General features: G+C 37.4%; 1 protein-coding gene across 1 annotated transcript; it reads right to left on the bottom strand.

Annotated features, from left to right (window-relative positions):
* Positions 1-16,885: 16,885 nt before the first annotated feature.
* LOC101033370 (small ribosomal subunit protein uS8-like) lies at positions 16,886-52,284 on the bottom strand. Its single transcript, XM_074404589.1, has one exon. The coding sequence runs from the start codon at positions 33,713-33,715 to the stop codon at positions 33,323-33,325; it is 393 nt and encodes a 130-aa protein (XP_074260690.1). The 5' UTR covers positions 33,716-52,284; the 3' UTR covers positions 16,886-33,322.
* Between the last annotated feature and the right edge of the window lie 19,805 nt (positions 52,285-72,089).

The raw sequence follows: 72,089 nt of genomic DNA, 5'->3' as shown, positions 1-72,089 counted from the left end.
TTATGCAGAAATTGATCAAGGCTGATTTGGATTCTGGAGCATCAACTTTCTCAATTTTCATTGTAAAGAGCAGAAAACGTGTTAGTAATGGACGTTTTCACAAGGGGCTTTTGTTTTCAGATTGATTTGTTCATCGGGCAAACTACCCTAGGTAAACATGCCCCTGTGAATTTGCTGTGCTAGTGGTGGCGGAGCTGACAACAAGTGCGCAGAGACTCTTCTGGACGGGATTTCCCCGCTCCTGTTTTCACCTCATCTTTGCGCGCAACAGAAAAAGCCTCAGCTTTGGAGTCGGGTGGGTTTTGAAAATGCAGAGAAGAAATCGTTTTTTTTGTTGTTTGGGGGCCTGCTAATCTTGTTGAATCTTAAGTCTTACGAAGGATGTAATTTTCTTAAAATAAGTCCGCATTTTGAAAGCTGTTTGCTATTCGAAAACTGTTTGTCTAGCTTTCAAACTGTCCCTTAAGAGCCATCGTGGCCTTGACCCACTCACAGCTCTACTGGGTTCTTTGGTAGGTCACTCAGCCTTTTGGGGGACGGACATGGAGGCTCTTCTAAGGGGCCATTTTCAACCCAATAGCAAGTGTCCTCCTCACTGGGGATCTCACACTCTGGGCCGTCTGCTCACAGTAATACCTTGAACTCACTTGCCTCAAGACTGAATTAAAGGTAACATAAGGCTGACCACAAAAGGGAAAAGTACGTGGGTTTGGCTGTGTGTCTTGTCAGATGATTAGAGGTGCCAAAAACACCTACAGGGTTTGTCTGTAGCCATCACTTCAAAGCTCCTGGAGCTCTCACAGCAGCTGTGGAAAATGGGTAAGAAAAGACTGTGCAGATGTCCACGGATGACTCAGGAATACTGCAGGCCTGTCTCCCTTTCTCCTCATTCAGCAGCAGCCTTCGTCTCTAATGTTACACTGTGGCTTCCTTTCTACCTTTGGCTCCCTTTGGAAAATGACCCCATCTGGCTGTTTACTCTGGTTCTCACATGCCATTTTTAAAGAACTGTTTCCAGTATTTCCCTTGGTGGGCAACACAGCACGGCTGTAGGTGGTTAAGTCTCCAGTCCAGCTCAGGACCCTGGGGCTACTCCCCAACCCAACACAAGCCTCCTTTGTAAGAGATGGGACACAGAAATGGTTGTCAGAGGTTATGGGACTGGAAACCTGTTCTCCAGGACGTGGACTAGGGTGAGGTGTGTGAGGCTGAGCCTTGCAAGTGAGAGGTCAAAACCTGTCTGTTTTACATATACTTATACATTGATAATGTTGCCTTAAGTGCCTTTAGTTCTTGATCACTAAAATAGATAAATATGTGCAGTCACTCCACTCCTAATCTTTATTTCCTAAAATTTCTAATAAATCCATGGTTTATGTTTTCTCCACTACATGTGTAATCACCTTTCCACTTTGGTCAATTGATTTTTTCTTTCTTTCTTTCTTTGTTTTTTCTTTCTCTCTCTTTCTTTCTTAACTTAACGTTCTGGGATACATGTGTAAAACGTGCAGGTTTGTTACACAGGTATACATGTGCCATGGTAGTTTGCTGCACCTATCAACCTGTCATCTAGGTCTTAAGCCCCACATGCATTAGGTGTTTGTCCTAATGCTCTCCCTCCCCTTGACCTCCGTCCCCTGACAGGCCCTGGTGTGTGATGTTCCCCTCCCCGTGTCCATGTGTTCTCATTGTTCAACTCCCACTTATGAATGAGAACATGCGGCTCTTGGTTTTCTGTTCCTGTGTTAGTTTGCTGAGAATGATGGCTTCCAGCTTCATCCATGTCCCTGCAAACGACATGAACTCTTCCTTCTTTATGGCTGCATAGTATTCCATGGTGTATATATGCCACATTTTCTTTATCCAGTCTATCACTGATGGGCATTTGGGTTGGTTCCAAGTCTTTGCTATTGTGAATAGTGCTGTAATATACATACGTGTGCATGTGTCTTTATGAATGATTTATAATCCTTCGGATATATACCCAGTAATGGGATTGCTGGGTCAAATGGAATTTCTATTTCTAGGTCCTCATGGAATTGCCACATTGTCTTCCACAATGGTTGACTAACTTACACTCCACCAGCAATGTAGAAGTGTTCCTATTTCTCCACATCCTCCCCAGCATTAGTCATTTCCTGACTTTTTAGTGATCGCCATTCTAACTGCTGTGAGATGGCATCTCATTGTGGTTTTTTTCCCCAATTTTTTAAATTGCATTTTAGGTTTTGGGGTACATGTGAAGAACATGCAAGATTGTTGCATAGGTACACACATGGCAGTGTGATGTGCTGCCTTCCTCCCCATCGCCTATATCTGGCATTTCTCCCCATGCTCTCTCTCCCCAACTCCCCACCCCCCCACCCCCGGCTCTCCCCTATTTCCCCCCTACAGACCAGTTTTGATTTGCATTTATCTAATGCTTTGGTCGATTTTCTAGTAGCTAAAGAGCAAGTCACTTTTCTACTGCAAATGATACTATCCGTGCTATAAATAGCAAACAGCTTTCAAAATCCTTATTTTAAGGTAGTTGCATCATTCATGAGGCTTAACATATTTTAATATAATTTTAGGTTTTGAAAATTCGTATGAGGATTTTTTTTGGTCATTAACATGGTTTCTTCTTAATTTTTACTAACTTCAGACACAATTTGTAATTTGCAGCTTCCCAGTGAAGAGCAAGAGTTGAGTTTAGCAACTGTTTGGACTGGCCAAGTAACAGGTAAGATGACACACCCACGGCTTCTGTGCCCTGATACCTCTGGCACATAGTAGGCTCAAAGCATATCGATGACATGAATGAATCCCCACCTTTTTCCCAGTACCAGGCTCTTCCCTCTAGGTTTCTTGGATGGTCTAATCGGTGTGCAGTGATATCATTAACTCAAGAAAGTTGTATTAACCACCGGACCAATCCACTATTTTCTTGTTACATTGATATTAACCAACAAAAAGGGCTAGCCTTTCTAAGGCACACAAACAGGCAAACAGAAATGCCAATTTCAGTGTTTTATATCTTAGTCCATTTGGAGTCAAAAGAATTAAAGAACTGAAAAAATATCAAAGAGAGAAAATTAAATAAACTACCAAAGAGAAATTAATGATGTTCCCTCCCACAAAGGAATTTGTTAGCATAAATATATTGATGAGCTCCAAGACACAACTTGAAAGACACTTTAAGTTACACAGGAATCATCAGTTAATAGGCAATATTTTCTGTCTAGAGTTGTGATCCTGTTGACATTCAGAGTGGAATCATACCTCCATCAAACGCATGGTCACCAGTGCATTTCCAGCACACACAATCCACACGATTAAAGCAAGTAACGACTTCTCCAAAATAGCCACAAAACACTCGAAGTCTTAAATTCATTCTGTCTCACACCTCTTGCTATTCTAATTATCACTGCTTTTGGAGCAAGTTACCTGCACTTACCTGATTTAAGTTACCTGCAGTTTTTTTTTTTAGAATTACAAATGGGATACTCTGCTTTTCCTTGTCGTGTCACAGAACTCTGTTACTAACCACATTTTTGAAAAATGCTTTAGAAGATTCAATAAGAAATTTTAAAACCCTAGTGGATTTTATACTGCTGCAAACTCTCTGCATCCCCTAAATAAAGAGGCCCATAATTGATTAATAAAAAGCTAAGTAATTTTGGTATTAATATGATCCCCTGGGAGGCCCCCATAATCACAAGTAGCAGGCCAGTCACAGCACTGCTCAATTATACATCCCGGTAAATAATCTGCAAATCAACAAATGCTATAAGGGGATTTTCAGCATTTTCAATTTGTTAATCCATGATAAATTCCTCTCAAAGGTCAGATAAAGCCCAGTTGCTTTCATATTTTGAGGATCCTGGTTTATTAAAAATGCTTTGAAACAGTTATCAAATCATCTTGTATTTAAAATGATTATGCCTAACACATTAGTGCTATAAATATATACCCACAATACGATGCTATATGACTGTCTATATAAACATATATTTATAAAACTTTTAATTTGCAGGGCAGTACAAGGGCATGGCATGGTATTGGGACACTGTCTTCTCTCTGACCTGTCGGAGCATCTCTGTGACTCAACGTGCTGGCCCACTGGCGGCCCTGGGTGATGTGAGGCCTGCATGGGGGCCCAGGGTCGTCTTCCTTTCCCACCGGGTTCGGGTGTATTCAGTAAGCGTGGCACAAAATGAAAATCTCAGTCTCTGCTCCCCTTGAGTTGCTCTTGTTAAACAATTTTAGAAAAGATTCATTATAATTACTTAGAGGACCACAACTCAGTGCTTAGACCATTCATACCTTTGAAAGTGCTCTTTTCTAAATCACACTTTTTTTCTGTTAAATCTAAGTTCTCTATTCAACCTGACCTCATCAAAGGTTAGTGATTCTGCCCTTTAGAATGGTTAAAGTTTATGGTCACTCTCCATAACCCCACTTTCTTTGTTGTTAGGGAGCACTAATTTCTTTAAATTTCTTCAGTCAGACATGGGCTGTCTTTACCCTCTGAAATACTAAAAAGCAAAAGTCAGTAAAGAGAAATAATGTAATTTGCATAATATTTTTAATGAAGCAATACATATGATCGATTTAATCACATGTGTAGTATAAAGCTCTCCTGTAAAGAAATATCACCATCTGCCTATCTCTTTATTAGATTTTGTAGAAGATACAAAGTATAACAAATGAGCCTTCATGTAATATTCTTAATATAAGAAGAGCTCTTATAAATCAATGAGAAAAAAATAAACATGGCAAAAGGAAAATGAACCAGGGGCAAGAATAGGAAATGTCTAAAGAATAATTATAAGTGATCAATAATTACATGAAAGGGGTTTATCTTCAGTAGTAATCAGTAAAATACATATTCAAACAATAACAAAATGTGATTTTCATCTATCAATATATATTTTTAAATGATAGTAGTGATGGTGAGGGGCTGGGATGTAAGTATTCCTCTGTACTTCTGATGCAAACATAAGTTGGTAGTACCTTTCTTGAGAGGAATTTTGCAGTATGAATTAAAAGCCTGAACATTTCATACTTCTAACATATTAATTTTAGGAATTTATCTTAAGGGAAGTCCTTATCCTAAGAATGTGCAGAGCTATGGAGATGCTTATGACAACCATTTCATAATAGCAGGAACTGAAAACAACCTCAATATCTGATAATAAGGAGACTAATTTAGTATCATATAATATACCCAAATGAAGAAAACCATGTTCCATTAAAAATGATGTTGTAAAAAATATTTAATGGCATAAATGTTTTCTGAATGTATTAAGGTAACAAATATAGGTAAAGACCACTAAATATATGTTGCCATTTAACATTCTCCTTAATATAATTGTTAATGATGTTGCTGTACTCACTCTACCTTATAGATGCCACATAGCTGATATAACTTCTTTCCTAATGTCTGATAGGAAACTCTATATTTTATGATGAACATCCTGGAACACACACTTTTTACACATGTATCTGATGACCTACAGTTTATTACTAACCATTGGATTACAGGGTTAAAGGATAAAAATACTAATAAGGAATGTGACAGATGTTGTCAATATTTGCACACTATTTTTTAAAAAGATGGGCAACTCCTGGCCTTTTGCTCAGTACTGGTTACCCATCTTTTTGCTTAGGGAAAAAGAGGTAATATATGGTTTTTATTTATATTTACTTTATTATAGGCAAGAATGATCACACATACTATCACATTTTCATGTATTTTTAAACTATTTATATTTTGTCTGTAAAAGGTTCATACTGCCCTTTTTAAAATAGAAACATCTCAAATGGAAATTAAAACAGTCTCTTTAGTGTCTTTACTGAAATATTTGCCGAGTAGATTACAACTCTAAGTCACAATGAGATTGGTTTGCTGCTTCTGTGGGCCTGATTATAGGTTCTACCCTTGGAACTAAAGGATCTTTAGAGCCTAATTCTTGGACACCACTGCCAATTTACTTACTTCTTTAGACCAAACCAAATTTTATCTCATGACGAACTAAACAGAGACGCTTCATTTTTCATTCGGTACCATAACACAGGGCTTGGTATTTAGTGATCACGGAATACATGTAAATGAGCCAATGCAGACCCATTTGAATTTAGTTCTTAAAGACATTTATTTATTTGCATTTGAGGATACTTTTCTTTTCTTGACTGCCCCAAAATTTTGACATAAAAAAGGTGAACCTGCTTTTTTCTCAACCAGCCTTTGAGTGTGAATGTGGATCTGATGTGTTAAGAAAGTTTAAGTTAAAAAGAAATTTAGATCTATAACTTTACTACAGCAGTTTCTTCACTTTACTGAAATACAAGATTTTTAAAAAAACATTCTGCATCTGTCAATATACTGGATTTATTCTGTCAACATATCAAATTGCAGAGCTATTGGGATGAAAGACTAAGTGAGAAATTGATGTCTTACTAAAATGCTGAACATTAAGCGACTTTTGGGATGTTGAGAATTATTCTGGCTTAATACTATGTAGGAAAAACAGGAAACCCAAATAACAGCAGAAGGCACAGGGAGAGAAGTGGAAGTAGTTTGGGTCAGTGATATAATATCTGTTTCTTTAGAGGTGTAATGAAAGAGCAACTGGTATGGCTTAAAAGACCTGCATGCGTTTGAATTTCAGTTCCAATTACTACTCGTGAGACCTTAGCAAGTCAATTTACTTTTCTAAGCCTCAGCTTCTCTTTTGTAAAACAGAGATTTTTAAAAACCCTAACAGAGTTGCTGAAAAGGTCAAAGTGCTTTTAATACTAAAAGATCTATACCAGTGATCCTCAAGTGAGGGTGAATTTTCATACTTGGCAATGTCTGGAGATTTTAGTTGTTACAACTAGGAGCAGGTACACTACTGGCATCTATTGGGTAAAGCCAGAGATGGTGTTGACCATTCCACGATACACAGACCAGCCCCTCCCAACAAAGACTTATCTGCTCCAAAAAGTCAATAGTTCTGAGGATGAGCTAGCAGTGCCTTTGGCTCCACTGTTGCATTCTTTGTTAACAATTCAGAGTCTTATTAAGAGCTTTCTTGTTCAAGCAAACCTCAAGTAATGCAATCACAGTAACTGCTTCTCCAAGTGCATGGATTTTTCTTGAGTGATAAACGCTAGAAAAATCACTCTTCTCTAACCAACATGTACAAATCACATCTCTATAAAGGAAGACCAGTAACTATGCCTTGAACATGCTAAACTCATGACACCTGACTTCTCAACAAGAGCTGTATTTCACATGAAATTGTGAAGAGATGTAGGTACAATTGTGAGCAACCACCAACAGAATGAATAGGAGAACATTTTAGAAACTCATAGTAGTGAAACAGCTATTTGACTAGGCTGCTTGACTTAATATAGTTTTGTTTTTCTACGTCTAAGTTTCTCCCTCTGAAAAGTGGGACTTGCCAAGATCAGTCACAGTCCTGAAAGATGGAAGCTCTGTGATACTAGCTCTAATGCCATTGCTACCAAGGGGACATTATGTTACCCTTTCCCGTCCAGGTGAAGAACCATGAAGGAAAATGAGAATACATGTTTTCTCACATATCCTGAACATGTGACATCATTGCACATTTTCACAAATGCAACAGAAAATACACCATTTCCAAATTACCATTGGAAAGTCCGGTTAGTTTCAACAAGAGTAAAACAGTAATTTAATGTTAAAAAAATTATTTATATTAACTGTGTGACTCGGACTGTGGGACTGTGCCTTAACATATAAACTGGTTTGACTAGTTAAACCAGCCAAGAAGTTGGTGAATAGAAGTCATTGAAGGAGATGCTGCCCTTTTAGCCTTCTGGAGAAAACATCTTAACCAGACTTTAATTGAACCACAAAATTAGGTATCTCTCTAAAAATATTACAGGCAATTGTGAATCTTCAATTAATAAAAAGAGAAATGCCTTTATTTGCTTAGTGTACAGGAATATGAAAAACAAGGAAAGGTGCAACAGACATAGAATTAAATCCAGATAATTTAATCAGAAATCCTATTTGAAGAGAAAGCTGTTTATCCAAATGAAATCACCCCCTGTATCTGGTTGATTCAGAAAGTGCCTTAATTTTCCCTGACATATGAAAGAGGTAGATCTTGATGCTCAAATATTTACAAAATGTAAGCATTTTTACAGATTGTTATCAGATAAGGACTTGGAGCACATCTTTAAAGGCTCTTGGGAGGGAACTGAACTTGGATCATTCTTAGCTAACTTATCTAATACACTTCAAACACTTTAAAATAAAACTAATCCCTGCACTGGTGGGTTGAAAACTTTTTCTATCCCCAGGGCACTAAAATAATACCCTTTTGAACAGTAGGTGAAGTATTTTAGGCGACAGTTCTCCAGTTATAACAAGGCGAGTCAGTTTTTAGGAATTAGGGATGCTAATCACAGTATCTCAAGATGTGCATTGCTGGAGAGTGAAAGACAAGCCCAGAAACTGACATGACCGCAGTGTGCTATGATCCCGACAAGGAGATGTAAACGGGAGGGAGACTTGGCTTCATCTATCACAAAGGTCAAGATAATTGGCCACATACAGCAAAATCAACACCACTCGCTGTCCCCTGGCCTAGCGGATAAGCCTGGAAACTCAGCTTCCTGCCGAGCTGAGTGGTGGCAAGCCCAGGTGGAGGAGGAGAAGGTCTGAGAACATGCATGTGAGAATACAAGGCCCTGTAATGATGCCATCTAATTCAGCATTAGAAATATTTTACAGTCAACTGTGATACTGTAGGTTGCCCCCAAACACATAAGAAATGCTTCTGGGGTTTTACCAGAAGACTTCGTACTCTCTCATGTTTATGCTGCTCGACTGTTTTGGGACTCTAAAAGCTCTCAACGTTATAGATGTACTTGTGTTAACAAATGAAACTAAAATAAATGCAATTTATGGTTTAATGCCATTACTAAAATATGACTATATGAGAATTCAACTTCTCTTAAATGTTCCAATTAATCTTACGATTCGAAGCTAGGGTAAGCACTGACAAAAACAAAGGTGTCAGAAAATGTGGATAAAGGTGAAATAACTGAGTGATGAAAAGTAGACTGAGTTTGCTTATCTAGCAGAGGCCTACTGCAGAAATTACCAAAGGCATATATGTATTTAAACACGTGAAGTCCATGATGGCAACGTTTGTGCATGGGGTGAACTTCATGGGTAGGTAATCTGTGCAGCTGCATAGGCCCCATAGTTGATGCTCTGTTGTTGCTGTCTTGAAACTCTTAGTAACATTTTAACAAAGATATCTGCATTTGAATTTTGTCCAAGAACCCACAAATTATGCAGCCAATCCTAATTGTATGAACACGTTAATCCCCACAGGAGTGCTCCTGTTTTAGACTTTTAGGTGAGGCTCCTCCTAAGAAATGTCATCGTCAAGGGAGAACTGAAACGGAACAGGAGGTAGCTTCAATGAGAAGGGAAAGCATTCTGGGAAAGCTAAAAATGTAAAGGACAAAAAACAATTATAGATTTTGAAGAAATGATGGAGTCTTTTCACTCCCAGGAAGTTGAGTTAAAATCTTAATGTAAAAAAGTAGCTCTTTGATTGCTAACCAGAAGTCACTAGGGGGAAAAAAAATCCAATGTCTGAACCACAGGACATTGAGAAGCAAATTAATTTGAGTTCTTTTCTGAAGTTCATTTAAAAGGGCTAACTGGAACCGTTTCAAAGAAAACAGTTAAAGGGCTGCTTACGTATGCTCAAGTTGGTCCTAATTAGCACTCAGAGTAGGTTTGTCATAGTGTTCCCAAGAGTAAGCAGAAGCATAAAACTATGCTCTAGTATTAGCAGTGATTAAAAGTACGCCAGTGGGTGGGAGTGGATGAGATTATTTACTTCACAAAATGGAAGAGCTAAGCATGGAAAGCACGCTTGCAAGAGAAAAAGTGGGCATTTTTGAGGAAAGCATGGGAGAAATAACCAAAAACGGTATAAAAGAGTATTACAGCATACAAAATGTTCGAAGGAGTTAGTGAGGACTTACCACAAGGGCGCTAATGAGCACTAATAAGCTCTCCAGGATTTGAAGTCTAAGGCTATTAGTGTATTAAAAGTTCTCACACTTGTTCACAATCCTCCGTCTAGGAAGATAAATTGTCCTCAGATGCAGAATAATAACTGATGTATGTATAGGCCATCATAATTTACATGTATGATCCTTACATAAAAGATGTATTATGCTTATAACATCCCTGTAATGCATGTAGTATAATGCCACTTGACAGACGAAATAATGAGGCTCAGGAAGGGAAAGTGAATTTCCTAACACAAGACAGGAGGTAATCCTTGTCTGATTCCAAGACCCGTGCTTTTTCCACCATCAATATGAATGACATGTAGTTAAGTCCAAATGTTAAAACAGCATCAACAACAATAATAATGACCAGAGGGCCTCTTCTGAGCCCTGCTTACCTACCTTCCTTCCTTCCTCCCTTCTTCCTTTCCTTCCTTTTTTCCTTCCTTCTTTCAAGTATTTCTTCTTCTCACCCACCTGTTCAACACTTATCCATCCATCCATCCATCCATCCATCCATCCATCCATACATTGCACAATCTTCTAGCTGAACTCTAGTTTCAAAAAAAGTATAAGTGAACCCCCAAGTTTTTTCCACAACTGCCCTTCTTAACAATGTGTCCATTTATCAGATTGATCATTTTTCCACTTATGCTTACCAGTGGATGGCAATCAGGATAATCGAGTGTGTGACAAAGTGGCCCTCATGTGACTTTCAATAGTTATAACTGTTGTATCGGTGACACTGGCAGGCAACCGACAGGAAGTAAAAACTGTTCAGTAAAAGACAGTCGTATTTTGTAGCCTTTTGCCCCTGGCCTTGCGCTTTCCTCCTCTGGTCTCTATTCCATCTCTTACTTGCTCTAATGAAACTTAACTTCCAAAGGCCTTGCATTTTAACAAGGAATTTCATAAAGGAAACGTAAATGGAGAATGCCTGTGGCGAAAAGAAGGAATCCTAACAAGGGGAAAGTCCTGGGATTTCCCTGTGAGAGAATTTCTGCTACAGTATGGAAATACTGGAATACTGGAGAATTTTATTCTGCCTTCCTCGTTTGCGGTTTCCAGGAACCTGGGTTTACTACCAGTCTTCTCATTTCTTCACTTCCAGCACTGATAACAGAATGACCGAACAAAGCCTTGGTACACTACACTAGAATCTAATGGCTGCTCTAAACCGGAATGCAGTTGTCCCTTGGTATCTGTGGGGCAATGGTTCTGGGACCCCCATCAGATACCACAATCCATGGGTAATCATGTCCATTGCATACAATGGCACAGTATTTGCATAGAGTCTATGCATATCCTCCAGTATACTTTAAATCACCTCTAAATTATTTACAGTACCTAATACAATATATATGCTATGTAAATGGTTGTCTACTGTATTTTTTTAATCTTGTATTTTTTATTGTTGTAATATATACAATCTTCTAGCTGAATTCTAGTTTCAAAAAAATTGTAGGTGAACCCCCCAAATATATACATATATATATGATTTGAGATATCTGATTGGTTGAATTTATGAATGCAGAACCAATGGACATGGAGGGCGAACAACACTTGGCTGAGGTCAGAAACCTGATACTAAGAGTTGCTGTAGTATGTGTACAAAAAACATGTGCATAAAAAACAATGTTCTCCCTTCCTACACTGATTTTTGGTTGAAAGTTTACACGAGAAATTTAGATAAGAAGACAAGAAATGCAATTTTTTTCATCGCCTGCTTTCTCATCAACCCACTGCATTCTTGTTTTTGACCCAGTCACTGGGTCAAAAGAGCCTTACCAAGGTCACTAACAGTCCTGTTTCTGAAGCTATTAATCACTCCTCCCTTCTTGAATATGTCTGTCTTCTGACGTTCCTGACACTCGGTTTCTGACCGTCCGCTTATCTCCTTGGCTACCCATCTCCTTTGCAGACTTTCTTCCTTTTCCTGTCCCATACAGGCTGGCATTCCATAGGGATTTCTCCTGGCCTTTGATCTTTCTCTTTCTTCTCTCCCCTGTGTCCTCACATATTACCACTGTTTCGGGGTAATGTGTGAGGACACAGGGGCAAGAATAGCATGTAGTTACTTTCTACATGCTGACAATTCCAAGAATTCCATCTGAGCCTGATTTTTTACCTGAGCCCCAGACCTGTAGATATATGCCTGCTGCTATGGTTTGAATGTCTTTCCCCTCCAAATCTCATGTTGAAATGTGACCTCTAATATTGAAGGTGGGGCCCAGTGGGAAGTATTGGGTCATGGGAGCATGCCCCTAATGAATGGCTTTGTGCCATCCCCTTGGCAATGAATGAGTTCTCACTCTAAGTTCATGCAAAATCTGGTTGTTCAGAGTGTGGCACTTTCCCCCTCACCCTCTTGCCATGTGACATTGCCTGCTCTCTTTTTGCCTTTCATCATGATTGTACACTTCCTGAGACCCTCCCCAGAAGGAGATGCTGGAGCCATGCTTACCCAGCCCGCAGAACCAGGAACCAGTGAAACCGTGTTCCTTCATAAATTACCCAGCATCAGGTACTCCTTTATAGCAATGTACAGTGGTCTGACACACCTGCCAAGTGAAAACTGATACTAGTTTATCTGAAAATCTCTCAATACAACATGCCTAAATCTTAACTGTTCTTCCCAAACTATTCAATCTCCTCTCTTCCCCAGTCCAATGAGTGGGAACCCTACCAAGTCAGAAACATGGGCTCTGCTGCCCACCCCTATATCTGAATCTTGAAGATTCTACGTTCTAAATCTCCCTCCAGTCATCTGCTTCCTTCCATCCCTCCTGCTGAAGCTTTGGTTCAGACCGCTCTCCTCTCTCACCTAGATTACAGCATCACTGTCTTTTACCAAGCCTCTCTGCTTCTTGTCCTATTTACTCCTTCCTCCACATGTCAGCCACTGTGATGGTTCTTCGGTATATTTCTGATCACGCTTGTTTCAGCTGTTCGCTGGTTCTCCAATGTGCTCACAGGGCTCTGGATAATTTCACTTCTGCTTACTTCCCCAGCCTAACCTCTCTGACTAACCCTGATCCTGACAGTTCAGCCATTCAGCCACACTGAATTCTTGCATGGTCTTCTCTTTGCCACTCGCCCAGACACTGACATTCTAGTACTTTTTATTAAAAAAAAGTTTATTCCCTGAACAATTTTTCGTTACTCTTCCTCTCTCCGCTTAGACACTACTTTCTTCTGGAAGTCTTTCTGACTCCCTCACTCAGCCCTCATCTCAGGTGGAGACATCTTTTCTCGGTGCTCAGTTAGTCCCCGTATTACCTATATTGCCAAGACGTGTCACCTTGAAATGCAGCCGTACATTTACTAGGCTACAGCCCCACCAGACACTGGTGTATGAGGAAAAGCTTTGTCTATTATGGCCCACTGCTGTGTCCTGAGTAGTTAATGGAGAGCCTGCAACAAAGTAGGTACTTACGAAATAGTTGTTGAAGGAATAAATAAGCTTGGTGGTTAAACCTATTTTTTAAAGATTTATATTGTAAAGATAATATATTTTTTAGTGGAATGTACTTAGTAAAAGTAGACCAACAAATAAATCCTTTGATTCAGTCAGCCTTGGTTCTAAGGAACACTCACCCGCAAGCCTGAACATTTGTATTTACTGATCATAAAATAAAAACAGTGCTAATGTGGTTTGTGATATCTTCCTAAGAATTCTAACTATAAGTCAATAGTCCCATTAGAAACCATCAAGAGTGAGGAGTGCAGAAAAAGGCACAGAGGGGACCAAGCATTCTGCAGGGCCATGCGTGGCTGAAGCTTCTATTTCTGTGGGTATGTTTTGGGTTACTTAATCCCTTACCACCAATTTCACCATTGTTTCTTCACTTTTATAGCAGATTTAGGATGTCATGTAGACTCAGCCTCTTCTCTTTGTACCATCTTGCTCAAATTTCCTGTATCCGAACACTGGAGCTCAAAACACAGCTCGGCTTTATGGCAGGTGGAGTGGTAGGGTATGTTAAACTCGAGATTGCTCACAGTGTGTGCTCTAACATGGGTGGTGCCAGCCACATGGAACTACACTGAATCTGAAATATGACTAGGAACAGACAAGCTGAGTTTATTAATTTGAATTTAAATACAAATTCAGGAACTAGATTCAATTAAAAAACTTCTAAATATCTTTGAAACAACTTGGATGTGTGTTTAACGGTAAATTTTATGTAATCTAAACCAACTCTTCCTAATCAAAACTCAGCTCCCAAATTGAGATGTGCTGTAAGTATAAAATACACACCAGATTTTGAAGACTTAGTAAGAAAAGGAGAAAGTACAATACTTTATTCAATTTTTTATGTTGAATACATGTTAAAATGATACTATTCTTGGATATACAGGGTTAAAGAAAGTATATTACTAAAATTAATTTTATGTTTCTTTTTACCTTTTTTAATGCTACTACTAAAATATTTTAACTTATACATGTGGCTCTTATATTTCTTTTGGATTGCACTGGCTTAGGGGCCAGGTAGGGCCTAAAGATGGATGTACAAGGTTTTAGGAGGCTTTCATCCTTCCTACTTTATCACTTTGGAAAATAGCAAGACTAAGGTTAATTACAACTCTACAATATTAGCTAACATTTATTGAATACCTACTAAGTGCCAGGCACTGTTCTAAATTCTTTACAGGCAAACAATTTTCATAACAAATCTTTGATGGCATGATTTTTATTTTCATTTTAAAGATGAAGAAGTGAGGTATAGAGTTGAAGAAGTCTGTAATTGGTAGAGCCAGGATTTAAACCCAGATATATCTGATTTAGTAGTATTCACAACCAGTGAAACAGAAAAATTATATTTGAAGTATGCTACTTAGTAGAAGAAACTAGGGTGGTACTTTTCTGAGCCCTATTTAAGGAGTCATTAATGCATTATACAACATTTACGGTCACTGAATGAGTGAGTCAGCTGGTTGACCTACCTAATTCCAAAATATAACAAAGCTTGCTCTTCATATACACAGACAAATACAGAGCTCTGTTTGTCAGGTATTGTTAAAATCTGACAAAGTTTAAGTAAACTTATGGAGTTATTTTAAATAATAATCAAGGTTATTTATTTGTTGTAAACACAAATGCCAAGAAATCCTAACTTCCTTGTGGAAGAAGCGACATTCATTTTCTTTACAATCAACCTGTCCGCAAAACACTTTACACTAACATGCTTTTAGTATGTTTCTATATGTACATTTGAATGTACTTCCTCTCATTCATAAATTCATTCATTCATCTTGAATTATTAACTGAGCATCAATATGTTGTAAGGACTGGGTATGAAATGGACATATGAACAACCTGGAGAAAAATGGGGACTTATAAATGGGGACTTAGGGCTCCATATACCCAATCTTCCCGTGAATTATAGAATGTTTTTATTTGTATTGTTCTGAATTTTTAAAGGCTGCATTTGTAAAATATATCATTTTCATTTTCTTAAGGCTTCTGTTTGTATGACAGTAATACTCAAAATACGCATTCTTGGTTTTGGTTGGACATTTTAAAATTGGCATAACAGAGGATTCAAAACTTGGTCTCAGCTGTTACGGAAACAAGGCAGCTGCTGAGTGAAAACGGATGCCAGGAAGAACCATGCTGAGGATAAAGCAAGGACATTGTGGGAAGCACAACTTTATAATAACTTGAGGCATCCCATCTAATGACATTATAATTTGGCTCTCACTCATCAGGTAATGCACCAGACAGCTCCAACTATCATTTGTCTAGCATCCATTAAGTATTGTCTTCCTTATAATCGTTAGCTTTGTGTGTTGGACAATAATGAGGTGAGGGGAACCATCAAAGGCATATGAGAAATAAACCTTAATGACAACAAACAATTTGTCAGATACTCTTTTCCTTCAGCTTTAACATTTGGGTGCCATATAGTGAATTAAATGATCTAACCCATCTCATTCATCATTGGAACCACAGAACAAACTGTTAAAGTCAAGCTTCTCTGGAAGATCACCTGACAGGTGATATATGAAGCCGTTGAGGAATTGTATGATGAAGGGACATTCAAGATGACAAGCGATGTGTCAGGCTTCGAGGCCAATTATTCTCATTGTGTAACAGGAGCACATATATTCCTAGCTAAATGCTGTGGGCTAACTTAACTGAGTTTGGCTTAATCTGGACTGTGGACTTACATCCACAGTTTTAAGGGACCACAGCACAAATACATAGAACACAATCACTAATGTCATTTTCTGTAACATTTATTCATTCAGTGAACCTTTACTGAGTATTTACTTTAGGTCAGCACTATTCAAGGGGCAAGCTTTTTCCTTTGGAGACTGAGAAAGTTAATAGGTCCTGTTCTGGATCACTAACCTAGGCAGCAGCAGACCAGGGACTCAGGCAGAGTTCTCCTGACTTCAAGCTTAATAGTGAGAACGGCAGAACATGCTGCTTCTCAGCACCCTGTGATAAGCGGTAACTTCCACAGCACTTCCAGCCACCTCCTCCCACAGTGAAAGCTGCCCCAGCATCGCAGGACCTGGCTGAATTTGTCTACGTAGATAGAGAATTTGGTACAAAGTAACCTGTATCTGAGCTGTAAGTCTGACTTTTAATTCTTTCAAGTTGAAGAAAGAAAAGAGAAGGCAGAGCAGATGGATAAATTGTTTTAGGCATTTTACAAAAGTGAAGATTCCAAGCTTTGATTTTTCAAGGTTCAATTCTGCAGATTAAACTAATTTAGTGCTACTATTAGACTCATTGGGTTGCCTTTCATCTCTTTCTTTCTCCCTTTCTTCCTCATCCTCCCTCCCTCCCTCCCTCCCTCCCTCCTTTCCTTCCTTCCTTTCTATTTTTAGATGGAGTCTCATTCTGTCACCCAGGCTGGATGCAGTGGCACGATCTTGGCTCACAGCAACCGCCGCCTCCGGGCTTCAAGTGAATCTCCCGTCTCAGCCTTTTGAGTAGCTGGGATTATAGCTGTGCACCAACATACCCAGCTAATTTTTGTGTTTTTAGTAGAGAGAGGGTTTCACCGTGTTGGCCAGGCTGATCTCAAACTCCTGACCTCAAGTGATTCACCTACCTCAGCCTCCAAAGTCCTGGGATTACAGTCATGAGCCATGGTGCCCAGACACTTTTGTATTTAAATATTTGCTTCCAGACTTGGAGACATACAATGAGCCTATGTGGTGCCAAGGAATAAGTATATTCCTGCAAAGGAGCAAACCTCATACCTAAAGTAGAGCAAGTAGACAATAAAAGGGTGGAGGGAAATGAGTGTTTCCTTAGTGCCTACTGGTTTAGATTTTGTGCTAGTCCCTTTTACATAGATTATTTTATCTATCACAGAAAGTCGATGGAATTTTATTTTCTTCATTTTATTAAAGAAAAAACTGAGATTTAGTAAGTTTAACTAATTTGCCCTAAGTCACCAGCTAGTAAGTGGTAGAACTGAGGGAAAAACATAAATTCATTTAAAATCAAAGCTCGTTCTGCACAGCACACTGCCTCATGCCTAGGAGTTGTCTCTAAGTTTGCTACCTCATCAATTACCTTGCAGGTAGATGGAAAGAGAGCTTCTTATCTCTCACTCAAGCCCTTCTCTTGCTCAGTGTTTTTTTCTTTCTTTTTTTAATCAAAATGAGGTTGTGCCTGCTGGTCTCTGAAGCTAACATTCTTGGAATAATGTTTAACTCTTTACATCCTTTGGTGGCAAAGACTTCCCAGTCCTTCCTATTTGCTATGTTTCATATGAATAGAACCCACTTCTTTCTAGACTGGCTTTAGGGTAAGCAGATCTAACTAACTGTAATTTTTAAAAGATTATTTAGAAGTTACCTCATATACAGAGGTTACCAACTTTTAAAGGATTAGAATGCAATGAAATATACTCTGTTCTATAATTATAGTTTGTACCATGTAATCTTTCATATCTGAATGCTGAAATACTGACCACCATTTAAGGATACCTTATCTGCCATTTCTTCCGAAAGGTTTTCCTTGAGTTTGCTGTAGATATTTAGGCCCTCCCTTCTCTTATGGAACATGTCACTTTATTCATATTTGCAGAACATGAACTAGATGCCAGCCACACCGTGGAAAGTGAAACAATATCATCATTGCCCCTGTGAGGCTTAAAACCTTGCAAGGACAGGCACTAACTCCATACCCACACATCCAGTAAAGGCATGATTCCAGCTATAACTGTCATGAAAGAAAAGCCTCCAGCTACTATGCATTGGGTAGAGAAAAATCAAAATGCAATAAGTGATTATGCATTTTTTTCTGTTTATATCACTCTAGGTAATGTGTTCCCCTCTCTTCTAACCCAACATATTTCTCATATTTACTATGATATGCAAAGAACCCAACTTGCAAAAGGGAAGTTTATCTTTCTTAAAAGTTTACTATGCTTCTATATTGGTGAAGCAAAGATGCCTGGAGACAAAACATGAAAAAAATGCTGATTTCATTGAGACCATGAAACCTCTCTGATCCTCAGGCTGAGAAACCACTTAAGGATCTACAGTTCAAATGAATTCTCAAATAATAGAATGTTAAATTGAGGAAAGTCCTTAGACTTAATGAATCCATAAGGTTCTGACTTTTAGATTCTACAAAGCAAAGGTTTTCATTTTGCCAAGTGAGGGTGTCACATAAAGCCCATCATCCATTCACCTATGATTTCATAAATGGCAAGACATTTGGAAAGCAAAAAAAAAAAAAAAGTAGAAAAACATCATCTTAGTAGAAAGAATAGCCTTTCTTAAGGAAGGACTGGCATAACTTTATAGCAATACAGATGTAGCTACAAATATAAAATAGATTACAATGCTATAGCTATATAAATATTATCTTTATTTGCCTCATTTTATCTTAGACTGGTTAAAACCTGAAGGTTTTAGAACCCCCTGATCTTCTCCACACTCTTCAAATGGGCAATGACTGACCAAGATGACCAATGGAGCCTGTGGGGGCTGGAACCTATACCCAGGTCCTGGGAGTCCCCTGCACTCCCCTTCTAATCACCTCTTGTTGGACCCTGGGAGCATGACAGAGTCAGGTGGGAAAGGTGAGTTCTGCCCCATATGTAGGATGAGGGTGACTCTGAGGTAAGGGAAATAGGTAGAGGGAATGGAATAAAAACAGGTGAAATATTCTGAGGGAAGATGAATGTATTTTTGGTTCCTAAAACATTCTCCTCTTTCTACCCCTTGCCCCTCCCCAGATCAACAATGTATAGGAAAAATTATGCAAACTATTCACAACAGTAAATCCATCAATAAAGTAAAGCTTGATCACAATTCTATTTATCTTCTTCACTTTACAGATAAGAAAACCAAGGCTGAAGATCACACCATCAGAAAAGGGAACAGCCAGAAATCAAATGTTATATACTGGCCCTGAAGTGGGGATAAAGGAGCTAAAAGAAAGTATATTTTGTATTAAAATTTAAGGTCTCTGAAAGCAAATCAATAAGCCACACTCTAGTAACATTAAGATATTTTCACAAGTGCTAGCTTAAGTCATATAAAATTACTATTTTTGTAGGTCAAAAGTAATCAAATATCATGATTATATATGGCTTGTTCTAAAACATATCATTAATAAGTTCTATTAATCCAGAGTTTTCTGCCTCTACCTCACCACCACAATAAACTAAGGACTTCTAAGTTAGTAAGAATAGTGACCGAGATAATAATTAGAAAAACATTCATAACAATATTATCAACAAATACTTCCACCATTTTTTGAACAACTCTTCTGTGTATTTCTTATTGTAGTAAAAAAAACTCTAACAAAAATTATCATCTTAATCATTTTTAAGTGTACAGTTCAGTAGTGCTAAGTATATTTACATTATTATGAAACAGATCTCTAGAACACTTTATCTTGCAAATTTAAAACTCTGTACTCCTTAAACATGAAGAGCCCCGTGAGAAACCATGTGGTTTGTGGTGTCAGATTATAGGATTTTTCAAGAGAATTCAATCTGGAATTTTGTGTAAAATTCTCCAAGCTTTAATATTAGCTTAAAAAATAGCTTTATCGAGATATAATTCAAATACCATAAATGTATCCATTAACGTGTACATGTTAACAGTTTTTAATCACCCCCCAAAGGAGATCTTGCACTGTAAGCAGTCACTCCGCATTCTCCCTCCTCCCAGATGCTAGTGGCCACCATTCTGCTTTTTGTTTCTGTGAATTGACTACTTCAGCAGTAGTAGCCCATCATTTCTGAGAATGTAAACCTGCAAGGTGCATTACACACTTTAATCCTAACAAAACTACAAATTAAGTGCTATTATTATAACTTTATAGTCAATAAAATAAAAAATTAGGTAAAGTTACATCTGAAAGTAATTAATTGCTACATAATTTCAATCTGTTATATTCAAATTAGACACCAATGAGAATAATTTCTACTATGGAGAAGATTTTTTATATATTGGATTATTGTTAAGTGGTAGTAGTGCTGGTGGATTTCCAAACATCCAAATAATGGAGCTGAATAAATACTTGTTGAATGACCAAGTGAATGGTGTGATAGAATACCTTCTTAAATAAAAGAGGTCCAAGACAACATGAAGGAGAAATAGAAGTGAGAAGAAATTGAAGGAGAATATGCAAAAGCTCATGGTAACACGTCATGTAGAGACAGTTTTTGCCTGGCTCTCCTATCAGCAGCAAAAATTTACAGCGACCACATACTATGAGCCACAGCGTATTTAAAAAAATAGATACACTTCTTGTATGGACACAAGACATCCAAAATCATAAGAAAAAAGGACTTAATTGTAAGGACAACAATATTCTATTTTGGAATACTATTGACAAATTTAACTGAACCCTGGAGAAATAGGATATTTTAAAATAGGTTAAAATGTTAAATCAAACATTATTTAGTGTATTATAATTAGCACATAAACAAGTAAGAGAAACTGAGTATGGAGGAATAAGTGGAGCCCTTGTCAGCACTTACAAAAGGATGGACAATTGTGGGTCAGAGCAAAACACAAGCTTTGTGCTCACACTTCAACTTTTTTTTTTTTTTTTTTTTTAACAAAAAGACGAAGTTGGAGAAAGCCGTTGTACTAGAGACTTGATCATTAATAATATGAATGAAACAGAGTTGAAATACTGATTGGCAAATATTTGTATAAAAGAGCATCCTTATTTTTATATTATCCAAATACTTCCAAATTGAGGTCTCCTTTTACTTTCCAAATTTAAAGAAAAATTACGTAATACATAATTCTTTCTTGAATAAATAAATTTAATAAAAAGTAAACTTATGAAAAGGATAGTTGTATATAAAATATATATTTATATTTGCATTCTACACTAATGAAATGACTTTTAAAAATCAATACAATAACTTTAGATTTCCAAAGGATAACAAAAATCACCTGCATTTTCTTCTATAAGTAAACACCTTCCTTGCCACTTTTCTTTTTACATTAAAACTCCCGACAAAAACTTTTCTTCCAATGCACAAAACTTTTCAAAAACTTAATAGATCTAGGTTCCAATACACCTAGTTTTTTAAAGATGTTTTGCTTAAACTTAAGTTTGAAGGCAACTGGATTTTTTGCCATGTGCAATCTGTGGGAATGCAAATGTCCAAATCTGATTTCAATGAGCTTTGACCTTCTGAGATTTGTCAGCCACCCAGATGTCAAATCTTTCTTTTTCCTTTTTGAAAAAGAAATTTATTCAATTCAATTCGATGCAAATTATTCTGTCATCTTTCAAGGACAAAAGACTGAATGAATTATGGATCTTAATTTTGACGTATCCAAATTACTTTTAACTATCCAAAGTAATGTCCTAGAAAACATGGAGAATCACAGAATTTCTGTGCTGGGTGGACGGTTGAAGATAATCAAATCAATTCCCTTTTTTTCCACAGAGAATGAGGCTAGATGGCTTCACTAGATGTGACATAGTCAGAATTACAGGCAGAATTCAAACACAGCTTTCTAGTAACCACCTAAGGCCCAAACTGATAACTTACTCATGCTTGTGTCCAGATCCTAGAAGATATATGGTCCCAAATAAATAGATTCAATGGGACTATTTTTTGAGAAAGAAAATGCCAGAATACTGATGTGAAATCATAGTGATTTCTATACCTTAAAACATCATTATACATAAAAGGGGACTGCCAGCATCTCCACGTTGACACAGAGGTAAGAGCGCTGGAGTGCTTCATCCCAAACATCCCACGAAAGCTGGCTGAATCATTTAATTTCTCTGTATCTTAGTCTGCAAAATGGCACTACTATACCTTCCACGTAGCTGAGAAGATAGAACCAGATAAGTGGTGTAAAGGGACTCCAAGGCTACGACACTGCATGACACGGGCTGAGCCATAATTTATGCACAGACCTGCTTTGGTAGGTATGCTCTACTTGCACCAACAATAAAGGACCTTGAGACACAGATTAAGGGACCATCTAGCGCAAATCCAAGAAAACCCAGAATAAAATAAAAGGCAAACCCACTATGAGGCATGGAATAAAAGGAAGAAACACACCCTGGCATATTTGATGCTAAGAAGAAATAAGGTCATTTTGCAATTACAGGTACATGTGTTACCCTTCCGCACCCCCTCATACTCTTTTCTAACACATTTTGGGGAGCTATGGAAAATGAATAGAAGAGACAAAAAAGTACTTTGCCCGGCAGGAATACAAAATTGTAAAAGCACAGACAGCACTACAGAGGCGCGCTGCCATTCACTCACAAAGAATTTTGTGCATGTAGATGGCTGATTAATTGCCGGCCTGCCTAGACGAAGCTGCAACAAGCCAGATACTGTCAGCATGCCATCGGTTACCATGGAAATGCACAAGGTTCCTGTTTCTGACAAACCCTTGAATACTGGATAGATTGTGCCATATGTAAATAAGGCAAATTAGTTTTCCTATATCTTCCAGACAAGGTTAGACGAAAAGAAAATGTATCTGTTTAAACATACTCTCTAACCTCTTAGATGTGACGAATGAGAAAGAGGGGCTTCTTTCTTAGGAAACTAAACTCAGATTGTTACAACTGAAAGGCACTTGGGGAAAATGACCAAAAAATGCAAAATGCATTAGCCATTTATAAGGAAGGACTTCAAAGTCAGCCATGCAAAGGTACATTTATTGGACTTTTGTTTTGTAACCAGAAGATGTGTTTTGTGGCCTTTTCTTTACAGAATTATAAGATGTCAAACAGTTATTTCTGTACTATTAGGTTAGAATTTTTATGTTTTATTACGTAATTTTTACTTATTGCACAGTCTCTAGGCTCCATAGGCTGAATACTGAGTCCCAAACCAGCATGATAAAACAAATCAGCATAATTTATAATGTTTAACTCCATTACTATGGACACTCACTTTGGCATTATATTGACTGGGGCTTTTTAAAATTAAGAAACAGTTTTTACCAGCACCAGGTGACTTTATAACTTCTTTTCATGTTGCAAAAATAATTTATGGTTAATTAAATCTGATGTTATTTCAAAAAAAATTCTTGTAATTATCATGAGGACACCTTAAAGTACATAGTGACTCAAATCTCTTATTGAATTCATGACACAGGACTACTTTTCTGATGGTCATGTGTGGTTATATATTTTAAAAATTGAATCTGTTTACTTAAACAATGAAAATGCCAAAAAGGGCTGGAGTGTATTTCGTAATACAGCATCTCTGAATAATTTTTAAGTGTGCCTCTCAAAATAAAATGTCCTAATATCTCTATTATCTCCTATATTTTAAATATATACTTTATCTGTGTTTTCAGTCAGATTGTTTCTATGGACACTTGAATATTAAATTTTGATACTGAAACCCACATATTCATGTTACTCAAGTAAGCCACAACATATGAACACCAAAGATATCTACAATTATCCAAATTAACCCTTCTCTAAGTTTAAATTAATGATGTGTTTCTTTCCTTTCTGGGTAAAGGCAGAAAAATATTTTATTTTTTATAAATAATCCATTTATTAGATATGCCCAGAATTCTAATTTGGCATAATATACTACATGTTATTCCATGTTTTCAGAATTCAGCAATGAATTCTAGCTAATGGCCCTCAAACTTTAACATATTGAATATATGTAATTGAATATTAGCCAAGAAAAAAAAGGGAAGCCACTATCTGCATATTTTCATTTTTATGTAAATAACATACTACATAAAACTATTAAAATGACTTTCAGTATTGTCCTGCTCGACTTTTGTTTTTGCAAAAAAGTACTCTTTATACTCTTCAATGGGAATGTAATATGTAAAGTGAATTGTTTTAATACCAATTTCTAAACAAATTTAAAAGCACGTTCTATTTACACAGTAGTAAAGAAGGACTGAAAGAAAATTAGTGTTTAAATAACTCGGTCTAAAGCAAGTACCTACGCCTGAGATTAAAATGATCTTTCTTTCTGTTCTTCATTTTGTTTTACACAAGACCCAAACAGGTTGTCACACTTTAAAACTCATTCTAGTCTTTTTGCACTGAAATAAATACATGACCTATAGATGACATTTCATTTTGCTCTTTTTTCTTCCTTTAAACCAGGCAGATCATAATTAAACACACTGAGATTTCTTGGTTGGTCATTTAATGATGTCCACTTTTCTTACTAGAAATTTTTCCAAGGTTTTACATTGTGAGCATGTGTATTTGAGGATTACAATTGTAACCTCTACCCTAGAAGTGAAACATTTCACAGTGGAAACTGGCCAGATTTCTTTTTCATGTGTTATTATGAAAAAACATGCTATCTTCCAAGTCACATATTAAAAATATGCATGTTATATGTGCCAGGGGGTATGTTAGAAACAGTGTGATTAGTTCCATTCGTGTTTTTAACTCTATACTTTAGAATGCATAATTTGCAAAATATACACTTTAAGATGAAAGGTACATATGAGAATATTTTACCTACTGTTTAAATATGCTTAACTATAGTAAAATAAGAATATTGGCTACTGGTATATCACTAGAATGTATTAAACACAGGATAGTCAATAAGAGAACAGGTAATTGTGGGGAGGATAAATGCTTGCTGGGAGGAACATACACATTTGCCACTTTTAAGAGGTAGTGTACAGCATGGAAAGAAGAGTCATTTGTTCATTCACTGGGAATTTTGTGTGTGCCAAGCACTCTATCAGTCCTGGGAAGATGACAGTGAATAAGCAAGGTCCCTGCTTTCATGGATCTTATACTCTAGAGGCGTAGAGAGAAAGCGGGGGGGGATCAGACCTGAGTTCTAATCTTTGCTCTTTCTCTCAAATCCTGTAACTCCTTTTACTTGGATCATCCTTATGACATGCCATGTTCTCTTCATAGTTTAATTACTTCTACATGGTTTGCTACTCTACTATCTCACACATTTCTTATGAGTAGCAAATATGGTGTGGGTCTTTTTCACTTTAGGATCTTTCACCATATTTAACCTATGGTAGTTTTTCCAACAACATTTGTTGAATAAATGACCTGATAACTCCTTCTAGTCACTTGCACTATAATTTTTAGGTAAAGTACCTAACTCCAGGGGTTTGGGGTTTTTTAATCTATAAATGAGGGTATTGAAATGAGTCATCTTTAAGATGAAAGTTTATAATTCCATAATATTCCTTAATGCTCTGTGTCACTAAGCAAATTTACTCTTGCTGTTCTACTGATTCAGAGCATTTTTGTCCTGAAAATCTTATTACTTAAAATAGTTGTTTTTGCCTTTCTGGCTATCTTTTTTCAAGAGTGACTTTAAAATATAATCATTTTATTTTTCATGGAAAGTTATGCCAGATATGATATTGAAGCTTAATTTAAAACATTAATATTTGCTTTTCAGATTTATGAAACAGGAAGAAAAATCACAAAGAGGAAAAAAAGTCAGTTTTAAGTGTGAAATCAAGTGAATGAAGTAAGACAGAAGCAATAATTTCTACAACAAAAGATGAGAACTTCCCTCCTCCAAATCCCATAGACACAGGGCTATTTGTTCTAAGCCTATGTGGATCATGGCTAATGTACAAACAGTGGATGATGTGCTATAAAGAAAATGACTTAATGGCCCATCTGTAATTTAAATATGTGACAAAATGTTTAAATGTTTCAAACAAGGTTAATTATTAGAGACTTAACAGTTTGATAACAAGTGTGGAGGGTTTTTTTTTTTTTTTTTTTTTTTTTCTCCTAGTTTTTCGGCTTCATTTTGCACCAGCCCAAATGGACATCAGGCGTTTAACTCTTCCTGAGAGGCAGTATATAATCTTTCATTGCACATCTTGTTGGAAAAGGAGGAAAGTAACCATTTTTTTTGGAGAATAGCCTGGCCGACATTTATGTACTGAATGCTAATATGTGTAACTGAAAAAATAAAAAATTCAAGGTCTCACTCAAGATTTTCATCTACCATGAGAAGCCTTTCATTTTTTTAGCACAAAGATAGCCCTAATCTCTACACATGAATATTTAAAAATAAAACCTCAAATTATTTTCATATTGACGTTTATGTAACCTATATCTTTGTTGACACAAAAAGATATTTTATTGCACGATATATAGTTATAATAAGACCCTTTCCTCTACTCTCCAGTTAAGCACATATTATTTAACTGATTTTTTCAAAAGACAAAATGAAAGAATGAATGTTAGTTGCTTTTTAATTTGCTCAAAACAAAGGTTGATCAGTGAAAAGTGCATCTAGTTAATTGACTGTTGAGCTCATGTAACATCAACCAAGAAGTCCCTTAACAGACAGAAAGGGTTTTGGAGGGAGACAGGGGTTGATCTCTGAACACACAGAATCTAAATAAAATTAGTCATGTGGTCAAGGTGAAAGAGAATAAAACAACTACTAAAACAAAAACTAGAGTGTAATAACGAGAAAATAAAATTTTAAGTAAAAGTCGATGCTATTTTTCTTCTTTAAAAGGAAACTCATTTTCGAATGCACATGCTGATCTCAAATAAGTATGTTTTGCTAGTATGTTTAGTTCAATTCTGCAAAGTATTTCAGACTGAAATGTATGTTGAAACCTAAAACTGGTTTGTTCCATGTAAATCACATTTAAAATTTCTTTAGCTAAAGATATTACCAGTAAAGCTATTAACTTGAGTATGAGCTCTTTCTTTAGATCTCCAAACCTGCAAAATGTAATTGATAATATGACATTTTGCTTTCTCTTTATGTAAAATTGAAAAAGACTTTTTTCATATTAAAGGAAACAAGTCCAATTCAGAGGTTTTAAAAAAATTATTCATCTGAACCTTTGAAAAGAAACTTTCCTTCCTTCCTCTGCTTGCTTTTGAACTATGTCCTAGGAGCAGTTGATTGAGAAGCAGATTTTCTTCAATAGTTTCTCAAGTAGACATTTTCTATAGATTCTAAATATATTTGGCTATATGTAATGGCAAATGAGCCTAGTAATATGTTGACATTTTTTAACACTTGGCCCTGGAAATAAAAAAATCAAATGTTTTCTCTTCTTTTTTTTTTTTTAAACTATCTTTATCTATCTGTATATATATAGTAACATTATACCTTAAAGTTAATCCACAGGGCAAGCTTGGTTTAGCTTGCTAAATAAATATTGTTACTTAATGATTGACATGACATTTGGACTATCAGAATCTGTACCATTATTCATTTCTATTTTTTCTCATGTCTGGGAAACTAAAAACATCTTCAGTTTTAAAAGCTTCTTATGGGGTAGGCCTGCTGCCCTGGCAATTCTCATTTTGGGCCCACTCACTTCTGAACAGGTGAGCTATCCATTCAACATATGATAGCTACTTGGAACCTGAAAAACATATAGAGAAGAATTCATCTTTTTGCCCAGAGTGTAATATGAATGCGTAATTAGCAGAATTTATAGTTTGATATATAGTGAAAACATTTCAGCTTTTCTAGAACATTCATACCCTGGTACTCTCTTTTCCAAATCCTTTATCAATGGTGTATGCAAAACCAAAATAACAAATACCTGCTTAGAGAGCAATGTTTGTTACACAGTAGGCACTTCATTAGAGATGCTTCCCTTTTTGCCTTAATCTTACGGATATTATGAACCTTGTACCTTATCAATTCTGTCAACAAGTGAATTTTATAATATTTAAATATTCTGACTCCATTAGAGTTCACATTGCAAGCAAATTATAGCTATAAACATATTCGAAGGGGGAGGAGAACCCTATCAAACAAATTCTCATTATAATATAGGGGACTAAGCAGACATTTCAATAGTTTTCTTATTTGTATAATACAACCTTCAGTCACCCATCTGTGTCTGAACACTGCTGATGGAGATACACTGCTGAGCAGTTAGGCAGGGTCACTCATTCATGGCAAAGCTCAACTTTGTAGAGGGAGCTTCACACTCACTGATTTATTTACCTCTCATGACATGCTGGAGAGGTAACTAAAAATTACTAGAGTCTCTTGGAACACATTAATTCTGTGACTATTATAAAAATTATACAGAATCAGGAAAAACTGCATTTTCCATAAAGTTTCATGCAGACATTTCTAGATATAACATAGTATATATAAAAGTAGGAGATTTCTGAACAAAACAATTTAATAATAAACCTCATTTTCTAATACCAATATGTTTATTATTTCAACAGCTTTATTCTAAATCTCCTAACTACAAAGTGCTGGTGTTCATCCTAGTTTGGTTTCAACTAATGTCATGTTCTCCAGTGCCATGCCTGTGCTGATGTTCCCTTGCAAATAGCTTAGTCTCCATTAGCTGATACTGGGTTGGATGACACTCTTAACTGTGATGTAGTGCTTCTTCTTTGAACAAAGGTGTCATGTGGTCTGAAGAGCATACAAATGAGTCTCAACAGGAAAATATAGGCAAACAGTTAGACATTCAGCAGTCATTGGTTTTCCCATGCACTGAAAGAACTGGGCCCGTGAATTTATTATTTTTTCTTTCATTTCATCTCTTCATTTCTCCCTTTCTTCCTCCTTTCCTGCCTCCCTCCATCTCTCTGTTACTAATCAAATAACTCTCTCACAAAGGCCATCAGTCTATCTTCAACTGTGAAGAGCAATCACCCTCACCATCTGCGCTACCAATACCTAAACACATACCCACACCCCACACTATTTAAAGGAATCAGAAGACAGATTCCACCCCAGACTACACCCTTAGTTGTTGTGTGACTTTGGCTAAATCACTTACTTGAGGCTAGTAAGCCTCAGTATTCTCCTCTGTGAAATGGAGGCAATGATATTTGTCTCATTTAATTCATAAAATTTTTTAGAAAGAATTGAAAAAAATGTATATAAAGGTTTGTTTTAAAACTGTACCCATACAAATATAACACAAAAACATAATGAGGCAAAAAAGTTATTCTGAAGGTGAAGAACTAAGAGAAGCATTTAGGTCATACTATATTTAAAAGAAATATTTTATATTTCATAAAGCATTTTGTTAGTAAAAGTCTACCTATATTTGACTTCACCTGGCTTATATACATAAGTGTTGTATGTATATATATTTAGCCAATATTAATCTATTGATTAAAATAATACCTTTAATAACGAATTAAAACACTTAGTAGTTTTAAATTAGATAAATCAGAAAATAACGATAGAATTGTATTTCCAGTATCAGCTGAGTCATTATTATAGGATTATTTACTACCCTCAGTGCAAAGTTACACTCATGATATATAATTCTCAAGCAAGGTGATTCATTAGTTGTACTCTAGGTTCCTTTCCCTTAATTGTACTCTAGGTTTTCCAAATAGATACTCTGTTCTCTCAGGATATCTATTTGAATGCTAATCTTATTTATTAACGATCTAGTTTTTAACGAGTATATTGAGTGTACTGATGTGCCCATGTAAATGATACAGAATTTTTAAAAATTAATCCTAGTGCTATGTGTGAGCTCTAAAAATAAGTTCTTTGCATTGACCTTCATCTTACTGGCCACTTCTTGCTCATCAGGAACAATCTAACGTTAACAAATGACAACCAAAATGCCTCATCTGCAATTTTGCTTCTCTCTCTGATATCCATGACTTCCGTTGACCCTACACTCAGACAATGGCAGTATCTTTATTTATTATTAGCAATTTTTCCTCCATAACAACTTAATTACCAAACTGACACTCAGAACACTTCTACCCAGCAGCAATGAAGTGCTTTGGAACAACCAAGGCAAAGGCATCAGTCACCGTTTTCAACAAATGCAGGACATTTTAGATAATTTCAAGGATTTGATCCTGTTTGCCCTAGCTAGGCATGTGTGCCTTGCATGGCTCAGCCTGGTCCGTATGTGAGTATGTGCTTTGCACGTGGGCTACTGAAGCATGCACTGCAACATGCAGCTCCAATGTTCAAGCAGGAGCAGCACTTCCATGATCCCTTCAGAGTCAAGTGCAGGATTTGACCCATGGGTCAATGACCAGCCAAAGAACACTCCGTGTTGCCTAATTGGTAACACATAATGACACCTATCCAAAAAAATCTGTAGCTTCCTTTTTGTTGAGTGGAAACATGCTGTATTTGTTAAAGTAAGACTTTTGTTTCTTTATTAAAACTAATTTTTACATTATGAGAATATATCACATTGTTTAGCCTCCATTCCTGTGAGCTTGGAAAAAGGTAAAAAATATACTTTTCATTACAAGCTATAACTGAAAGATAAATCTATCTGACCACTTTTCCAGCTTTTGCTTATATGCCACTATGCTCAATATTTTTTCTTTAAGAATCAATGATCCAGTTGAGTCTTGATTTCAACGTAAGGCCATCCATTAGAGAGAGTTAAGAGCCTGAAAAGGGTCAGCCTTTTCTGTCTCTGTTAGTCTAGGTAGCTTTCGTCTCTAATGGAATCCTTTCGATAATTATTTCATACTTCTGGCAAATCTTGATGGACTCCATTCACCTCAATGCTACCTCTGCAGATCATTCAAAAGCTTCTATTAGGACATCCTAGAGAAACCTCCTTCTTGCTTTATACTCAAATAAAAGAAGTAAAAAACCAAACTTCAAGAGGGGCCATGCTTTTCAGTGTAATCACAATACTTTCCAGTCTGAACAAGAGCCATCAGCTATTCTTTCTCTTTTGAAAGCATTTTGACCAGGTGGAAGGATTTTAAGCATATATACCAGAACATACATATCCTGATCCCATTCCAGAGCCAGAGAAAATATCTTCATACTTATTTGCATATGTTTTTCCCCACTATTAATGTTTAGGAAATAATAAGTTTCTTGTCTTTTTTTTTTCAATGACAGTACTTTTCAATGGAAGAAAAACATGTCTATCAATAACTGTAACAATATATTACAACTAATTGCTAAAATTGATTTTTAAAATTCAGGTTACAATCTGGGATGACTACTTATTTTTGGAATGTATCACATGCCTCCTTTGAAACACAGAGTTCTTTCCTAATTTTATTTTGCTTATTTACTTAATTTTAACTTTAATTTCATCAACTTTAATTTCCTAAGCAAAAACCAGCTGGATGATAGGTGAAAGCTGGTTGAAGATTAAGAATTTGCTGTGGGCTTTACACAGAGCAGCTAATAGTCACCCGAGGAATCAAGTGCTGAATGTATGAAGTGACTCTGCCTGCCAATTCTTTGTTAGATCTTCTTTAAATGGAACTCTGCTTAAAGCAGAGTGGGCTCTCTTAAACTCTGAAAGGTCTGTCTGCTACAGAAACAGGGAAGGGTCCTCTTTGGCACCCAGTCATGGTGGAGAATGAGGGAACCCATCAACACTTGCTCAGTACCCTCCACCCCAACACCTTCCGCAAGATATGTAAGTTGGCTTCCAAACATATATATAAGTGAGAGGTACACCATCTATGGTAGCTAATCACTACCATTTTGAATATTTCGGTTATTTTTGAATTTTTGCCAACACAAGTCACCTTATAATGAACATCCTACCCTAATGTATTAATGGTACATTTAAGGATTAAGAAAGGTAAGGGACAAGAAAAATAAAGATTGAACTGTAATAAGGCCAAGGGTAAGCTTCCCACACAGAAATACATAACCTAGTATACCAGAGGCAACAAAGGTGCTGTTTCAGGCCACAAACTAGGGAGGAAGCATGGTGAGGCACAAGATGCATAATATCCAGAAGGTTAAGGGGAAAAAGGAGAGCCTCTTTAATGAAGTGCCTACTCTGTAACAAATATTGCCATATAAGCATGTTATAGACATCAAATTAAAATTATTTATACATAGTTGTAGTATACATATTGTTTAATAGACTTCTGAAACTTTGAAATAATCATAAACTGTAAGGAACTGCAAGTATATCTGTGTGCAGGTGAGTGGATTAAAAATAATAAAAAAATAAATTGCAAAAATAGTACAAAGAGTCCAAAATATCCTTCATCCTGCTTCCCCAGTTGTCAACATTTTATTTTATTCTATTTTTATTCTGAGACAAAGTCTCGCTCGGTCACCCATGCTGGGTGCATGGCCCTGATCTCAGGTTACTGCAACCTCCAGCTCCTGGTTGTTTAAGCGATTCTCATGCCTCTGCCTCCTGAATAGTTGGGATTACAGGCATGTACCACCACACTTGGCTAATTTTTGTATTTTCAGTAGAGACAGGGTTTTGCCATGTTGGCCAGGCTGGTCTTGAACTCCTGGCCTCAAGTGATCCAGCTGCCTCAACCTCTCAAAGTGCTGTGATTACAGGCATGAGCCACTGCCCATCTGGCTACACTTTATGTAAATCAAGAGCAGAAAACTGACATCTGCACAGTACCTTTAACTACACTACAGGCTTTGTTCAGAATTCACAGCGTTTACCTCTGTATATGTGTTTGTCTCTGTGTGTAGTTTCATGAGATTTTTAAAAAATATATACTTTAAGTTCTGGGATGCATGTGCAGAACACGCAGGTTTGTTACTTAGGTATACATGTGCCATGGTGGTTTGCTGCACTCATCAACCCGTCATCCACATTTAGGTGTTTCTCCTAATGCTAACCCTCTCCTAGCCCCCCAATCTCCAACAAGTCCTGGTGCATGATGTTCCCCTCCCTGTGTCCATGTGTTCTCATTGACAACTCCCACTTATGAGTGAGAACATGCGGTGTTTGGTTTTCTGTTCCTGTTTTAGTTTGCTGAGAATGATGGTTTCCAGCTTCATCCAGTCCCTGCCTGGGACATGAACTCATTCTTATTTTTTTCCCATGAGGCATTTTATTTGTAAATACATGTATTACATAACTAGAAAAGGAATCCTAGGATTTTCTCTCCTGTGTGTTTTCATTTTGCTTCTTCACAGTCCATGATGCCAGCTGAGGTTGTCAGTACAATGAAACCAAACTGGCAGGATAGAAGCAGATTATTCTGCCATTTTTTCAGATCTTTGATTTGCACATCAAATCTGGGACTGATCACTCCACACTTGTTTAGCTTGCCTGTGAGGTTCACAACAATTTTCCCAGCTCTGTGATCATCGATGATTTCAAATTCAACAATGTAACCATGCTTCATCGTCACAGTGAGAAACCAGATGATGACTTTGGAGCACAGCCTAATAAGCACCTGACGTTTGCCTCTCTTTTTGGCATTGTTGATGCTCTTGAGAGCATCAGCCAAGACATTCATGTGCACCATTGTGGCAGTGTGGAAAAATGATGGAAAAAATGAACTCATTCTTTTTCATGGCTGCATAGTATTCCATGGTGTATACGTGCCATACTTTTTTTTTTACAAAAATAAGTGTATTTATTTTATTAATATTAATATATTTTAAAAATATGTATTTTTTTCACTTGTGACATCTCTTTAATTCTTGTCTTGATCTTTTGTCAAAATCTTCATTATTTTTTCCCACATACCTTCTTCCCATAATTAGATTTTTTTTTTATTGCATACTTTCTTTTTTTTTTTAATGTAGAAGATGCCATCTTTATTTACAGGCTAATAAAAAATATTAAACTCAAATTAACTAGATATAATACATTGTCATAAATGCAACAGATTTGAGGCCAACCATAAGTATAAGACTGGATAGATGGAATAGGGATTTCATAAGCAGGATGTCAAATACTGTGCATCTTACACATGAATCACATGAAACCTTTTTGTTTCTAAACATGAAAATAGAGTAAGTCCACTGTGGACAGTAAAAAAAATTTTCTGTGGGGGGAAAAAACAGCACCACAGACAAGCTGTGCTAACTTTTGGTAGCTGTTGAGTTATAATTATCAAGACTCACAAAATTTTCATCTTTCTTAAATCTATTTTAATAATAGTCTCATTACCAAAATGTTGCTTTTCCATCATATTCATAATAAAGAACTGCAGAAGAGAATTTTAGAGGTTAAGTGTAAATACATACACATGTCCATACAACCCTCACATTCTATCAAAACATTTTCTCAACCATTCTGTCTGTGTACATGTGTGTCTGTTTCTCCTACTGTCCCTTTCTCAATGAAATGGCTTTGTACCAGTTCCCTCCTTAGTTGTTTGGTTTTGTCCTGGAAGCTTCAGGGACATATGAATTTCTTTCCTATAAATGTGAAAATAATAAAACTGGTTCTCAGTCCTTTGGAACTAATAACTAATTCTTAGTTCATCCCCAAAGACCATATATTCTAAAATAAACTTTTAACTAGTTACTTTCTAACACCTGATAGGAAGTTCACAGTAGTTTACTGCATACTTCTTTATCCAGTCTATCATTAATGAGTATTTGAATTGCTTCCAAGTCTTTGCTATTGTGAATATTGAGGCAACACCCCATCAAAAAGTGAGCAAAGGATATGAACAGACACTTCTCAAAAGTAGACATTTATGCAGCCAACAAACATATTTAAAAAAAGCTCATCATCACTGGTCATTAGAGAGATGCAATTTTATACTATATATGGATTTATGTAACCACTACGACAATTAAAATACCCAGCTATTATATCACCCACAAAGTCCTCGGTGTCATCTCTTTATAGTCACACCCATTTCCCTTCCTTCTTCTGTCCCATCTTTAAATCCTGGCAATCATTAATCTGCTTTCCATCTCTAGAAGGTTGCCACTGTGTGAATGTTATATAAGTAGAATCATGCACGTGTAACCTTTTGAGATTGGCTTTTTTCACTCACTATAATTTCCCTGAGATCCATCTAAGTTGCTATGTGTATCCATAGTTCATTCCTTTATATTGCTGAGAAGTACTTCATGGTACAGATAGATGACAGTTTGTTTAACCATTCATTGCCAAAGGATATTTGGATTGATTCCAGTTTTTGACTATTACAAACAAAGCTGTTATGAAAAACCACATACAGGTTTTTGGGTGTACACAAGTTTGTTTGTCTGTTCTTTGAAACACGGTCTTCCTCCACGACATAAGTTGTATTTCTCTGGCATAAATGCCTAGGAATGCAATTGCTAGATGGTATGGTAAGTGCATATCAAAATGTTTTTATTATAAGAAACTGCCAAACTGTTTTCTAGAGTGACTGTACCATTTTTTATTTCTAACAGCAATGTATGAGTGATTCAATGTCTCCGTGTCCTTGCCAACATTTGCTACTATCATCAGTTTTCGTTTTAGCTATACTGATAGGTGGACAGTAACATCTCATTATGGCTTTAACTTGTATTTCCTAATGGCTAATAAAGTTGAACATCTTTTTGTGTATTTATTTACCATACCCATCTCCTCTTTAATAAAATATCTATTCATGTCTTTTGCCCATTTTCCAATTAGATTTTTGATTTTATAATTTTTTATTTCTTGCAGAGTTTTGAGAATTCTTTATCTATTCTAGATTCAAGTCCTTTGTAAGATATGTGGGTGGCACTTTTCCCTAGTCTGTAGGTTGTCTTTTTATTCTCCTCTCAGAGACTTTTGCAGAGCATAAAGTTTTAACTTTAACACAGCCTAAAATGTCAATTTTTCTTCTCTTATCCACAAAATTTCATATATAAGAACTCTTCGCTCATATATAAGGACTCTTGACTCTGTCACTAGTCCCCAAAGATTTTCTTCTACATGTTTTCTAGCTTTAAGTCTTAAATTTAAATCTATGATCCTTTATGAAGTAGTTATTGTGTAAAATAATTTTGCACAATAATTTTAACTATTTATTATTAAATAATTTTATTTATTTCATTCTTTGCCTATGGATGCCCAATTGCTGCAGCACCATATGTTGAAAAGACTATTCTTTCAATTAAATTGTTTTGGTGCCTTTGTAAAAATAATCAGTTGGACATATTTGTGTGGGCCTATTTATGTTTTTTCTATTCTTTCATACAATTTTTGTTCAATTAAAAATATACCATGACTAGTGAAAAGCACATCATGGGTTGGGACATAATCATGATATAGTTAATCACTACCATTTTGAATATTTTGGTAATTTTTGAATTTTTGCTAACATAGGTCACCTTATAATGAACATCCTTGTAGCTTAATCTTTGAATGTATTAACGATAATTTCCTGGTATTTCTTTTTTTTCTTTTTTTTTTTTTTTTTTAGACGGAGTTTTGCTCTTGTTACCCAGGCTGGAGTGCAATGGCGCGATCTCGGCTCACCGCAACCTCCTGGATTCAGGCAATTCTCCTGCCTCAGCCTCCAGAGTAGCTGGGATTACAGGCATGCGCCACCATGCCCAGCTAATTTTTTGCACCTTTAGTAGAGACGGGGTTTCACCATGTTGACCAGGATGGTCTCGATCTCTTGACCTCGTGATCCACCCGCCTCGGCCTCCCAAAGTGCTGGGATTACAGGCTTGAGCCACCGCGCCCGGCCAATTTCCTGGTATTTCTAAAAGTAAACTTACATAAAGAGTATACAGCTTTGTAGAAAATGAGCTATTTTAGACAATACTCAAGGGTCAACCTACTTTTTTTTTTTTTTTTTTTTTCTTTGAGACAGAGTCTCGCTCTGTTGCCAGGCACCAGGCTGGAGTGCAGTGGTGCGGTCTTGGCTCACTGCAACCTCTGCCTCCCGGGTTCAAGCAATTCTCCTGCCTCAGCCTCCCAAGTAGCTGGGACTACAGATGCTCACCACCATGCCCAGCTAATTTTTATACTTTAGTAGAGATGGGGTTTCACTGTGTTGGCCAGGATGGTCTCGATCTCTTGACCTTGTGATCTGCCCACCTCAGCCTCCCAAAGTGCTGGGATTGCAGGCGTGAGGGGTCAACCTACCTTTTTTTTTTTTTTTTTTTTTTTTTTTTTTTTTTTTTGAGTCAAGAGTTTTGCTCTTGTGACCCAGGCTGGAGTGCAATGGTCCGATCTCGGCTCACCGCAACCTCAGCCTCCTGGGTTCAGGCAATCCTCCTGCCTCAGCCTCCTGAGTAGCTGGGACTACAGGCATGTGCCACCATGCCCAGCTAATTTTTTGTATTTTTAGTAGAGACGGGGTTTCACCATGTTAAGCAGGATGGTCTCGATCTCTTGACCTCATGATCCACCCACCTCGGCCTCCCAAAGTGCTGGGATTATAGGCGTGAGCCACCGTGCCCGGCTACTTTTTAAATTGGGGGGGGGGTTGTTTGTTTTTCTTTTGAGACAGAGTCTCACACTCTCATGCAGGCTGGAGAGCAGTGGTGTGATCTCAGCTCACTGCAACCTCCACCTCTGAGGTTCAAGCGATTCTCCTGCCTCAGCCTCTCAAATAGCTGAGATTACAGGTGCATGCCACCACACCTAGCTACTTTTTGTAGTTTCAGTACAGACAGGGTTTCACCATATTCCCGACCTCAGGTGATCCGCCTGCCTTGGCCTCCCAAAGTGCTGGGATTACAGGCGTGAGTCACCATGCCCAGCCTACAATGTGTTTTTAAAAACATCTATATGTAAAATGAACATAGGTGTAAAGAGAAAATAGATGAATAAAGTATTATAGCCAGAAAGCTATCCATTGCGATAGATGTAAGATTGTTTCTCATGTCTGTTAAAAATCATTAAGCCAGGCTTCTCAGAGCAGTCTGCTGCAGAGTGAAAAGGCGCTTCTGTCACCCCTGCAACATACTGTCATTAAATGCCCAGATACTCATAGAGAAAGCTGAATAAATGTGCTTCAGGAAGTTGAACTTGAAAGTAGATTAGTATTCATTATCTACAGTCAATATTTTTATTCAAAGAACATTTAAGTAGCCTAGTACAGGGCACATGCCCAATATTAATATAAGGCAGGGTGTGGTAAGTCCTATGAATGAGTCAGAGTTTAACAGGAAAAGAGGGGAGAGAAAGATGAATCTTGACTTTGTACATGTAGAAAAGTCTCTTGAGAATAGAGCATCTGTGTGGGGCCTGAAGGTGGCTCAGGCAGACAGAATGTGGGAAGTGGCATTCTAGAAAGAGACAAAGATGTGGCAGCTGAGAAGTGAGCACGAGGCTGTGTCTCTCCATGAGTGTGCACGTACTGCGGGGTAGGGAAAAGACGTTTGGAGTTAGTATTGGAAAGGCAGGCTTGAGAGAAGACCTGCCTCAAGCAGGAAACTGGAATTTCAAGTGGAAGCAGGTAATTTTTATTCAAATAAGAAAGCTATTGAAATTTTGACATGGGAACAGGTGACAAGAGCTGCCCTTTAAAAAGGTAATTCTGGCTACAGTGTTTGAACAGTGTGGAGTGGGAGCAAGACCACAGGCTGCAAGTCTGCTGCAGAAGCAACTGCCTGAATTTAGGGAGGAGAAGTCCAGCTCTGAACTCTAACAGGGGAGGTGGGGGCAGATTAAGCCTTGCGAAATTCTGTTTCTAGAGGCAGGTGCATTGTTGCTTGAAGCACATGCTTTAGTTCCCCCTTGATTTGGAGAGGTAAAAGGGAAAGCTGGAGTCTGAGGCAGTTAAGAGCAAGGACTCTGGATCCAAAATGTCCAGTTTCTGGTCCAGAAGCTGTACCTCCGGACTGTATAACCCCTGGTAAGTGACTTTATCCTCGCTGCGTCTTGGTATCTTCAATGGTAGAAAGGGGATGATAGCATTCATTTTACCTTGTTGTTGGGGGATTAAATAAATTCATACATGCCAAGTGTGTAAACAGCATGTGGCACATATTGTTCATCATTACTCTTTTTGTGATTATTTTTGAGCTGTTTCAGGAGAAGAGGTTTGTGGTCATATTTGCCTGAAAGTCCTCTTGTCTGAGGGGAAGAAAGGAAGGAGTTAGAAGAGCAAAGGAAGAGGAATATCTAACAAGGACGCTTCTTCCATTCTCATGTGCACGCATAGCACCTGGGTGTGATGTTAAGTGCAGACTCTGATTCCATAGGCTTGGGGTAAGACCTGAGATTCTGCATTTCTAACGAGGTCCCAGCTGATGTGCAAGAATCTGGGAGCTCCTTCATTGCCCTACTTACCTCTCCTACCTTCTTCTCTCCAGGTTCATTTTGAACTCTGGATACTAGCGAGATTATGGTCCTTATTGTCATAACATTGCCCTTATGGAAACTTGTTTTTGCAACAATAATTATAAAATGATTCTTACTATATATTACAGGTCCTTTACATCCTTTATCTCAAGTCCTCACAAGCCTTGGGCCAGGCACAGTTGCTCATACCTGCAATCCCAGCACTTTAGGAGGCCCAGGAAGGCAGATCACTTGAGGTCAGGAGTTTGAGACCAGCCTGGCCATCTCAACTAAAAATACAAAATAAATAAATAAATAAATTGCCAGGCTTGGTAGTGCATTCCTGTAATCCCAGCTACTTGGGAGGCTGAGTCAGGAGAATCACTTGCACCCAGGAGATGGAGGTTGCAGTGCGCCAAGATTATGCCACTGCACTCCAGCCTGGACGACACAGTGAGACTCTGTCTCAAAAAAAAAAAAAAAAAAAAAGGCTTGTAAGGATAAGGTGATATGAGTCTCATTTTACTGATGAAATGAGAAAACTTGGAGAGGTAAAATAACATGCTCAAGATTAGATAGCTCACAGTGGCAAAGCCAGAATTTAAACCCAGGATTTTCTCATAGGCTATGTTAGTTTCCAGGTGATCTACCTTCCATAAAGACTCCAGAGAGCGCATATCAAGTAGCAGAAGCCCGAGAAGAAAGAGTGGAGGGTGTGTGCCCCACCTCAGTCTGTGAGGTTGCTCCAGCTCTAGCCTGGCTCTTTATGCAAATCTCTTGTAGGCCTATAAATCCAAAGTTCCCAGGATTTACAGCTAGCCACCCCCATCTCCCCACAGAGCCCTATTTAGCTAGGTCTTGGTTATTCTGAAGCAGGATCTTTTTTGGTAAGGTATTTCCCAACAGTTTTGGATCATTTTTTAGAACACTTTATGAAAAATGGAAAGAGTTGTGATGACTAATTAAGAGAACTAAGACTGTAAATCTAGGAAGGTAAAAGAAGGCAAGAACAAAATACATATACATTTCTATTTTATCTGCTGTATCATTAAAAACAATACCTTTTCCTCAGATCTTCGCTTTGGGAAGAAGAAGTAGTTCACACACGCATTACTGTGTGGAGGGCCGATAAAGCGAGGGAATTCTTCCTTCTTAGGGCTACATGACGTGGTTTTTGAGGAGACAAAGTACATACCTAAGATGCAGGCGACCATGGGAGCAGTACACAAGCCAGTTCACCTCTGCTCCTCCAGCACAAATAGCTGATGCGTCTGCTGGCCTCTGACAAATGTCTCTAACTCTATCACAGTCCCTGCCAAGTTACATGGCCATTTATCTACTTCCAAGTCTTTTTTTTTCTGAAGCAACTTTCTAAATTTCAGAGTTTTAAAATATTTTATTAACATTTCCCCTCAAATCTATGAATGATTGGCAGCTGTTTTGGAGGATGTGAGGACCGAAGGGCAGACACCAGCGTTTATTTCTCTATTTTCAACATGTTCTAACTTCCTGCTTTCCATTTAGTGTTGAATTACTGAAGTATAAATGTGCTCCATTGACATTACAATGGATAGGCAATGTTTTTGGCTGGGGTCATAAGTGATTATTTTTATGAGAAATAAAACATTTGAGCTAGATCTCTGATTTTGAGAAGCAATTGGACAAATGGCAAAGAGATGTTAGAGCATTCCAAGTGTCCCTGACCAGGAACAGAAGTGAGAAAATGTATGGCAAGTTCAGAGAAGACTTGAATGTATTGATTTTACAGAGGCATATTTAATAGCTGTAAATGAGCCTGCTTTCCCAGGGATAGGCATCTCTGTCTCCTGAGCAGTGACTAATAGTGGGAATTCCAGCCTAGGGGAAGATATGTGGATCTATATTTTTGGGGGAGGATTCCAGCATCCCTCAAATCACGTTACTAGAACTCTGCCTCAAGCAAGGCTCACAAAGGAGCTTCTTGTGATAGCTGTCAAATGAAAACAGCCTAAACCAATGAACTGGACACTTAGGAAGACATGAGCATGCATTCTGAAATCCTACCATGGAATGTATTCCCAAGATGTTCTTTAAAATACTATTTCTTTTCTTTTTCTTTCTTTTTTTTTTTGAGACAGAGTCTCACTTTGTCACCAGGGCCTGGGTTCAAGCGATTCTCCTGCCTCAGCCTCCCAAGTAGCTGGGATTACAGGCGCAGGCCACCATGCCCAGCTAATTTTTGTATTTTTAGTAGAGACAGGTTTTCACCATGTTGGCCAGGATGGTCTCAATCTCTTGACCTCGTGATCCACCTGCCTCGGCCTCCCAAAGTGCTGGGATTACAGGCTTGAGCCACCACACCCAGCCAAAATACAATTTCTGATTGGATCCAAATATTTATGTTAACCACAGAAGATATTCTTCCCATTAGAAGAAAAACAATTGAAAGTCTTCCTCCAAACACACTTTACTGATCATTTGCCCTGCACGTTGGCCAAGGTGCTGCTTAGGATATGGCCATCTAGAAGATTCATGATAATAAAATGTGCAATAAATAGATGGAATAAATGTTCTTTTATCATAACTGTGTTCTTAAAGGCATTCACATATAGAACAAGGCTGCAATCCTATGGTCACCCGAGTTATCCCTTACAAGAAGCAACTTTCTAAACCATTGAAGGTGCAACACACAAGTTTTGGTTTCCTCCATGTCTAATTGATACCGACAATTAGACAAAGGCCTTGGATGCCTTCAGCATAGTGTGGAACAGTCAAAAAGGTATGTTATTATAATGAATAATGCATAATAATGATAGAGGGTAGGTGTAGAAATTTGGTTTAGATGAGGATTTCTCAAAAAATAAAACACAGAAGGCACAGCTGAGAAGAAAAAAAAATGAAATATTACTAGAAAAAAATTAAACCAGGGAGATGTATTTGATTAAAACACAGGAGATATTCACTGAAAAAGGAATGCAGAGAAAGAAATCTTCTGTGCTGCAAGAGGGCCAGAATGTCTGGAACAGTGAGCCTTGGATGCCTCTAATTCCTGTAATTCAGTGATAATGTCCCCTTTTGCACACACGATTGCAGAAGGAGCCCGGGTACCCAATGAGTCAAGTGTTTGCAGATGCATCAGAATTAGCTGCCATTTAAGAAACCCACTATCTTTCAGAATGAATTTCCTACATGTCACAATAAGTTCAATTGAAAAGAAAAGAAAGAAATTTTATGTTATTTCTTTGCTATACACATCCTCCCACCTGTATGTTGGATGTTTCAAGCTCCCAAATGCTGAGGGAATTTACCAAGGCATATTATTAATGCCACCCCACCACCACAGGACAAAAAAAGGCAAGATTTGGAGCACTTCAAAACTGACTGACTAATTTAAAATTTCTTGAGTATAGTTAATCAATATTTATTTGCTTTTTCTAAGAGATGAAGAAAGCATATTATAGTGCTGATTTCATCATTTATATGTTAAAAACGCGTACAAAAGCAGTGTAGTGGTTCCAATGATAGGCTTAGAGGCAGAAATATCTGGATTATGAATACTTACGAACTATAGTGTTGGGCAAGTTAGCCAATAGCTAAGTCACAGTTTCATCAGCTATGAAACTGTGATAAGAATATAGCTGATTCACAGAATATACTGTGAGTATATGTAATATAGCACAGTTAATAACGAATGGTGAAAGCCCAGTAAGTGTCACTGTTACCATTACTTCCTTAAAATTTCTCTCCTTCAATCTTTTTCTTTTCTTTAGTGTGGAGCAGGGGCTGTGTTACTGTCTAAAGCCAGTGTTGTAAACCCTGAAGCCTAATGGGGCCAAGAAGGTAATTTAATCAGGAAGCGTGGGTCAGAATTTTTAAAATTTTGTACATCAGTAATAAATGGTAACTATTACTTATGTCAGTGATCATTCCTGTGGCACACAGGACAGTGTCTGCCCTATTTACAGGGAGTAGAATAATGAGGCCACCATTGCTGAGTTTCCAGAAAAACATCAATTCTTTTAAAATGATGCATTTCTCAATTTTTATATGTTGGCAATGCATTCGATATGATATAAGTTTATTTCTCTGTTTATTTAACAGTAGACAGACATAACAAGAGCAAGTGAAACAAATGTTTAGGTTGAATTTAGTCCATAGGCAATTAGTTGGTAATCTCTGGACTAAAGGATATTAAAATAAAATAAACCCAAGATATCTCTGAAAAGTCACTCCAAAATATGCTTGGACCCTGCTGACAGGGCAGTAAGTTGTTACACTTTTCCTTGCTACCTCTGGGTTTTGGTCAGTATTTATTCTCTTTTTATTATCCATCCATCGTCGGTTCTTCCATCCATCCATCCACCCATCCATCCATCATCCATACATTCCTCCATCATTATCAAGCCTCAATAGTGAATTACTGGGTGGTTTGAATGATCCAAAGATGTACATGACAGAATCCTTCACCTCAAAGAACTTTCAGTGTCTAAGGGGTGTTGCAGTGGTGGTACCTATGAGTAACCTACAGAGATGAGTAGAGAGTAAAGATAAAGTAGGAATGTCATGACAGTAGGAGTGGCATTAAAGAAGTACAACAAACCCTTCTGGCATGGATGCCTGGCCCTGCCTCTTCCCTTTCCTCCAATTCTTCTAGGTGTCTGCTCTCGCTTGCTTTCCCTACATCAGTCATTACTAATACCCTCTTCTTCCCAACAGAATCCAAGCTCAAGAGTGCTCACTGTTCTTTGCAGAAGAAAGAACATAGCAATGGTGCCAAATCATTATTTCTGGCTCTTCCACTGTCTTTAGGTAAACTTTTCATCAATTTCCTTAACTAGGTTACTAAATTTTTGGTTAGTTTAAAAACTAGTAATATTTAAATTTACATTTGTCTTTCATTTATGGGATCTTAATATGAAGAATCAGCAAGGCTGATTGGAAGAAAACCTGAAAACTTCCATACAGATGTGACTTCAGCAGCTGCATCTCTTTGTGACCCCATGTGGCATGATAAAAAAAATACATATTTGGTCTTTGTCTAGGTTCCTGACGTACAGGTCCTAAGACCATTGGGATCTCTGAATGAGATGACTGGTGTCTAGGAGGCCTAGGTAACTTTAGGATGGGGCCAGCCACCAGCAAAACCAAAGCATAATTAAAAGATTAGAACTTTCAGCCCTCCTTCCCCCCACCTCCATGGAGAGAAAAAGAACGGGAGACTGAGTTAACATCTAATGAGGAATGATTCAATCAATAATTACTACATAATGAAACCTCCATTAAACCCCCTAAATCATGGGGTTCAGAGCTTCTGGGTGGGTAAATGCATTCGTATGCCAGGAGGGTGATTCATCCTAACTCCAGGGAAACGGAAGTTCCTGTTCTTGGGACACTTCCAGGCATCACCCTATGTACCTCTTCATCTAACTGGCTCTTCATTTTTATTTCTTACAATATCCTTCACATAGACTAGTAATAGTAAGTAAAGCAATTTTCTGATCTGTGAGCCATCCTAGCAAATCACTGAATCTGAGCAGTGGAGTCATGGGAACCCCCAATTTATAATCAGTTAGTCAGAAATATAGGCAGCAACCTGGGGCTCAAGGCTGGTGTCTGATGTGAGAACGGTCTTGTGGGACTAAACGCTTAAACCTGTGGAGTCTGACACTAATCCTGAGTAGTTAATGTCAGAATTTAATTGGCTTTCAGGACACTGATTGTTGGCATAGAACCCTTCTACACACATATTTGACGTTAGAAGTATCGTGAGTAAAAACAGTTTCTATTCTGGTATAACTTTAGTTGAAGGTAGGTGTGGTATTGATGGAAACAATCTTTAAAACCTTTTCAAATTCTAAAAGCACATAACACAATGTTCCATAACTCATTGGATTAATATACAAAGGTTTACCCATTTCAGCAGGTTGTATGATAGCAGATTGCGCACTACTTATCCACATGGCAATGCAAGGACCTAAGAAGAATAAGAAATGAATGCAACCCCTGTCATCCAAGTGCTTACACTGAGGCTGCTACCTTGCATTCTTGTAGGCTGCCTACTCTACAAGGCATTTTCTCATGCGCTATTCCATTTGATCATTTAATTGCAAAGGAAACCAAGGCTCAAGAAGGTAAAGGCAATTTGTTCAAGGCTTCTCAGTGTGTATGTGACGTCAGCAAGATGATGCAATGGGAGGTCCCCAGCTCACATCCTCCCACACAAACAATAATCTGGCAGTCATCCATGGAAAAAAGTACCATTGTGGTAGCCTTGGGACCCAGGTAAGAGGATGTAAAGCCCTGATGAAGCCCAAGACTGAGGAGAGCCACTTTGAGAAGGCAGGCCTGCACCCTGGTGGAAGGCTTGCCAAATGTGATTCCAGCTGCTGACTGAAAACCACTCCATCCTCCTATGGACTTAGATTTAGCCTCATTTGGCTGCAATCTGTCCTGAAATCAGCCCCATCTGCCAATGGACCCACAAAAAGCCACACTTGTCTATGCCCCTAGTTACAGGTCCACCAGACTTGGACTTAACTGTGGGTCCTGAAGTGGCCTCATGACTCAGCTCCAGCCCCACTCTACTGCAGCCACAAAGTCAGTCCTGCCCACCCATGGAACCAGAGAGAGGCACACCTTTCCATACCCTCAGTAATAGGCCTGACAACCTCTGTCCCGACTGTGGATCCTGTGATTCAACTCCAGCCCCACTCTACTGCAGTCAGCCAGTCCTGAACCAGAGGCACAGCAAGTCTCCTGCCCTAAGTCCTAGATTAGACCCTGAAGCAGCCTTGTGACTTGATTCAATCCGAGCCTTGCTCTGCTGTTGTTCAGGGGCAACCGTGCCTACTTAAAGACCTAGCAGGAAATATACCCAGCTATGACCCCAGTAGCATGCTTCCCAAATTGGACCAAACTGTAGATCCTAAAGCAGCCCTGTGACATTGCCCAGCCATGCTTTACCACAGTCTGGAGACAGTTCTGCTTGCCCAGGGACACAATAAGAGCCATGCCTGTCAGCACTCTGGTAACAAGCCCACCAATCTCATGCCCAACTGTGGACTTTAAAGCAGTCCTGTGGGCTGGTTCCTGACTCATTTTGTCATGGTGCAGACGTAGGTCTGCTTGCCGAGGCACCCAGCAGGAGCCCACTTAGGGCTGCTGGCAGCCACATCTACCCATGCTCCTGCTAACAAGCCTGCCATTTGCAGACCTGACTGCAGAATCAGAAGCAGCCTCATGTCCTGGCTTTAGTCCTGCTCAACCATTGTCCAGAAAGCAGCCCTATTCCCCTGGGGATCAGACAGAAACCATGGCTGCTTGTACCCTTGTAACAGATCCGGCAACTATGGACCGTACTAAATATCCACATGATCCAGCTTCAGTCAAGCTTGACTGCAATCCCAGAAGTAGTCCTATCGGCTGTGAACCTCAGGAGAAGATATATACCTACCAAAAACAGTTTTAGAGTCAGGAGATGTTTGCTCCTTCAAGTGCAGATACTAATGCAAAACCACACAGATCATAAAGACTCAGACAAATACGACACCACCCAAAAAAAAACTAACAAAGCTCCAGTAATGACCCCAAAGAAATGGAGACCTATGAAATGCCTGAAAAACAATTCAAAATAATTGCTTTAAGGAAACTCTCAGCAAGCAGCAAGAGACACAAATAGACAACTCAATGAAATCAGGAAATCTAAACTAGAAGCTCAACAAGAAAGAATCTATGAATGCAAAGATAGGTCATGTGAAATTATCACTCAGGGAAGAGAAAAAGAATAAGGGAGAGTGAAGAATATTTATAGGACTTATGGGACACCACCAACCAAACCAGTATACACATGGAGTTTCAGACTAAGAAGAGAGAAAGGAAAATAAACATTATTTAAACAAATACTGACTGGAAATAAATACTCTAGATGCCTGAAGCATAGAGGTTCCCCAGCAGGATCAATGCAAAGAAGATAATACCAAGACACATTATAATTAAAAATAAAAAGTCAAATAAAGAAAGAATTTTGAAAGCAGCAAGAAAAAGGCAACTCATCACATTCAAGGGAACCTCCATAAGGCTACCAGTAAACTTGTCAGTAAAACTTTGCAGGCCATGAAAGAGTAGGACAATATATTCAAAGTGAAGAAACCACCCTCAGGCTCTATTAAACAAAAACACTATACCCAGCAAGGTATTCTTAGGGAATTAAGGAGAAAGGAAGACTTTCTCAGGCAAACAGAAGTTAAGGAATTTTGTCACAACTCAAAGTGCCTTACAAAAAATGCTAATGCTAGTTTTTAAAATTCAAACAAAAGGATGCTAATTAGTAACATTAAAATACATAAAAATGTAAAACTCAATTGGTAAGGATAAGTATATAGTAAAATTGAGAATAATACTGTAATGACAGTGTGTAAATCATTTTAAACTCTAGTATAAAAGCTAAAAGACAAAAGTATTTTTAAAACTATAGATACAATAACTTACCAATGAATATACAGTATAAAAAGATGTAAATTGTGACACAAATAACAAAATGTGACAAGGGAAATAAGTAAAAGTGTAGTTTTTACATGTGATTAAAGTGTTTATCAGCTTAAAATTGACTGTTATGAAATTTTAAGTGTAAGCCTCATAGGCAGAACAAGGGAAAAATCTTCAGTAGATTCTTAAAAGATAAAGGAATCAAAACATACAACTACAAAAAAAAAATCAAATCACAAAGAAAGACAGCAATAGAGGAAGAAAGGAACAAAGAAACTACAGACTTTTCTCCCTGTTTTCTAGCAGTGAGCAAAATGACAAGAGTAAGTTCTTACCTATCAACAGTTATGTTAAATGTGAATGGATTAAATTCATCAATAAAAAGACAGAGAGGCCGAATGTGTTTTAGAAAAACAAGATCCAACAATATGTTGCCTGTAAGAATCTCACTTTAGCTTAAAGGACACACATAGGCTGAAAGTGAAGGGACAGAAGATATTTCATACAAACGGCAACAAGAACAGAGAAAAGGTGGCTATACTTATATCAGGCAAAATAGACTTCACATCAAAAACTGTCACAAGAGATAAAGAAGATCATTATATAATGATAAAGAGTCAATTTAACAGGAAAATATAACAATTTAAAAGTACGTACACCCAACATCAAAGCAAACACAAATAGAAATAAAATGAGAAACAGACAGCAATACAATAGTAGGAAACTTCAATACCCCACTTTCTATAATAGATAATTCTGACAGAAAACCAATAAGGAGACAGCAGAACTAAACAATAAACAAAGTGGACCTCACAGACATGTATGGAACTTCCTACTCAAGAGCAGAAAAATACACATTATTCTCAAGCATACACAAAACACCCCTCAGAATAGATCACATTAGGTCACAAAAGAAGTCTTAGGAAATTCAAGAAGATAAAAATCATTTTATGTACTTTTTCTGACCAAAATGGAATAAAAGTAGAAATTAATAATAGTTAGAAAACTGGAAATTTTACAAACATATGGAAGCTAAAAAACACACTCCAACAATTGGATTGAAGAGGAAATCAAAAGACAAGTTTAAAACTATCTCAAGACAAATGAAAACAAAAACTCAACATACCAAAACTTAAAGGATGCAACAAAAGCAAGAAGAAGAAGAAAATTTGCAGCAATAAATAGCTACATTAAAAAAATGGAAAGACTCGAATAAGCAATCTAAGTTCATACCTCAAGGAACTAAAAAATAAAAGAATATACAAAGCCCAAGGTTAGCAGGAAAAAAAGCAGAAGCAAATTACAAAATAGGAAAACAATTGAAAAAGTGTTTGGTTTAAAAAAAATGAACAAACCTTAGTTAGGCTAACTGCTATGGTCTGGATATTTGAAATTTAATCCCCAGTGTTGGAGATAGGGCCTAATGGGAGATGTTTGGTTTATGGGGCAGATCCCTCAGCTTTATGAATTGCTTGGTGACATCCTTGAAGTAATGAGCTCTCATTGTATTAGTTCCAGAGATTGTTACCCTTAGAGCTAGTTGTTAAAGAGAATCTGACACCTTCCCCGACTCTCTCACTTCCTCTCTTGTCATGTCATCAGCCCATGCAGGCTCCCCTTCACCTTCTACCATGAGTGGAAGCAGTTTGAACCCCTCACCAGAAGCAAATGGAGATCCTATGCTTTTGGGGCAGCCTGCAGAACTATGAGTCAAATAAACCTCTTTTCTTCATAAATTACCCAGCCTCAGGTATTTCTCCATAGCATCGCAAATGGAATAATACATTAACCTAGAATAAAAGAGAGAAGACTCAAATAAATAAAATCTGGAATAAAAGAGGAGATGCGACAATGAATGCCTCAGAAAAAGGAGCATAAAAATCTATTATGAATAATTATATGACAACAAGTTGGATAATATGGAAAAAATGATAAATTCCTAGAAATACATAACCTACCAGAATTAAATCAAGAAGAAATAGAAAGCTTGAACAGACCAATCACAAATGAGACTGAATCAGTAATCAAACTCTTAACAAAGAAAACTCCAAGACAAGATGTCTTTATGGTACATTCTAAGTATTTGAAAAGGGATAAATCCCCAATACTTCTTAAACTCATAGAAAACATTAAAGAAGGAACACTTCTAAACTCATTTATGAAGGTAGCATCAACCTGGTCCTAAAGCTAGACACACAAAAGAGAAAACTACAGGCAAATATCCTTGAGAACATAGAAGCAAAAATCCTCAATAAAATACAGCAAACCAAATTCAACAACACATTAAAAGATTTAAGTGGGATTTATCTCTGGGATGCAAGGATGGTAAACATATATAAAATCAATTAATGTGATACAGTATATTAACAAAATGAAAGAGAAAACCCCACATGACTGTCTCGATAGATGCAGAAAAAGCATTTGACAAAGCCTGACATTCATTCATAATAAAAACTCTCAACAAAATAGGAATAACTGGTACAAAAACAGACACAACCAATGGAACAGAATAGAGAACTCAGAAATAAGACAGCACATCTACTACCAAATGATCTTCAACAAACCTTAGAAAAACAAGCAATGGAGAAAAGATTCCCTATTTCATAGACGGTGCTGGGAAAAGTGGCTAGCCATATGCAGAAGATTAAAACTGGACCAGTAATCTCAGAACTTTGGGAGACCGAGGTGGGCAGATCACCTTAGGTTGGGAGTTTGAGACTAGCCTGACCATATGGAGAAACCTCGTCTCTACTAAAAATACTAAATTAGCCAGGCATGGTGGCGCGTGCCTGTAATCCTCCTACTCAGGAGGCTGAGGCAGGAGAATCGCTTGAACCTGGGAGGCAGAGGTTGTGGTGAGCCGAGATAGCACCATTGCACTCCAGCCTGGGCAACAAGAGTGAAACTCTGTCTCAAAATAAATAAATAAATAAAAAGTATAAAAAATAAAACTGGACCACTTCCTTATACCTTAAACAAAAATTAACTCAAGATGGATTAAACCCAAAACTATAAAAACTCTAGAAGAAAATCCAGGCAGTAACATTCAGGACATAGGCATGAGCAAAGATTTCATAATGAAAACATCAAAAGCAATTGCAACGTAAGCAAAAATTGACAAACAGGAACTAATTAAACCAAAGGGCTTCTGCACAGCAAAAGAAGCTATGGTCAGAGTGAACAGACAACCTACAGTACGGGAGAAACTTTTTGCAATCTATTAATCTGACAAAGGTTTGATAATCCAGAATCTTCAAGGAACTTAAACAAATTTACAAGAAAAAACAACCCCATTAAAAAAGTGGTTAAAGGACAAGAACAAACACTTCTCAAAGGAAGGTATTTATGCAGCCAACAAATATATGAAGAAAAGTTCAACATCACTGATCATTAGAGAAATGCAAATCAAAACCACAGTGGGATACCATCTCACACCAGTCAGAATGGCTATCATTAAAAAGTCAGGAAACAACAGATGCTGGTGAGGCTGTGGATAAATAGGAACACTTTAACACTGTGGGTGCGGATGTAAATTAGTTCAACCACTGTGGAAGACAGTGGGGTGATTCCTCAAAGACGTAGAACAAGAAATACAATTTGACTCAGCAATGCTATTACTGGGTATGTACCCAAAGGAATAGAAATCATTCTCTTTTAAAGATACATGCATTGCATGTTCATTGCAGCACTATTCATAATAGCAAAAGACACGGAATCAACCCAAATGTCCATCAATAATAGACTGGATAAAGAAAATGTGGTACATGTACACCATGGAATACTATGTAGGCATAAAAAAATGAGATCATGTCCCTGCAAGGACATGATGGAGCTGGAAGCCATTATCCTCAGCAAACTACACAGGAACAGAAAACCAAACACTGCATGTTTTCACTTATAAGTGGAAGCTGAACAATGTGAACAAACAGACACAGGGAAGGGAACAACAATGCATTGGGGCCTGTCCCAGGGGTTGCGGGGAGGGAGAGCATAAGGAAAAATAAGTAATGCATGCTGAGCTTAATACCTAGATGACAGATTGGTGGGTGCAGTAAACCACCATGGCACACATTTACCTATATAAGAAACCTGCACATGTGCCCTGGAATTTAAAATAAAATAAAATAAAACAAAAAACTTATAAAAATGTACCTCAACCCAGTAAAGCCCATATGTGAAAAGTCTGTAACCAACATTATAATTAATATGGAAAAATGGGAAATTTTCCCTCTAAGACCCCATACAATGCAAGGATGCCCACTCTCACTACTGTTCAACATAGTACTAAAAGCCCTGGCCAGAGGAATTAAACAAGAAAAATTAAAAACAGACATCGAAATCAGAAAGGATAAAGTAAAATGAACTGTTTGCAGATGACATGATCATATATGGAATAGAAAACCTTAAAGACTCAAAGAAAACTTCAAGAACTAATAAACAAAGACAAAGTCAATAAAATTATAGTATACAAAAGCAGCATGAAAAAATCTGTTGTATTTTTATACACAGAGAACTATCTGAAAAAAAATCAGAAAAGTAATTTTATTTATAAGAGCAATAAAAAGAATGAAATAGGAACAAACTTCATCAGACATGAAATACATATAATGCACACTGAAAACTATAAAACATTTATAAAAAGAATTGAAGAGACACAAATAAATGAAAATTTACCCCATGTTAATTGATTATAAGAATTACTATCATTAAAAATGTTTATACTATCCAAAGCCATCTAGAAATTCAATGCAATCTCTATCAAAATCCCAAAGGTATATTTCACAAAAATATAAAAAGCAATCTTAAAATTCATATGGAACCACAAAAGGTCCTGAACAGCCAAAGCAGTCTTGAGTAATAACAAAGCTGGAGGCACCACACTTCTGATTTCAAAATATGTTACATAGCTACAGTAATTAAAACTGGTACTGTGCCTAAAACAGACATATGGTACTTGGAATAAAAACAGACATATAGACCAATAAACAGAACAGGGAGCCCAGAAATAAATCCATGCATATCTAGCCAACTGATATTTGACAGGGCACCAAAACATGCAATTCAGAAAGCATAGTCTCTTCAATCAACGGTGTTGGGAAAATTAGATATCCAGAATGAAACTGGACCTTTATCTCACACCATATACAAAAATAAACTCAAAAATAGATAAAAGATTTAAATACAAGACCTGAAACTATGAAACTAGTAGAAGAAAATATAGAAAAAAGCTTTCTAACCAAAGGCACAGGCAACAAATGTAGAAACAGACATGTGGGGTACAACATCAAACTAAAACACATCTACACAGAAAATAATCAGCAGAAGGAAAAGGCAACCTCTGAAATTGGGGAAAATATTTACAAACCATATATTTAATAAAGGTCCAATATCCAAAATATATAGATACTAAAAAACTCAGTACCAAAATAACAAATAACCCAATTTTTAAGATGGGTAAAGACATTTCTAAAAAAGACACACAAGTGGCCAACAAGTATATGTAATGATGCTCAACATGACTAATAATTAGGGAAATGCAAATTAAAACCACAATGAGATATTACCTCACACCTGTTAGAGTGGCCATTATAAAAAAAAAGATTAAGTGTTGTCAAGGATATAGACAAAAGGAAACTTTTGCGTACTACTGATAGGAATGTAAATTTGGTACAACCATTATGAAAAATGGTATAAAAATTCATCAAAAAAATTAAAAATAAACCTACCATATGATCTAGCAATTCTACTTCCAGGTATGTATCTGAAGAAAATAAAACCAGACAGTCAAAGAGATATCTGCATGTCCATGTTCATTGCAGGATTATTTGGAATAGATAAGACACAATTATTATTCAGCCTTGAAAAAGAAGGAAATCCTATTATTTGAAATAAGCCAGACACAGATACTGCTGCTCATATATGTGGGATTTTAAAAAGTTGAACTCATCAAAGTAGAGTAGAAATAATAATGGTTGTTGGTGGCTGGGGGTAGGGACAGTGAGGAGATGTTTATCAAAGGGTACCAAGTTTCAGTTATGCAGAATAAATTAATTCTGGAAATCTAATGTACAGCACAGTGAATATAGTTAATATTGCCATTGTACACCTGGAATTTGCTAAGGACTTGGTGTTCTCACCACCACACAAAAAAACTGTAACTACTTGTGTTAATAGATATGTTAATTAACTTCATTCTTAATGAAGTTAATATATATATTAATTTATATATATATATACATTTATCAAAATATGTTGCACATATTAAATATATACCATTTTGTCAAGTTTATCTCAATAATGCTGGGAGAAAAACGGTTTCCTTTGCCTCTTTCTAGTGAACGCCCCTACCTAAAGCAAGAAGTATTCTTAATTCTATCACTGCAGATTACTATTGCATGTTACGGAGTTTCACACAAATTATTTTATTCTGAGTGTATAAGTAAATAAATAACACTTCCAGCTGTTCTGACATATCTCAATATGCACTCAATATGAACATAACAAGTGTAATTAAAGTTATACTAGGAAAAAGGAAAAGGGTTGGAGAAATCAGGAACAGTTTCCCAGAGGAGGAGTTTGTGCTGGGTATTAATAAGTGGGCAGGATTTGTTAGGCAAAGATGGCCCAAGAATAGGGTTACGAGCCCCATGTGGCATGACTCCAGGAACACGATTCACAATATGTTGTATGGTTGCAGCCTACTAGAGTCCTATTCTGAAGATGCATTTTATAATGTGAATAGTGCCCTTGGCATCGTGTAATGTGGTAGCCTTGAAAGAACGAGGCAAGACTATTAGGTTGGCGCTAAATTTAAAGGGCTTTGAATACTGCAGCTTGTTTCATCCGGTTGATAATGAGAAACGTATGTGAAGTTTCTTAGTGTCCAAGGGAGTTACATGACAAAATCGGCATCCTAGACATACTTATATAACAACAGGATTAGACAGTGAGAAAGAGATAGGGACAGAGAGACCAATTAGGACACTTCTGAAGTAACGGCAAACCTGAATAAGTGCAAAGGCAGCAAAAAAAAAAAGAAAACGGTTTTGACCCAAGAATCATTATCAAGAAAGCCAGGCCTTACTGACTGGTTATAGGTGTGAGAGAAGGAGAGATTATCATGAGTTTTCTGACTTTTGGAGTTTAAGTGACTCAGAAAGTGGGTACTGAGGTCAGAAACATAAAAGTCAGAAGAGTCAGCTGGGGCCATTTTAGGCATATCACGTTTTAAATGAAAGCAAATCATGCCAGTAGAAATATATTTGGAAACGTGATTGGACCATGTGAAGGTCCTCAGAGCTAGAGATTTTGGAGGTCTTCCAACTTTCAGGAAGAGCTGAAGTCACTGGAGCTTATCCTGAGTCTTGCTCCAGTGATTTTTTCGGGGGCATGTGTCTGGAACTCAGATGAAATTCATCTCCAGGCTGCAGTTCTTTAAATAAAATATGTAAATCCATCCTAAAATAGAGCTTCACCACCATCATGAGAAATTGTTCTCAATATAAATAGCTATTGCCCTATGCAAAAGGTTTATGCATGAGTATCAATAATGTTGACAAAATTACTTTCTTAAAAAAAACTTCTGTAAGGTACAATGACTCATAAAATCCTTGCAAAGTAAGTTCATAAATATTGATTAAAGAGATGGCACACACCAGATGATGGAGCACCATGATTCCTGGATTCTGTAATGTAATAGCAATTACTACCAGGGGTCAATCTCAGGTAGAAAATTAGACTGGAAGCCAGCACCAACAAAATTGTTTCCATAATTCTATCATTTTTGTATTGTTTTCTACATATCATTTATTTTTATCTTCTAAAAATGTTATTTAAATTATAAAAATAATATAACGAGATTATATAGAATGAGGAGGGAAATGACCCATAATTCCTTGTAATTACTGTTACATTTAGATTTTTATATTGTTGTAGTCATTAGAATCATACAATTATGCATTCCTGTCTTTGTCTCTTAACATTGATTTTTCTGTATATTCTGTGACAGTCTTCACAGCTATTAGTTTAAATGGCCACCCAAATAAATGCACCAAAACTGAGTGAAACATGTTCTTGGTGATGGGAATTTAACTTATTTCCACTTTTTCAAAACAAGTATTCTCTTATTCAATGTTCTTGTGACTATTTTTCCATATTTTGAATTTTTAAAAATGAATTAAGCTGCCAGAAAGGAAATTAACAGATCAAAGGAAAACTGTGTGTGTTATTTTTTTTTTTTATGGCTCTTAATACATATACCAGAATTCACCTCCCAAATTTTATTCTGATTTTTCTCTGGTGACAGCACAAAGCTACTCTACAGTACCTTTACTAGCATTAGATATTATAATTTTTAAGTTGCTAATTTAGTATGTGAATGGACATATTTTACTTTTATTAAAACCTAAATCTCTTTTGAAGTGAATGCATGTTCTTTTGTAGTTTTATTATGTGTGTGTAGTTGTGTATAAATAATTATTTTCCATCAAAAAAGCGGTAACATGCATGCATTTCTATCTAAAATTTCAATCAGAACAATGATGGATTTAGTGTGCATCTTTGGAGGCTTTGTGGCATGTTTTGACTTTCAAAATGTATTCATTCAACTTTTATTGAACACTTGGTGTATGCCAGCTTCTGCTGCATACGTTGGGATAAAAAGAGTAATAGACAAGGGGGAAAGACATTACAAGCACAAGAAACAGTATTTGCAAAGGAATGTGAGGTGTGGCAGAAAATGATGTGTTCATAGAACTATAGTTGCTCATTATTTTGGAGACAAAAGGCACTATATCAGTTATTCATTTCTGTGTAACAAGCTAGTCTGAAATACAATGGCTTAAAACAGCAATGCTTTTAATATTTCTCACTACTGGGTGAGTTGGCTGGACAATTTCCATTCTAGCTTTGCCTGGGTACACTCATGCAGCTGCATTCAGTCAGGAGATTGGCTGAGACTGGCTCAGCAGGGACATCTGGGATGGCTGGGCAGCTCTCTCTACGAGCATATGCAGGGAGGCTGGACCAGGTTGCCCTTCTCACACAGTGCCAACAGAGTTTCAAGAGGGCAAGCCCCAATGTGTAAGCTCTGATTGTGTCACATGTGCTGATGTCCTAGTGGCCAAGCAAGTCACATGACCAAGGTCAGCCTCAGTGTGGGAAGGAACTACACAAGGATGTGGAGCCTGGGGGGTGTGATTCCTTGGAAGTTGTTAGAGAAACAATCTCTCATAGGTACAATTAAGAGAATAATGGGCAAAGAGATTACATGCAGACTCCAGTGAGCTGCAGCCCTCATGTGCTACACTGAGTTAAGATTTTTGTTGTTGTTGTTGTTGTTGTTACAGATTCGTGAGAATAACCAGAAGGGCTTTTGCAGTTTTGGAAGTCTGACAGGGCTTTGTGTGACCACGCCCTGCTCTGATTTCTAGTTTTAGACAGATCACATAGGGAGTCCTGCATGATATTAGACATGAGGTAATTAAAACACAGATAAGATCACTGTAGCAGGAAGATCATGAAGAGGAGGAAATGTATTTGAGAAATATTTATAAGTAACAATAGATTTATTCAGCACCAACTATGTGTCAAAGACTTCACATTTTATCGCACCCATCCTTTTAACAATTCACAGGTGTAACCAATTCTATTTTATACTATTAGGAAACAGCCTAAATGGTTAAGTAACATTCTGAGGTACTTAAGGAAAGTTTGTGGAAGAGCTAGAATGTCATCTTTCATCTACTCAACGCCAGAGTCATTGGTTTTCTCACTGTCCCACGAAAAAGGAGAGAAAGGCTGGAAACTGACAGTGTCGAACAGGTCAGGATGGCTGATAAACCAGTGGAGAAAAGCACTCGCTTCTCTGCATTATTTATTACTCATGGAGTTAGACTTTCAGGAGGAGCAGGTGTCCTGGCTTCTGGATGCTGTGGTGGAGTAAGGAAGGGAAAGGAAATGAGAGAGAGACTGAATGCAGTAGGTGGACATCTTTGCACAAACACTGAGGGTGTCTGATGCCTGCTCCAGTGGCAGCAACCTTTGAGCTTCAGGACTTGTCATGGGGTAAGATAGCAAGTCAAGAAAGTTACTGGTATGATGCAGAGAAGATGGATAAGAAAATGCAATTAAAATTCTGCATTCATTTAGTGATTTTTTTTTAAACACTGACTTTGTACTCCCCTCCTCATTTCTCCCTTTCAAGTGACTCTTCGTGGATGGGTTACTCTTCTGAAATGCCTACTTCCTTCCTCTTTTGTCTTACTCCCTTGGTCCCTGGGGAGAATGGAAATTAGCTAAATGTGATGGGTGTTCAGGAGGCAGGCTTTGGTCCTTGGCCAAGAGAGAACTAATTCCCCCAGGAGTAAGCCAAAAGTATCAGCTTCACAACTCCCCTTCTTAGAGCTAAAAGGGTTGCTTTGTTTTTCAATATTCCAAACCAGGGCAGTTACATGTTTTGAGAAATCCATGATTACACCCAAACAAATCTCTCAAATCTATTCAAACATAAATTAACATTGATTAGGCTGTGGGGAGAAGAGTCAGATTGGAGATACATCAAGCAGAATAAAACAAAGCCTTTACTCAACGAATGTGCAGGCTTTAGTGGGGTAGGGGACCATCTTGTCCAGGAAGCAATGTCATGTAAACAATAGTTATAACGTCAAGCAGACTGAAATAAGTACTCAGGAGAGGTATGTGACCTGAGGCTGTGGGGAGGGAGAGAGAGAAGCACCTGAATTGGTCTTTGAAGGATGAAAAGGGGCTGAGAGGAGTGTTCATAGTGGAGGGCACAGACTGAGCCCAGCGGACACACCTGGGAAGTGCTCAATGTGGCTGCGGAATGGCTGGATTGTCGAAGTGAAAAAGAACAGATGTTTTGACTAGTCTAAGAAACCTCAGGGTTTTTGAAGTGATCCTTTTCTCCAATAAAGTGTCCTCTGAAACAATGTCATTCATTCAAAACACAAGGTAATTCATTCAAAACATGTCAAAACATCACTAATCTTGTTACGTAGCTGGTCAGATGTGGGCAGGGCAGGAATGCCCACCCCCGACCCCCAACCAGAAGCATTCGGTGACCATCAGGTAATGGTCAGGTGGTTGTTAATTGTCTTCTGTAAAATAACAATGGATCACAGCCAGCACTGGTGAAAAGCAGTCTTCCAACAGACAGAAAAACCTGAAACTGGGGATCAGTAGCTTCCTGATAAGATCTCAAGAGCTGGGTGAGGGGTGCAAGATGGCAGGGTTGCACTGGTCTATGGACCTACTCTAGAAACACTCACCTGATAAGAAAACGCCTCAAGTGAGCATGTGCATAATTTCGGGTAAACCCACTGCGTGTGTGGCCCCCCAAGTGCTGGCAGCCACTGCACACGTCAACGGTCCACCTCCCCGAAAGAATCAGGGAGAAGCAACGCAAGGCCCTGGAAACATGCCAACACGTAAAACCCCAAGTCAAAAGCCACACTGCGCACCTGACCTCCGGGTGGCCTGCTGGCCCTCTTCCAAGTGCACTGTCCTTCCTTTCATTCCTGCTCTGAAGTTGTGTAGTAAACTGTCACTCCTGCTCTAAAACTTGCCTCCGTTTCCCCTTCTGCCTTTTGCCCCTCAGGTAATTCTTTGTTTCTAAGAGGCAGGAATCGAGGTTGCTGCAGACCTGTATGGATTTGCCATCGTTAACAACCTGAGATCAATTTATCTTGATGAGTTATATTAATACAGGCTTATTATTCATCTACTCCTCAGGGATTTAGCAAACAGGTGAGAAAGGGTGGCACATCAAACCACTGTCAGCAATTATTTGTGATCTCTGTGTACTCTGCCTGGCACATACATAGTGTGTAATTATGAGTATTTGCTGCCTGGATGAATAAAGGTTACGATGTGGTAACAAATAGCTCCAAAGCCTCAGCGGTTTACCATATTGCAGGTTTATTTCTCACTCATGCTATACGTTCAGTACAGGTCGGCAGGGAGGTCTGTTCATACTAATGACTCAGAGACCCATGCTGAAGGAAAAACCACCTTGACACACACTCCCACAGTCATCAGCACAGGGGAACAGGGACGTGGCAAATCTTCCACCAGCACTTAACGTTTCCATCCAAAGTGACACAGGTCATTTTGTCTCACATTTCATTTGTCCAAAGCAAGTGGTATCACTAGTCCTGACTTCAAAGAAAGCAGGGAAGATAAAGAGCATCGGAATATTTGTGACTAGCTCTAATGATCTCCACACAGGGTAACTCACATGGCTGGTTCCTCTAACTAAGCTTTCATCTTATATAAGCACACTTAATAAACATATTTTTGTGAAGGAATATTGTGAAAATACTATGGCTGCTCTCTGTTTGCATAAGCAAGAAGCTAATCCCTATGCCAGATTGTGTGTGCCAATAAAATCACTTCAAAACTGTCCTAAGAGAATTCTCTACTAGTCGAGCAAATCATGGTATTTTGCCTTAAATCACTTTGAATGTCTATATTGTTTCCGTGTCAGTGGCAGCCCACTTGGTATTTCTTGTCTCTTAAGAGATGATAGCATTTACTCTGAAAACCTTGTTCAGCCATTGAACATCTTGCAGAAAATTTAGCTAGTGTAGACATATGCCTAGTGCTCGTACTAACATTTTCTATCTTCTATTCTGACACTTATTAGATGATTGCTTTAAAGCTATTTTTGAAGAGGGGACTTGAAAGAGGAGAATGGATCAATCACTGTTTAGCCTCTAGACCCTCTTTGATGTATGGTAACCAAAAGTCATTCTCATCACATCACAGAAGGTTTAGGTGAGGCAAGCTTGTGATCTCAGCTGAATTCTTAATACACGATAGGCTGTCTAGTGTCCCCACACAGGGGATGTAATTCAGTTTATAATAAAAGCTCAGTGCCCTTATTGCTGTTACTATACACAGCAGACTTACTATATACCACCTATTGTATTTTTTTGGATGAAAGAAAAAGTATTAGATTATGCCCTAACTGCCTTTCAATGCCTACTTAACCAATTCACTGCTGCTAATTAGCATCTGGGACTCTAATAGGGCAACACCCTGGGCAATTCCTAGCCTTCCTCACATAGCAGATCTCCATATGACTATTGTCCCCTTGTGATGAAATGATTATGCCCATTCCATGGTAAACATGAGGCTGTTTTCAAAGAACTTGAAACACACAGGCCATCTCATTGTATTAGCCATCAATTGGAATCAGAGAATAAAGTAAAATAACGTCTACAGTTAGCTTTGTATATTGACCCTTACTGGAAGAAATGCTCAATGGCTGAGAGGGTTCATAGATAACCTAGTTTCTCATCCTCTCGGCCTCTTGCAACGACAATGTACTTGCCACCTCAGCAGACATATTATATAATCAATACTTAGATGGCCATTATTGCTGTTGGGCATTAAAAAATGCATTTAAAAGGCAGAAGAATCTTTTGGAGACTCTCATTCTGTCAACCAGGGCAGTCCTTAGGGAGTTTTCCCTCCAAAAGCAAGACAGCCGGAGGAAATGTTGACAATGGCAGGCAGGGTTTCTAGGGCAGCAAGCCACCATGGGTCTCTTCCCTCCCCCAGCAAGCTCCTGGACATAGGACCGACCTTCACTGATGAATTAAAGCAGCATTTGAGATGTCCAAATGTTTCTTTTACTATTCCGTTTCACAGCTTTCCCCAAACTCCCTAATGTCTTGAAGAACAGGGGCTGTGTCTTTCCATCATCATAACCACACTAATGAATACTAATTGGACATAAGGAAGTTGAAGATACCAAATGAAAAAAAAAATGCTCTGGCACGGAGTATGAATGAATGTTTTTCATTGTAAAGATGACTAAAAGAATTCAATATTGCTTAGATAATTTCTCCTAAGAGCTATAAGCTATGCTGCCACCTGGAATGGAGTAGAAAACATTTCATTAAAAAAATCATGTATGGTTTGAGTCTCAATAAGACTTTCTTTAAATTAAATTTTTTTATTTAAGAAAGTAGATATACAGTTGATTTTTTCCAGTGAGTTTGTTTTTATTTTCTAGCGACTCTGAGTAGTTTTGTACAAAGCTAGAATTTGATTGTGCTTTCCATGATTTACAGAACTCTATATTAAAAACTTTAGAAACACATATTGATAGAATGTATCTTATTTACTTTATGAAAATCTCAACTGTTAGCGGATGTGGAAGAACAGGCATGTTAAAATGCTAACAAAGAAATCTCCTCACAACTACCCCCTCCACCACCAAAAAATATATTCAAGTAAGCATGTGGGATTTGCAATCAGACTGCATCAGGGGGGTCAGAGATCAAAAATAAATGGTGGGCCACAACATGCAGAGCTTTTAAAAAAATAATGTCACATTCTTTCATTCTCAGCATCAGAAATGGGCAACTTGTTCAGGGCAAATAATTGTTTGAACTGAGGATTTTATTATTAATCTCTGAAGACTGCTGAATTTAGGGTCACAGTAAGGGTTGATTAGGTACAAGGTGCATAAAGCTCTCCTCTGTCGATGCTATTGAAAGAAGCAAGTAATTTAGATTCAGAATTGGTCTTGGATTGAAGCTCACTCCATTACCGACCATTTTCAATTTCAGCTATACAATAAACATCAAGCTCGGCAAGGAAATTAGTACATTTGGTAATGTATTGGAAGAGATGGGTGGGTCTTTGACAAGATGACACTTATCACCAAAGCTTCAGTTAATGAAACCCTTGAGTGGTATCTGCGTTTGACATATTTTGACATTTTTTGAAATCACATCCAGCGTTTTTTTTCCCCCACAATGTTCTTCTTTACGAGAGAAAAAAAAATCCATCTATCTTTAAAATGAGTACTAGAGTACTGCAATATTATTGGGAAAAAAAATTAAAGAGATGCTGCCTGCCACTGACAGGAAGAACAGGTACCTTCTCAAAATCTGTAAGGAGCAACAGATTCATAGGAAGCGTTTTATTCAAATGAAGTCCACAATACATTTCCAGGAGAAGCTTCAGGGTTAAAAGGAACACGTTTAATTGTACTTTCCCTAAAAGTACCTTCCACTATAAAATGTAATCTTATTAATGCATCTATAATTTACATTGCTAAAAAAATTTTTTGAGTAATTATTTTCTGAACAAAACAGTTTTCTTTCTTTCTTTTTTTCTTTCCTGCAAGGAAATGACTTGTACCGTAGTAAAGGTGGGACTTTTGCAAGAGAAAATAATAAAGGAGAATAGGAAATGAAGACCACCTACAAAAAATTTTTAAAAATTGAGAAAGAAAAACTGCAGGGGGAAATAAAGGTACAAAATAAAGAGGGGAAAAGCAGATAAGAATGACGGCATCAAGAATGAATAGTTTCTGGCCTCAAACTAGTTCTGACTAGATCACAACCCACATTCTCCTGCTAGAGTTCTCACGTTTATGTATAATTAAATGCTGTTTTATTGCCAAGTGGCCTAGATAATGAAAAACCAGAAAAAGAAGAAAATGCTTCCAAAGTCACCGAAAATTTAGGTTCACACATTCTGAGGAGTGGTTTTTGTTATTTACTTTTCGGTTTTTTTCTGAAAGCTGGGTGAAATTATTATGCATTCAGATATTTTAAATCTCATACAGCTCTATTGTTCATGCTATGTTTTTCATCCAGTGCTGGGAGAACAATTGTAACAAAAAATACAAAGCGTTCTAAATGGGGGGGCCTTACTGAACCCTACAGGACCCGGGTGGCACTTGCAGTGTGGTAGGCCCAGCCGGGTGGTCCCTCTCATCCATCATTTACCCACCACGAGGAGGAGGTCACCTTGAAGTTTGGACTGGGGGATAGGAGAGAGAAAGAGCACAAGGGAGGCAGAAAGAGCAGAGCAAGGAAAGAAGAAAGCTGCTTTGTACAAGATAGATACCCTCGAAGAATTCAGAACACAGAGGACTCTTTTTAAACCTCCACTCTGTAGGTGATTTCTTTAAACCCTCTTTAAGACCTCTACCCTTCCTCGCTTCCATAATCCAAATTTAAAACCCTGAATCCTGCAGTTAAGGAGGGGGAAAAAAACCCTCTGTATTAGCTCCAGGTCTTAATATTTTCATCTCAAAAAGCTGCATTCGACATTTTGCTGACTGCTGACTCTCATGCCTACCCCCTAAAATAATAATTTTAACATCATGTAAAATACAATAAGCATTGTAGAATTGTTCAGGCATCTAATAATCCAGGTTTTGATTATTATTTCTACTGTTCTATACTCATCTGCATCCACCCTACAGGTGTGTGAAATTAGTTGAGTGAATTGGGTTTAACTAAAATGACATGTCATCTGACCTCAAGAATGGCATTTTAATTTAGCTGTTTTTAATGTCACAGGTATGGCCTTTTAGATAAGCATGCTCCCTAGGAGTCTTCTTTCTGTTTTTCCAATTTTAATAATAAAACTGAAATGACCAAACTTTGAGTAAGAGGCTATTACTGTATTGAACAATGCTAGTTAGCTGGGAGGCACTGGAATGACCAGACAGGTTGTTCACAGCTGGTGTCCATTCTGGCTGTCGGTATCCACGCCACAGCAGTTGTTGAATATTTTGTTACATGTGCGATATTTACCAGAATGGCTGGTCACTAACAGAACACTTCTATTCTATTTGTAATTGATTAAAATGTGCATATCTGTTTAATGTCCACCCAGCCTCTCCAATCCTCACCTCTTGAGCGAGTAAGGGATAGTTTTTTTCTCTGCTTAAGGCAGGTAGTAGCCAGTCAAGAAACATTTTTTTCTGAATGGCTGAATTGGGGATTCCCCACATGTTCACATTTTAGGAGTTGTCACAGCCCTAGAAGGATAATCATTTTATTCTCTTTGTAGGATTACTTGCTTATTCTTTCAGAGTAATTCTGGCATTGAATAAAGTAAAAACTGGAGGACCATTTTTTCACTGTGAATTGTCATTTGATCTCCCTGTTTTTCAGAATGGTATTTCTGTGATCAGCTCTGCCTGTGTCCTGTAGTTCAACATCTTTAGAATTAAACCTCCAGTCTTCTGCAAGGTAGAGAAGCCGCAGTAACTCAGCTTGCTTAAGACGACGGAGAGGATAGGGGTTGGGTAGAGGGGAGAAGTTGCAAATTATAGGATTTTAATTATCCTGTTTTTAGAATTAACTGAACACAATTATTCAGATAGACATTGTGCCTACAATTCCTGAGCTTTTCTGGAGTAATTTGATTTAAATCATCTTGAATCTGGGCTTTCCAAGCTGCCAGTCTACATTATAGCTTTCTCTGGTCTGCCAAAGTTTGATTATTTCTGCTGTCCATTTTCCTTATCTTTACGTTGTTTTAGTTCTTCTGCTGTCACTTTGGTGTTGTTTTTGGAAGAAACACAGGTCAAAGTATTCAGCATATTTATTACTTTATAGGTTTACTATATTTTCCCCATATTATAATTATAAAGTGATACAATAGAACATATCTACATATTTGAAGTATTTATATATATATATATATATATATATATAATATACATATGTATGTACCTATAGTAATCCCTTGGTCACTGAGGGAAATTGGTTCCAGGACTCTCATCCTCCCCTCACCCTTTCCAGATAACAAAAGTCACAGATGCTCAAGTTCCTTATAGTCGACCGCCTGTACCCTAAGGTTCCCCATCCATGGATATGGACAGCTGACTCTACGTGCACGCATGCTCATACGCTATGTAAAATATAACCTATCTGAAGTCCATGCAAGGTAAAAGAATGATACAAATGAACACCCACACACACCACCAATCTTAAGAAATAGCCTGTGCATTCCTCCCTGCATCCTCCTGCCCTCCCTGAAGGTAACTGTTATCCCAAACTTTGTGTTTAAAATTTCCTTGCTTTTCCTCTCAGTTTTCTTACTTATGGATATTCCTTTGTCAGTCTGCTTTTGCTAAGTCACGCTACAGTGATAATGTCTGCCAAGAAATAATTGTTTTTTCTCCAGTACATACCACAGGCAGGCTGGCCGTGTCTCTGTGGGTCAGTGTTGCTACTACTTGGTGTTTTCTTCACTCCAAGACTCAGGGTAAAGGAACAGCCTCCATCTCAGTCTTACTGCTAAAGAAAAAGGGCAGTGCAGAGCCATGTGATGGCTCTTAACGCTTCTGCTGGAAACAGATGTTTCATTGGTCAAAACTGTTATCAGTGGAGAAGCTTTATCACAGAGAAGGATAATAAAGGCACATGGCGAAGGACAGGGATGTATAATTTCCTTACAAGACATGATGGTGAATAGTGGGAAGCAATAATAAAATTGACCATAGTCTGTTCTCTGGACATGAAAATTCATTTCCCGCCCTTCTACACAATAACATACTCCCTCAACTTCAAAGTAAATAGCCAAAAGGATGTATTCAACCACAGCATTAGATTCCAGGACTAGGAGTTTGTTCTAGCTTTGACAGCAGGTCCAGATATAGCTCTTATTTATGGAGAGACAGATGAACTAAAACTAAAACCTGGGTGCCAAAAATAGCAATCCTGAAATCTCACTGGGCAAGCATTGTGAGGGCCCTCTATCATGGGCAGTAGAAATACCTCTTGATTAGGTTCACTGTGTTCTCCAGGACTAGCACCATAGTGCCTGGTTATAGATGACTCAGCTCCACCCTTGGGGTCGTTCTTCCTTTTCTATTATCCTCACTGGGCCACATCTGAAAATGGCATTAGAAAACATGGTCCCTTAGAGGCTAAGATTTTCTTTCTTCCAGTTTTTAGACTTGGAACAGACACAATCTCTGTTAATCTAGGTTGATGGCTCGTTGGGTTATGTAATCCTCTCAACAACATCAATTCTATTTAAGACACGCCTCTCTTTCTCTAGATTCAAATGGATATTTTTGAGCTTATCAGACTTCTGTGGGGAAGCTACACCATTAGCCTCTTTTGAGCCATTTTGTGCACCTGAAGAGATTTACCAGTTGCCACCATAGTCCATTAAACAAAAGGCACTCTTAATATCCTGGATTTGGTCTATACTTCCCCCAAACTGAGTTTTAATCAGCTCTTGTCACTCAAAGATACTCTTAGATTGACTCTGGATGTGAGAATAAGTTACATGTTTCAATGCTCTAGGTCCCGAACTTTCTGACCTCCTTTAGTTCCTTTTCATCTTTTCTTACATACTGGTCAATTCTTTTGTAAGCTCATAGTTTTTCTTTACCACCATGTCAAATGCAGCCAATAGCAACCAAGACCAGGCTAGTACTGTCCTGTCTTCCAATCTCCCTACCTAAAGTCACAAGGTCATTCAATATATTATCTGCTTTTCATGTTACTGCAGCTACAGTTTCATTAAGTGTTTCACCACTGCATAATGGCTTGCCACGTTCACAGCCTCTAAAATCAGTTTCTTTGCTACCTACCACTCTGCCACAAAGCCAGGGGCACATGTTTTACAAGTTTTGTTATAGTAGACTTTGAGGTAATAATTATGTAAATATCAATTGTTCACAGAAACAAAGACTACTTCTTGCTCACATTACATAGCTGGTGGTGGGTTGTTTGAAGCTTTATTTCTAGGTCCTCTTCCAGAATCCAGAATGAAAAGAGTAGCCTCTCACTAGAAAATACCATGTTTGTGGCAGATGGAAGAGGGTGACAGTAGAACCATGTGATAGATAACTCCTAATGCTTCTTTGCAGACGTGACACTTACTGCACCTGCTAACACTTTCTTGGCTACAATTGGTCATATGGCTGAGGCTGACCTAAGTATTTTAGGAAGTGCTATCCACACAAAGGTATAAAAAATGGTGAACATTTTGAGTAAACAATACGATCAATCATAGTCCCTGGACACATTATATCGCTTTACATGTTTTTGAACTTTACATTAAAAATCATAGAATATGTATTATTATGTAACATTTTTAGAGTTCAAGATTTTATTCATGACTTCCATCTGTGTTAATGTGTATGGTGCTGTTCCCTCACCACTGCTTTATAGTATTCCATTGTTATAAATACATGAAAATTTATCCATGAGAGCAGTCTCCAGGTTTTTGCTATTTTACACCATGCTGATAAAAACAGGTATGTCTTCCAATGGACATATGAAAATGTTTTTTAGAATATATGCAAGGAAGAAAATTTTTAGTTATAGGGTTTTACATATCTTAAAATGTGTTAAATAATGTTGAATTTGTTTTATACAGTAAGTATGCCAATTTTTATTTCAGCCAGGAACAGTTAAGGATTCCCATTATTTCACGGTCTTGACACCACTGGTATTGTCAGACTTTAAGACAATTGCCAGTCAAGTAGGTACCTCATTGAGACTTAATTTGTCTTTCTCTGTTCACATATTGCATTTGTCTGTGGGATGTTCATATGTCCTCTCCTGTGAAATGTCTATATATCCCTCTGGGGGATTTTCCTATTGAATTATTTGTAATTTGTGCATTGATTGTTAGAAGCCAATCAAAAGTCTGTATATATTTTCAATATTATTCTCTTTTTGGTTTCATGTGTTCTAAATATATTCTTCAAATTATGATATGGCTTGACTCTCTACTTTTGAAATGATGTCTCAATGAACAGAAGTTTTAAATTTTAATATAGGCAAGTCCATCAATATTTCCTTTGTAGTTAGTGCTTTTCATATCTTGTATAAATAATTTTTGTCTACATCAAGGTGATAAAAATAGTACCAAATTTTCTCATGACAATTTTAAAATTCTGCTTTTCATTATCAAGTCTTTGATCCACTAAAAATTTATTTATTTATTTATGTGTGTGGTGTGCAATATAAATTAAATTTTATTTTCCTCAACTTGAAAAGGTAGGTAGGAAATTATATACCTACCTTTTATTGTATCCTATTCTATTTTTTAAATCACAATATCTTTTTTTTTTTTTTTGAGACAGATTATCATTCTGTCACCCAGGCTGGAGTGCAGTGTTGTGATCATCACTGTGGCCTCCATCTACCTTTTGGGCTCAAGTGTTCTTTCCATCTCAACTTCCCAAGTAGCTGGCATTACACGTGTGTGCCACCATATACAGCTAATTTTCTTATTTTTATTTTTGTAGAGAGGGGGTCTTGCTATGTTACTCAGGCTGCCCTTAAACGCCCAGGCTCAAGTGATCCTCCCTCTTCAGCTTCCCAAAGTGGTGGGATTACAGGCATGAGCCACCAAATTCAGCTAAAATTATAATTTCTAACTGTCTAAAAATGCAATAGATTTTTGTGCATCGATCTTATATTTGATAACCTTTCCAAAATCCCCTACTAATTCAAAATGTTTGTTTTAGATTTATTTTTAAAGAGTTACGTCACCTGTAAGAGCAGCTTTGTTTCTTGGTCTCCAATCCTCTTGCCTTTTATTGCATTGTATTAATTTATTTTTCCGATTTAGTTATGCTTTCACCATCAAACATCATGTTTGTTACAGCTTTTTTCTTTTTTTTTATTCTGTAAACATGACAAACTATATATTTATATATATATTATATTTTTTCTAGCATTACATTAACCTTGCATTTCTGGATATATTTAACTTTGTAGTGGTTTTTAATCTTTATATAGGGGTGGAAATAATTTGAGAATATTTTATTTAGGATCTTAGTATGTTTGAGTGAGATCAGCCTGTAATTTGCCTTTCTTGTATTATTCTACCCCTTATCATTGTTTTCAATATTAAATATATACCAACTTCATAAAATGTGCTAATGAGTATTTACTGTTTTTTGAACCTATGGATAGAAAATTGGAATTGTCTGTTGCTTATAAATTCATCAGAAGATACTTAACAACCTAGGTCTGTCTCTTTTTTTCCTAAAGATTATTGATTGTTGATTTAATTTTTATGTGGCCACAGACCTATGTAATTTGGCAATCATTTTGAATCTGTTCCAATAAAATAAAATTTTAAATTTTTTCTGATTTTACTTAAGTGTTCAAACTTGTTAAAGTTCTTCTTCATTGTATCCTCTTATTTACTTTTAAATTGGTTTTATCCATAGTTACATCTCTTTTAACCCTAATGTTTTATTTATCTGTCCCTTCTCATTTTGCTTTTTCTTAATTAATCTTCATAGAGGCCTATCTGTTTTACTAATCTTTTCAAATGATCAACTTCTGGCTTTGTCTTCTGTTTTATTTTTTATGATGCAACTTCTATAAACTTTTTAATATCAAAATTATTCACAGGACACTGGTATGGGCAAGGCTTTGAAGCAACAGTTTCCAGAGGTGGTAGTGAATAAGACAACAGGATATACATCTAGAAAACAACTTGGCTGCATCGAAAACAGAGAATATAACTTAGGAACAGATAAGTCTCATCCTTGTTTTTCAATTGGCTGGAATCTCTTAGGTACTTTCCTGATACCTCTTTTTAACTATGAGTTTAATACAGGAATTGATTTAGAATCCTATATAGTTCTCTAAGTCAAGGTTGAAGGATAGGGCTGTTCATCTAAATTTAGAAAATTTGTCAAAATTTTCAAACCAAAAATGTCAAAATTTCTAGTGAAGGTGGCAAAGTAGGTAGATGGCTTAGGGTCTGGAAACTGCTACGCTTTTGTAGGTTTCAAGAAGCATTTCTAGTCCAAAGTAAAAAACAACAACAAAAAAATTAGTACCACATACGCAACATAAAGCAGTTTTTATATTTAAAACAAGTGTGAAGGGGAAAGCAATACAGAAAGCATAAATTATGAGCTAATCTTATTGAAAGATGATGAGTAGAGATAGTAAACACTCCTGTTTGGGGATGAAACCGCAAAGGGATATATTTTGAGGAATAGGATAAGCAGGAAGCAGACAAGCTCTTGTAGCTCAGCCTTGAATTATCTTAAGCCTTGAAATAAAATTAAAATAACGCCAGATTGCTAGAGTCTTCAGGCATTCAGGAGGGCCTGTACCCCTAGATGGTTTGCAGAAGCCCTCAGATGCCTTTCTGAAGGAAAATAACATTATCTTGGGCACTAAATTATTTCTAGAAGCAATTTAAGCTATAATATATATGTTTGGCACAAACCCTTTAAACAGTTCAATGAGGAGCTATACAAGATGAGCAAAACCTATCAGAATCCACCAGCAATAGAATTATTCCATAGGGCTTCAAAAATTGTCATAGTTAGACAAAGACTTCATGGCTCATGCCTGTAATCCCAGTGCTTTGGGAGGCTGAGATGGGCAGACCACCTGAGGTCAGGAGCTGGAGACCATCCTGGCCAGCACTGTGAAATCCCGTCTCTACCAAAAATACAAGAATTAGCTGGGCGTGGTGGTGGGTGCCTGTAATCTCAGCTACTCAGGAGGCTGGGGCTGGAGAACAGCTTGAACCCGGGAGGTGGAGGTTGCAGTGGGCCAAGACTGTACCACTGCACTCCAGCCTGGGCAACAAGAGTGCAACTCTGTCTCAAAATAATAATAATCATCATCATAATACAATAATAAAATAAATCTGCTTACCATGTTCTAGAAGAAAAGACAAGATGAAGATTTTTTTTTTTTTGTCAGAGAAAAAAGTAAACAGAAACTCTAAATTTGAAAACAAGAACTAAAATTAAAAATTCAGTTGACAGGTCTAATATATCACATACAATTATGGAGATAATTAGTTAACTGGAATATTCTCAGCAATATCTGTCAAAATAAAAAGATAGAAAGTAGAGATGAAGGTAAAAAGATGTAGAGGATACAGTGAGAATTTCTAATATTTGAATGGTGTTCTAAAAAGAAAAGAGAGAAATGATAAGGCTGAAAGAAAAGAGGAGGGCTATAATCAGGTTGAAACGAATTTTGAAGTGAGACTAGCTGAGAACTTTCTAAAACTGGAGAAAGATATCAAGCTACAGATTTACAGATTTAAGAACCAGACAAATACCAGGAGGAATAACTGAAAAACAAATCTACACTGAAATTGCTAAATGATAAAAATGTGAAAACCCCACAAAATGGAGAAAAAAATCTAAAAGCCAGTCACAGAAGGACATTACCTTTAGAAGAGCAACAACAGACAGACAGCTAACTGCTCAGCAGAAACAAAGGACTTCACCTAGCAATGAAATGATATCTTCAAAGTGTTAAAAAAAAAAAAAAATCCATCATCCTTATATCTTCTGAAACTGATGGTAAAAAAAAAAAAAGTCTTTTTGGATTAAAAAATGATTCCCCAGTAACAGACATGTTAAAATAAATACTAAACGATATTCTTCAGGCAGAAGGAAAAAAATCCACAGGAAAGCTTGGAAATGTGGGAAGAGCTGGAAAGCAACGGAA

The sequence above is a fragment of the Saimiri boliviensis genome, chromosome 8, assembly GCF_048565385.1.
Source record: "Saimiri boliviensis isolate mSaiBol1 chromosome 8, mSaiBol1.pri, whole genome shotgun sequence".
Taxonomy (NCBI): Eukaryota; Metazoa; Chordata; class Mammalia; order Primates; family Cebidae; genus Saimiri; species Saimiri boliviensis.
The sequence above is the reverse complement of the archived record's forward strand: the minus strand, read 5'-3'. Positions and strand labels throughout refer to the sequence as shown.

Coding starts and splice junctions, on each gene's coding strand:
- LOC101033370 (XM_074404589.1), bottom strand. CDS start 33,715: ATGAGTTCATTTTTTCCATCATTTTTCCACACTGCCACAATGGTGCAC.